This window comes from Triticum urartu, chromosome 4A, assembly GCF_056163025.1.
Source record: "Triticum urartu cultivar PI428250 chromosome 4A, HENAU_Tu73, whole genome shotgun sequence".
Lineage (NCBI taxonomy): Eukaryota > Viridiplantae > Streptophyta > Magnoliopsida > Poales > Poaceae > Triticum > Triticum urartu.
Genome location: NC_141876.1, coordinates 528,033,676 through 528,105,764, shown reverse-complemented (window position 1 = coordinate 528,105,764; position 72,089 = coordinate 528,033,676). Strand labels below are relative to the sequence as shown.

General features: G+C 46.0%; 2 protein-coding genes across 2 annotated transcripts; both read left to right on the top strand.

The window, feature by feature from the left end:
• The first annotated feature begins 19,160 nt into the window (after positions 1-19,160).
• On the top strand, positions 19,161-22,315 carry LOC125554072 (SNAP25 homologous protein SNAP32). The gene is made up of 6 exons (XM_048717685.2): positions 19,161-19,506; positions 20,564-20,939; positions 21,306-21,396; positions 21,470-21,594; positions 21,677-21,774; positions 21,876-22,315. Exons 2-6 carry the CDS (start codon positions 20,604-20,606, stop codon positions 21,973-21,975), a joined length of 750 nt encoding a protein of 249 aa, XP_048573642.2. The 5' UTR covers positions 19,161-19,506; positions 20,564-20,603; the 3' UTR covers positions 21,976-22,315.
• Positions 22,316-55,824: 33,509 nt separating this feature from the next.
• LOC125552505 (uncharacterized) lies at positions 55,825-56,470 on the top strand. Its single transcript, XM_048716089.2, has one exon. The coding sequence runs from the start codon at positions 56,048-56,050 to the stop codon at positions 56,285-56,287; it is 240 nt and encodes a 79-aa protein (XP_048572046.1). The 5' UTR covers positions 55,825-56,047; the 3' UTR covers positions 56,288-56,470.
• Positions 56,471-72,089: the final 15,619 nt, after the last annotated feature.

Below are 72,089 nucleotides of genomic sequence, written 5' to 3'. Positions count from 1 at the left end.
GGAGGAGGACTCCTCCTTGGCGCGCCATAGGGGCCGGTCGGCCTCCTCCCCTTGATCCTTTATATACGGGGGTAGGGGGCACCCCTAGACACACAAGTTGATCCACGTGATCATATTCTTAGCCGTGTGCGGTGCCCCCTTCCACCAAAATCCTCGATAATATTGTAGCGGTGCTTAGGCGAATCCCTGCGACGGTAGTACATCAAGATCGTCACCACGCGGTCGTGCTGGCGGAACTCTTCCCCGACACTTTGCTGGATCGGAGTCCGGGGATCGTCATCGAGCTGAACGTGTGCTAGAACTCGGAGGTGCCGTAGTTTCGGTGCTTGATCGGTCGGGCCGTGAAGACGTACGACTACATCAACCGCGTTGTGCTAACGCTTCCGTTGTCGGTCTACAAGGGTACGTAGACCACACTCTTCCCTCGTTGCTATGCATCACCATGATCTTGCGTGTGCGTAGGAAATTTTTTGAAATTACTACGTTCCCCAACAGTGGTATCAGAGCCTAGGTTTTATGTGTTGATGTTATATGCACGAGTAGAACACAAGTGAGTTGTTGGCGATATAAGTCATACTGCTTACCAGCATGTCATACTTTGGTTCGGCGGTATTGTTGGATGAAGCGGCCCGGACTGACATTACGCGTACGCTTACGCGAGACTGGTTCTACCGACGTGCTTTGCACACAGGTGGCTGGCGGGTGTCAGTTTCTCCAACTTTAGTTGAACCAAGTGTGGCTACGCCCGGTCCTTGCGAAGGTTAAAACAGCACCAACTTGACAAACTATCATTGTGGTTTTTATGCGTAGGTAAGATTGGTTCTTGCTTAAGCCCGTAGAAGCCACGTAAAACTTGCAACAACAAAGTAGAGGACGTCTAACTTGTTTTTGCAGGGCATGTTGTGATGTGATATGGTCAAGACGTGATGAGATGTAAGTTTTTGTATGAGATGATCATGTTTTATTGAAGTTATCAGCAACTGGCAAAATCCTTATGGTTGTCTCTTTATTGCATAAGATGCAAGCGCCCAATAATTGCTTTACTTTATCGCTATGCGATAGCAATAGTTGCAAGAGCAATTGTTGGCGAGACGACCACGTGACGACACATTGATATAGATCAAGATGATGGAGATCACAGTGTCATGCCGATGACGATAGAGATCATGACAGTACTTTGGAGATGGAAATCAAAGGCGCAAGATGATGATGGCCATATCATGTCACATATTTTGATTGCATATGATGTTTATCTTTTATACATCTTGTTTTGCTTAGTTTGACGGTAGCATTTTAAGATGATCTCTCACTAATTATCAAGAAGTGTTCTCCCTGAGTATGCACCGTTGCGAAAGTTCTTCGTGCTAAGACACCACGTGATGATCGGGTGTGATAGGCTCTACGTTCAAATACAACGGGTGCAAAACAGTTGCACACGCGAAATACTAAGGTTATACTTGACGAGCCAAGCATATACAGATATGGCCTCGGAACACGGAGACCGAAAGGTCGAGCATGAATCATATAGTAGATATGATCAACATAGTGATGTTCACCAATGAAGCTACTCCATCTCACGTGATGATCGGACATGGTTTAGTTGATTTGGATCACGTGATCACTTAGAGGATTAGAGGGATGTCTATCTAAGTGGGAGTTCTTAAGTAATATGATTAATTGAACTTAAATTTATCATGAACTTAGTCCTGGTAGTATTTTGCAAATCATGTTGTAGATCAATAGCTCGCGTTGTTGCTTCCCTGTGTTTATTTTGATATGTTCCTAGAGAAAATTGTGTTGAAAGATGTTAGTAGCAATGATGCGGATTGGATCCGTGATCTGAGGTTTATCCTCATTGTTGCACAGAAAAATTATGTCTTTGATGCACCGCTAGGTGACAAACCTATTGCAGGAGCAGATGCAGATGTTATGAACATTTGGCTAGCTCAATATGATGACTACTTGATAGTTTAGTGCACCATGCTTAAACAGCTTAGAATCGGGACTTCAAAGACGTTTTGAACGTCATGGACCATATGAGATGTTCCAGGAGTTGAAGTTAATATTTCAAGCAAATACTCGAGTTGAGAGATATGAAGTCTCCAAGTTCTATAGCTAAAAGATGGAGGAGAATCGCTCAACTAGTGAGCATGTGCTCAGATTGTCTGGGTACTACAATCGCTTGAATCAAGTAGGAGTTAATCTTCCAGATAAGATAGTGATTGACAGAATTCTCTAGTCACCATCACCAAGTTAGTAAAACTTCGTGATGAACTATGATATGCAAGGGATAACGGAAACGATTCCCAAGCTCTTCATAATGCTGAAATTGACGAAGGTAGAAATCGAGAAAAACATCAAGTGTTGATGGTAGACAAGACCACTAGTTTCAAGAAAAGGGCAGAGGGAAGAAGGGGAACTTCAAGAAGAACAGCAAGCAAGTTGCTGCTCAAGTGAACAAGCCCAAGTCTGGTCCTAAGCCTGAGACTAAGTGTTTCTACTACAAAGGGACTGGTCACTGGAAACGGAACTACCCCAAGTGATTGGCGGATAAGAAGGATGGCAAAGTGAACATAAGTATATTTGATATACATGTTATTGATGTGTACTTTACTAGTGTTTATAGCAACCCCTCAGTATTTGATACTAGTTCAGTTGCTAAGATTAGTAACTCGAAATGGGAGTTGCAGAATAAACAGAGACTAGTTAAGGGTGAAGTGATGATGTGTGTTGGAAGTGGTTCCAAGATTGATATGATCATCATCGCACACTCCCTATACTTTCGGGATTAATGTTGAACCTAAAAAAGTGTTATTTGGTGTTTGCGTTGAGCATGAATATGATTTGATCATGTTTATTGTAATATGGTTATTCATTTAAGTAAGAGAATAAATTGTTGTTCTGTTTACATGAATAAAACCTTATATGGTTACACACCCAATGAAAATGGTTCATTGGATCTCGATCGTAGTGATACACATATTCATAATATTAAAACCAAAAGATGCGAAGTTAATAATGATAGTGCAACTTATTTGTGGCACTGCCGTTTAGGATATATTGGTGTAAAGCGCATGAAGAAACTCCATGCTGATGGGATTTTGGAATCACTTGATTATGAATCACTTGGTGCTTGCGAACCATGCCTTATGGGCAAGATGATTAAAAACTCCGTTCTCCGGAACAATGGAGCGAGCAACTGACTTATTGGAAAAAATACATACTGATGTATGCGATCCGATGAGTGTTGAAGCTCGTGGCGGGTATCGTTATTTTCTGACCTTCACATATGATTTGAGCAGATATGGGTATATCTACTTGATGAAACATAAGTCTGAAATATTTGAAAAGTTCAAAGAATTTCAGAGTGAAGTGGAAAATCATCGTAACAAGAAAAATATGGTTTCTACGATCTGATCGCAGAGACAAATATTTGAGTTACGAGTTTGGTCTTTAATTAAAACAATGTGGAATAGTTTCACAAATTCGTGCCACCTGGAACACCACATCATAATGGTGTGTCCGAACGTCATAACCATACTTTATTGGATATAGTGCAATCTATGATGTTTCTTACCGATTTACCAATATCGTTTTGGGATCATGCATTAGAGACAGCTGCATTCACGTTAAAAAGGGGCACCATCTAAGTCCGTTGAGACGACACAATTTGAACTGTGGTTTGGCAAGAAACCAAAGTTGCCGTTTCTTAAAGTTTGGGTTTGTGATGCTTATATGAAAAAGTTTCATCCTGATAAGCTCAAACCCAAATCGGAGAAATATGTCTTCATAGGATACCCAAAGGAGACTGTTGGGTACACCTTCTATCACAGATCCGAAGGCAAGACATTCATTGCTAAGAATGGATCCTTTCTAGAGAAGGAGTTTCTCTTGAAAGAAGTGAGTGGGAGGAAAGTAGTGTTGGGGAACGTTGCAGAAAACAAAACTTTTCCTACTCGTTTCACCAAGATCATCTAGGAGTTCATCTAGCAACGAGTCATTGGATGCATCTACATACCTTTGTAGATCGCGCACGGAAGCGTTCAAAGAACGGTGATGATGTAGTCGAACACGACGTGATCCAAATCACCGATGACCAAGCGCCGAACTGACGGCACCTCCGCGTTCAACACACGTACGGGATGGGAGACGTCTCCTCCTCCTTGATCCAGCAAGGGAGAAGGAGAGGTTGATGAAGATCCAGCAGCACGACGGCGTGGTGGTGGATGCAGGGCGTCACAGTAGCAGGGCTTCGCCTATACTACGCGAGAGAGACGTAACGGGGAGAGAGGGAGGCGCCAGGGGCTGTGGTATGAAGTCCCTCCTCTCCCCCACTATATATAGGAGGGCCAAGGGGGGGTGGTGCGCAGCCTAGGAGATCTGATATCCTAGGTGCGGCGGCCAGGGGGAGGATTCCCTCCCCACCAAGGCACCCAGAGGTGCCTTCCACCACTTGGACTCCTCCCCCTTGGAAACCCTAGGCGCATGGGCCTAGTGGGGCTGGTGCCCTTGGCCCATGAAGGCCAAGGCGCACCCCCTACAGCCCATGTGGCCCCCCGGGACAGGTGGCCCCACCCGGTGGGCCCCCGGGACCCCTCCGGTGGTCCCGGTACAATACCGATAACCCCGAAACTTGTCCCGATGGCCGAAACAGCATTTCCTATATATAATTCTTTACCTCCGGACCATTCCGGAACTCCTCGTGACGTTCGGGATCTCATCCGGGACTCCGAACAACATTCGGGTTTCTGCATATACATATCTTCACAACCCTAGCGTCACCGAACCTTAAGTGTGTAGACCCTACGGGTTCGGGAGACAAGCAGACATGACCGAGACGATTCTCCGGTCAATAACCAACAGCGGGATCTGGATACCCATGTTGGTTCCCACATGCTCCACGATGATCTCATCGGATGAACCACGATGTCGAGGATTCAATCAACCCCGTATGCAATTCCCTTTGTCAATCGATATGTTACTTGCCCGAGATTCGATCGTCGGTATCCCAATACCTCGTTCAATCTCGTTACCGGCAAGTCACTTTACTCGTACCGTAATGCATGATCCCATGACCAGACACTTGGTCACTTTGAGCTCATTATGATGATGCATTACCGAGTGGGCCCAGTGATACCTCTCCGTCATACGGAGTGACAAATCCCAGTCTTGATCCATGTCAACCCAACAGACACTTTCGGAGATACCCGTAGTAGACCTTTATAGTCACCCAGTTACGTTGTGACGTTTGGTATACCCAAAGCACTCCTACGATATCCGGGAGTTACACGATCTCATGGTCTAAGGAAAAGATACTTTGACATTGGAAAACTCTAGCAAACGAACTATACGATCTTGTGCTATGTTTAGGATTGGGTCTTGTCCATCACATCATTCTCCTAATGATGTGATCTCGTTATCAATGACATCTAATGTCCATAGTCAGGAAACCATGACTATCTGTTGATCAACGACCTAGTCAACTAGAGGCTCACTAGGGACATGTTGGTGTCTGTTATTCACACATGCATTACGATTTCCGGATAACACAATTATAGCATGAATAAAGACAATTATCATGAACAAGGAAATATAATAATAATGTTTTTATTATTGCCTCTAGGGCATATTTCCAATAGTCTCCCACTTGCACTAGAGTCAATAATCTAGTTACATTGTGATGAATCGAACACCCATGGAATTCTGGTGTTGATCATGTTTTGCTCTAGGGAGAGGTTTAGTCAACGGATCCGCTATATTCAGGTCCGTATGTACTTTACAAATCTCTATGTCTCCATCTTGAACATTTTCACGGATGGAGTTGAAGCGACGCTTGATGTGCCTTGTCTTCTTGTGAAACCTGGGCTCTTTGGCAAGTGCAATAGCTCCAGTGTTGTCACAAAAGAGTTTGATTGGCCCCGACGCATTGGGTATGACTCCTAGATCGGTGATGAACTCCTTCACCCATATTGCTTCATGTGCTGCCTCCGAGGCTGCCATGTACTCAGCTTCACATGTAGATCCCGCCACGACGCTCTGCTTGCAGCTGCACCAGCTCACTGCTCCACCATTCAACATATACACGTATCCAGTTTGTGACTTAGAGTCATCCAGATCTGTGTCGAAGCTAGCGTCGACGTAACCCTTTACGACGAGCTCTTCGTCACCTCCATAAACGAGAAACATTTCCTTAGTCCTTTTCAGGTACTTCAGGATATTCTTGACCGCTGTCCAGTGTTCCTTGCCGGGATTACTTTGGTACCTTCCTACCAAACTTACGGCAAGGTTTACATCAGGTCTGGTACACAGCATGGCATACATAATAGAACCTATGGCTGAGGCATAGGGGATGACACTCATCTCTTCTATTTCTTCTGTCGTGGTCGGACATTGAGCTGAGCTCAATTTCACACCTTGTAATACAGGTAAGAACCCCTTCTTAGAATGATCCATATTGAACTTCTTCAATATCTTATCAAGGTATGTGCTTTGTGAAAGACCTATGAGGCGTCTTGATCTATCTCTATAGATTTTGATGCCTAATATATAAGCAGCTTCTCCAAGGTCCTTCATTGAAAAACTCTTATTCAAGTAGGCCTTGATGCTGTTCAAGAGTTCTATATCATTTCCCATCAAAAGTGTGTCATCCACATATAATATGAGAAATGCTACAGAGCTCCCACTCACTTTCTTGTAAACGCAGGCTTCTCCATAAGTCTGTGTAAACCCAAACGCTTTGATCATCTCATCAAAGCGAATGTTCCAACTCCGAGATGCTTGCACCAGCCCATAAATCGAGCGTTGGAGCTTGCACACTTTGTCAGCATTCTTAGGATCGACAAAACCTTCCGGCTGCATCATATACAATTCTTCCTTAAGGAAACCATTAAGGAATGCCGTTTTGACGTCCATTTGCCATATTTCGTAATCGTAGAATGCGGCAATTGCTAACATGATTCGGACGGACTTTAGCTTCGCTACCGGTGAGAAAGTCTCATCGTAGTCAACCCCTTGAACTTGTCGATAACCCTTAGCGACAAGCCGAGCTTTATAGATGGTCACATTACCATCCGCGTCTGTCTTCTTCTTAAAGATCCATTTATTTTCTATGGCTCGCCGTTCAACGGGCAAGTCAGTCAAAGTCCATACTTCGTTTTCATACATGGATCCTATCTCGGATTTCATGGCTTCTAGCCATTTGTCGGAATCCGGGCCCGCCATCGCTTCTTCATAGCTCGAAGGTTCACCGTTGTCTAACAACATGATTTCCAAGACAGGGTTGCCGTACCACTCTGGTGCGGAACGTGTCCTTGTGGACCTTCGAATTTCAGTAGGAGCTTGATCAGAAGTATCTTGATCATTATCATTAACTTCCTCTCTAGTCGGTGCAGGCACCTCAGGAACATTTTCTTGAGTTGAGCCATTTTCCGGTTCAAGAGGTAATACTTCATCAAGCTCTACTTTCCTCCCACTTACTTCTCTCGAGAGAAACTCTTTCTCTAGAAAGGACCCATTCTTGGCAACAAAGATCTTGCCTTCGGATCTGAGGTAGAAGGTGTACCCAATAGTTTCTTTTGGGTATCCTATGAAGACGCATTTTTCCGACTTGGGTTCGAGCTTTTCAGGTTGAAGTTTCTTGACATAAGCATCGCATCCCCAAACTTTTAGAAACGACAGCTTAGGTTTCTTCCCAAACCATAATTCATACGGTGTCGTCTCAACGGATTTCGACGGAGCCCTATTTAAAGTGAATGCGGCAGTCTCTAAAGCATAGCCCCAAAAAGATAGCGGTAAATCGCTAAGAGACATCATAGACCGCACCATATCCAATAGAGTGCGATTACGATGTTCGGATACACCGTTACCCTGAGGTGTTCCAGGCGGCGTGAGTTGTGAAACTATTCCACATTTTCTTAAATGTGTGCCAAATTTGTGACTCAAGTATTCTCCTCCACGATCTGATCGTAGAAACTTGATTTTCCTGTCACGTTGATTCCCAACCTCACTCTGAAATTCCTTGAACTTTTCAAAGGTTTCAGACTTGTGTTTCATTAGTAGACATATCCATATCTACTCAAGTCATCAGTGAGGGTGAGAACATAACGATAGCCACCGCGAGCCTCAACACTCATTGGACCGCACACATCAGTATGTATGATTTTCAATAAGTTGGTTGCTCGCTCCATTGTTCCTGAGAACGGAGTCTTGGTCATTTTACCCATGAGGCATGGTTCGCACGTGTCAAATGATTCATAATCAAGAGACTCTAAAAGTCCATCTGCATGGAGCTTCTTCATGCGTTTGACACCTATGTGACCAAGGCGGCAGTGCCACAAGTATGTGGGACTATCATTATCAACCTTACATCTTTTGGTACTCACATTATGAACATGTGTAGTAATACGCCCGAGATTCATTAAGAATAAACCATTCACCATAGGAGCATGACCATAAAACATATCTCTCATATAAATGGAACAACCATTATTCTCAGATTTAAATGAGTAGCCATCTCGAATTAAACGAGATCCTGATACAATGTTCATGCTCAAAGCTGGCACTAAATAACAGTTATTGAGGTTTAAAACTAATCCCGTAGGTAAATGCAGAGGCAGCGTGCCGACGGCGATCACATCGACCTTGGAACCATTCCCGACGCGCATCGTCACCTCGTCCTTCGCCAGTCTCCGTTTATTCCGCAGCTCCTGCTGTGAGTTACAAATGTGAGCAACGGCACCGGTATCAAATACCCAGGAGTCACTACGAGTACTGGTAAGGTACACATCAATTACATGTATATCAAATATACCTTTGGCGTTGCCGGCCTTCTTGTCCGCTAAGTATTTGGGGCAGTTCCGTTTCCAGTGACCCTTCCCTTTGCAATAAAAGCACTCCGTCTCAGGCTTGGGTCCATTCTTTGGCTTCTTCCCGGCAGCTTGCTTGCCGGGCGCGGCAACCTCCTTGCCGTCCTTCTTGAAGTTCTTTTTACCCTTGCCTTTCTTGAACTTAGTGGTTTTATTGACCATCAACACTTGATGTTCCTTCTTGACTTCTACCTCCGCTGACTTCAGCATTGAGAACAACTCAGGAATGGTCTTTTGCATTCCCTGCATGTTGAAGTTCATCACAAAGCTCTTGTAGCTTGGTGGAAGCGACTGGAGGATTCTGTCAATGACCGCATCATCCGGGAGATTAACTCCCAGCTGAGACAAGCGGTTATGCAACCCAGACATAGTGAGTATGTGCTCACTGACAGAACTATTTTCCTCCATCTTACAGCTGAAGAACTTATCGGAGACTTCATATCTCTCGATCCGGGCATGAGCTTGAAAAACCATTTTCAGCTCTTCGAACATCTCGTATGCTCCATGTCTCTCAAAACGCTTTTGGAGCCCCGGCTCTAAGCTGTAAAGCATGCCGCACTAAACGAGGGAGTAGTCGTCAACACGTGTCTGCCAAGCGTTCATAACGTCTTGGTTCTGTGGGACGGGTGGATCACCTAGCGGTGCTTGTAGGACATAATCTTTCTTGGCAGCTATGAGGATGATCCTCAGGTTCCGGACCCAGTCCGTATAGTTGCTGCCATCGTCTTTCAGCTTGGTTTTCTCTAGGAACGCGTTGAAGTTGAGGACTACGTGGGCCATTTGATCTACAAGACATAGTGTAAAATATTTTAGACTAAGTTCATGATAATTAAGTTCATCTAATCAAATTATTAATGAACTCCCACTTAGATTAGACATCCCTCTAGTCATCTAAGTATTACATGATCTGAGTTAACTAGGCCGTGTCCGATCGTCACGTGAGACGGACTAGTCAACGTCGGTGAACATCTTCATGTTGATCGTATCTTCTATACGACTCATGCTCGACCTTTCGGTCTTCTGTGTTCCGAGGCCATGTCTGTACATGCTAGGCTCGTCAAGTTAACCCTAAGTGTTTGGCATGTGTTCCGAGGCCATGTCTGTACATGCTAGGCTCGTCAACACCCGTTGTATGTGAACGTAAGGATCCATCACACCCGATCATCACGGCGTGCTTAGAAACGACGAACTTTAGGAACGGTGCACAGTTAGGGGAGAACACTTCTTGAAATTGTTATGAGGGATCATCTTATTTACTACCGTCGTTCTAAGTAAACAAGATGCAAAAACATGATAAACATCACATGCAATCAAATAATAAACGTGACATGATATGACCAATATCACATAGCTCCTTTGATCTCCATCTTGGGGCTCCATGATCATCTTGTCACCAGCTTGACACCATGATCTCCATCATCATGATCTCCATCATCGTGTCTCCATGAAGTTGCTCGCCAACTATTACTTCTACTACTATGGCTAACGCGTTTAGCAATAAAGTAAAGTAATTTACATGGCGTTTCTCAATGACACGCAGGTCATATAAAAGAATAAAGACAACTCCTATGGCTCCTGCCGGTTGTCATACTCATCGACATGCAAGTCGTGATTCCTATTACAATAGCATGAACATCTCATACATCTCATATAGATCATTCATCATTCATCACAACTTTGGCCATATCATATCACAAACCACTTGCTGCAAAAACAAGTTAGACGTCCTCTAATTGTTGTTGCAAGTTTTACGTGGCTGAATTAGGGTTCTAGCAAGAACGTCTTCTTACCTACGTTAAAGCCACAACGTGATTTGTCAACTTCTATTTACCCTTCATAAGGACCCTGTTCATCGAATCCGCTCCAACTAAAGTGGGAGAGACAGACACCTGCCAGCCACCTTATGCAACTAGTGCATATTAGTCGGTGGAACCGGTCTCATGTAAGCGTACGTGTAAGGTTGGTCCGGGCCGCTTCATCCCACAATACCGCTGAAGCAAGAAAAGACTAGTAACGGCAAGAAAGTTGACAAATCTACGCCCACAACTAATTGTGTTCTACTCGCGCAAGAAGAACTACGCATAGACCTAGCTCATGATGCCACTGTTGGGGAACGTTGCAGAAAACAAAAAATTTCCTACTCATTTCACCAAGATCATCTAGGAGTTCATCTAGCAACGAGTCATTGGATGCATCTACATACCTTTGTAGATCGCGCACGGAAGCGTTCAAAGAACGGTGATGATGTAGTCGAACACGACGTGATCCAAATCACCGATGACCAAGCGCCGAACGGACGGCACCTCCGCGTTCAACACACGTACGGGACGGATTGGATGCAGGGGGTCACAGTAGCAGGGCTTCGCCTATACTACGCGAGAGAGACGTAACGGGGAGAGAGGGAGGCGCCAGGGGCTGTGGTATGAAGTCCCTCCTCTCCCCCACTATATATAGGAGGGCCAAGGGGGGGTGGTGCGCAGCCTAGGAGATCTGATCTCCTAGGTGCGGCGGACAGGGGGAGGATTCCCTCCCCCCCCCCAAGGCACCCAGAGGTGCCTTCCACCACTTGGACTCCTCCCCCTTGGAAACCCTAGGCGCATGGGCCTAGTGGGGCTGGTGCCCTTGGCCCATGAAGGCCAAGGCGCACCCCCTACAGCCCATGTGGCCCCCCGGGACAGGTGGCCCCACCCGGTGGGCCCCCGGGACCCCTCCGGTGGTCCCGGTACAATACCGATAACCCCGAAACTTGTCCCGATGGCCGAAACAGCATTTCCTATATATAATTCTTTACCTCCGGACCATTCCGGAACTCCTCGTGACGTCCGGGATCTCATCCGGGACTCCGAACAACATTCGGGTTTCTGCATATACATATCTTCACAACCCTAGCGTCACCGAACCTTAAGTGTGTAGACCCTACGGGTTCGGGAGACAAGCAGACATGACCGAGACGATTCTCCGGTCAATAACCAACAGCGGGATCTGGATACCCATGTTGGTTCCCACATGCTCCATGATGATCTCATCGGATGAACCACGATGTCGAGGATTCAATCAACCCCGTATGCAATTCCCTTTGTCAATCGATATGTTACTTGCCCGAGATTCGATCGTCGGTATCCCAATACCTCGTTCAATATCGTTACCGGCAAGTCACTTTACTCGTACCATAATGCATGATCCCGTGACCAGACACTTGGTCACTTTGAGCTCATTATGATGATGCATTACCGAGTGGGCCCAGTGATACCTCTCCGTCATACGGAGTGACAAATCCCAGTCTTGATCCATGTCAACCCAACAGACACTTTCGGAGATACCCGTAGTAGACCTTTATAGTCACCCAGTTACGTTGTGACGTTTGGTATACCCAAAGCACTCCTACGATATCCGGGAGTTACACGATCTCATGGTCTAAGGAAAAGATACTTTGACATTGGAAAACTCTAGCAAACGAACTATACGATCTTGTGCTATGTTTAGGATTGGGTCTTGTCCATCACATCATTCTCCTAATGATGTGATCTCGTTATCAATGACATCTAATGTCCATAGTCAGGAAACCATGACTATCTGTTGATCAACGACCTAGTCGACTAGAGGCTCACTAGGGACATGTTGGTGTCTGTTATTCACACATGCATTACGATTTTCGGATAACACAATTATAGCATGAATAAAGACAATTATCATGAACAAGGAAATATAATAATAATGCTTTTATTATTGCCTCTAGGGCATATTTCCAACAAGTAGAACTTGATAAGGTAATTGTACCTTCTCCCTTATTGAAAAGTAGTTCATCACAGAAAGCTGTTCCTGTGACTACTACACCAATTAGTGAGGAAGCTAATGATGATGATCATGTAACTTCAGATCAAGTTAATACCGAATCTCGTAGGTAAACCAGAGTGAGATCCGCACCAGAGTGGTACAGTAATCCTGTTCTGGAAGTCATGTTACTAGACCATGACGAACTTGCGAACTAGGAGGAAGCAATGATGAGCCCAGATTCCGTGAAATGGTTTGAGGCCATGAAATCTGAGATATGATCCATGTATGAGAACAAAGTATGGACTTTGATGGATTTGCCCGATGATCGGCAAGCCATAGAAAATAAATGGATCTTCAAGAGGAAGACGGACGTTGATAGTAGTGTTATTATCTACAAAGCTAGAATTGTCGCAAAAGGTTTTCGACAAGTTCAAGGTGTTGACTACGATGAGAGTTTCTCACTCGTATCTATGCTTAAGTCTGTCCGAATCATGTTAGCAATTGCCGCATTTTATGAAATCTGGCAAATGGATAAACAAAACTGCATTCCTTAATGGATTTATTAAAGAAGAGTTGTATACGATGCAACTACAAGGTTTTGTCGATCCTAAAGGTGTTAACTAAATATGCAAGCTCCAGCGATCCATCTATGGACTGGTGCAAGCATCTCGGAGTTGGAATATGCGCTTTGATAAGTTGATCAAAGCATATAGTTTTATACAGACTTGCGGTGAAACCTGTATTTACAAGAAAGTGAGTGGGAGCACTACAGCATTTCTGATAAGTATATGTGAACGACATATTGTTGATCAGAAATAATGTATAATTTTCTGGAAAGCATAAAGGAATATTTGAAAGGAGTTTTTCAAAGAAAGACCTCGGTGAAGCTGCTTACATATTGAGCATCAAGATCTATAGAGATAGATCAAGACACTTGATAAGTTTTTTCAATAACTACATACCTTGACAAGATTTTGAAGTAGTTCAAAATGGAACAGTCAAAGAAAGAGTTCTTGCCTGTGTTGCAAGGTGTGAAATTGAGTAAGACTCAAAGCCCGACCACGGCAGAAGATAGAAAAAGAATGAAAGTCATTCCCTATGCCTTAGCCATAGATTCTATAAAGTATGCCATGTTGTGTACCAGATCTGTTGTATACCCTACACTGTGTTAAGCGAGGGAATACAATAGTGATCTAGGAAGTAGATCACTGGACAGCGGTCAAAATTATCCTTAGTGGAATAAGGATATGTTTCTCGATTATGGAGGTGACAAAAGGTTCGTCGTAAAGGGTTACGTCGATGCAAACTTTGACATTGATCCAGATGATTCTAAGTCTCAATCTGGATGCATATTGAAAGTGGGAGCAATTAGCTAGAGTAGCTCCGTGCAGAGCATTGTTGACATAGAAATTTGCAAAATACATACGAATCTGAATATGGCAGACCCGTTGACTAAACTTCTCTCACAGGCAAAACATAATCACACCTTAGTACTCTTTGGGTGTTAATCACATAGCGATATGAACTAGATTATTGACTCTAGTAAACCCTTTGAGTGTTGGTCACATAATGATGTGAACTATTGGTATTAAATCACATGACAATGTGAACTATATTATTGACTCTAATGCAAGTGGGAGACTGAAGGAAATATGCCCTAGAGGCAATAATAAAGTTATTATTTATTTCCTTATTTCATGATAAATGTTTATTATTCATGCTAGAATTGTATTAACCGGAAACATAATACATGTGTGAATACATAGACAAACAGAGTGTCACTAGTATGCCTCTACTTGACTAGCTCGTTAATCAAAGATGGTTATGTTTCCTAACCATAGACAAAGAGTTGTTATTTGATTAACGGGATCACATCATTAGGAGAATGATGTGATTGACTTGACCCATTCCGTTAGCTTAGCACTCGATCGTTTAGTATGTTGCTATTGCTTTCTTCATGACTTATACATGTTCCTATGACTATGAGATTATGCAACTCCCGTTTACCGGAGGAACACTTTGTGTGCTACCAAACATCACAACGTAACTGGGTGATTATAAAGGAGCTCTATAGGTGTCTCCAATGGTGAATGTTGGGTTGGCGTATTTCGAGATTAGGATTTGTCACTCCGATTGTCGGAGAGGTATCTCTGGGCCCTCTCGGTAATGCACATCACATAAGCCTTGCAAGCATTACAACTAATGAGTTAGTTGCAAGATGATGTATTACGAAACGAGTAAAGAGACTTGCCGGTAACGAGATTGATCTAGGTATTGAGATACCGACGATCGAATCTCGGGCAAGTAACATACCGATGACAAAGGGAACAACGTATGTTGTTATGCGGTCTGACCGATAAAGATCTTCGTAGAATATGTAGGAGCCAATATGAGCATCCAGGTTCCGCTATTGGTTATTGACCGGAGACGTGTCTCGGTCATGTCTACATTGTTCTCGAACCCGTAGGTCCGCACGCTTAAGGTTTCGATGACAGTTATATTATGAGTTTATGAGTTTTGATGTACCGAAGCTAGTTCGGAGTCCCGGATGTGATCACGGACATGACGAGGAGTCTCGAAATGGTCGAGACATAAAGATTGATGTATTGGATGGCTATATTCGGACACCGGAAGTGTTCCAGGTGATTTCGGAGAAAACCGGAGAGCCGGAGGGTTACCGGAACCCCCCCGGGAGAAGTAATGGGCCATATGGGCCTTAGTGGAGAGAGAGAGGGGCAGCCAAAGGTGGGCCGCACGCCTCCTCCCCCTGGTCCGAATTGGACTAGGAGAGGGGGGGCGGCGCCCCCCTTTCCTTCTCCCTCCCCACTTCTTTCCCCCTCCTAGTAGGAGTCCTACTCCTACTAGGAGGAGGACTCCTCCTTGGCGCGCCATAGGGGCCGGCCGGCCTCCTCCCCTTGATCCTTTATATACGGGGGCAGGGGGCACCCCTAGACACACAAGTTGATCCACGTGATCATATTCTTAGCCGTGTGCGGTGCCCCCTTCCACCAAAATCCTCGATAATATTGTAGCGGTGCTTAGGCGAATCCCTGCGACGGTAGTACATCAAGATCGTCACCACGCGGTCGTGCTGGCGGAACTCTTCCCCGACACTTTGCTGGATCGGAGTCCGGGGATCGTCATCGAGCTGAACGTGTGCTAGAACTCGGAGGTGCCGTAGTTTCGGTGCTTGATCGGTCGGGCCGTGAAGACGTACGACTACATCAACCGCGTTGTGCTAACGCTTCCGTTGTCGGTCTACAAGGGTACGTAGACCACACTCTTCCCTCGTTGCTATGCATCACCATGATCTTGCGTGTGCGTAGGAAATTTTTTTGAAATTACTACGTTCCCCAACAGTTTGTTGAGACCGATGAATTGTGGGTTTATGATCAAGTCTATCTATGAACAATATTTGAATCTTCTCTGAATTCTTTTATGTATGATTGGTTATCTTTGCAAGTCTCTTCGAATTATCAGTTTGGTTTGGCCTACTAGATTAATCTTTCTTGCAATGGGAGAAGTGCTTAGCTTTGGGTTCAATCTTGCGGTGTCCTTTCCTAGTGACAGTAGGGGCAGCAAGGCACGTATTGTATTGTTGCCATCGAGGATAACAAGATGGAGTTTTCATCATATTGCATGAGTTTATCCCTCTACATCATGTCATCTTGCTTAAGGCGTTACTCTGTTTTCATGAACTTAATACTCTAAATGCATGCTGGATAGCGGTCGATGAGTGGAGTAATAGTAGTAGATGCAGGCAGGAGTCGGTCTACTTGTCTCGGACATGATGCCTATATACATGATCATACCTAGATATTCTCATAACTATGCTCAATTCTGTCAATTGCTCAACAGTAATTCGTTCACCCACCGTAAAATACTTATGCTCTTGAGAGAAGCCACTAGTGAAACATATGGCCTCCGGGTCTATCTTCATCATATTAATCTTCCAATACTTAGTTATCTCCTTTGCTTTTATTTTACTTTGCATCTTTATCATAAAAATACCAAAAATATTATCTTATCATATCTATCAGATCTCACTCTCGTAAGTGACCGTGAAGGGATTGACAACCCCTTATCGCATTGGTTGCGAGGAGCTATTTGCTTTGTGCAGGTACGAGGGACTTGCGCGTAGCCTCCTACTGGATTGATACCTTGGTTCTCAGAACTGAGGGAAATACTTACGCTACTTTGCTACATCATCCCTTCCTCTTCGGGGAAAACCAACGCAGTGCTCAAGAGGTAGCAAAGCACTTCTCGCATTGCAAGAAAGATCAATCTAGTAGGCCAAACTAAACCGATAATTCAAAGAGACTTGCAAAGATATCAAATCATGCATATATGAATTCAGAGAAGAACCAAATATTATTCATAGATAAACTTGATCATAAATCCACAATTCATCGGATCTTGGCAAACACACCGCAAAAAAGTATTACATCGAATAGATCTCCAAGAACATCGAGGAGAACTTTGTATTGAGAACCAAAGAGAGAGAGAAGAAGCCATCTAGCTAATAACTATGGACCCGAAGGTCTGTGGTAAACTACTCGCACATCATCGGAGAGGCTATGGTGTTGATGTAGAAGCCCTCCGTGATCGAATCCCCCTCCGGCAGATCACCGGAAAAGGCCCCAGATGAGATCTCACTGGTACAGAAGGTTGCGGCGGTGGAAAAGTGATTTCATGGCTCTCCCTGATGTTTTTAGGGTATAAGAGTATATATAGGTGAAAGAAGTACGTCGGTGGAGCTCCGTGGGGCCCACAAGGGTGGGGGCGCGCCCTCCTGCCTCGTGGAAGCTTCACGGAGTTCCAGACTTCCACTCCAAGTCTCCTAGTTTGCGTTTGTTCTAAGAAAGATCCTCGCGAAGGTTTCGTTCCGTTTGATATTCCTTTTCTGCGAAACACTAAAATAGGCAAAAAAACAAAAACTGACACTGGGCCTTTGGTTAATAGGTTAGTCCCAAAAATAATATAAAAGAGCATATTAAAGCCCATTAAACATCCAAAGCAGGTAATATAATAGCATGGAACAATCAAAAATTATAGATATGTTGGAGACGTATCAGGTACCACCGCCAACTGCACCCCGCCACCGACCATAAACCGTCGCTGCTAGGGCAGCTACAGCCGCACCGGTGGCCCATGCAACCACCCACTGCTACCCCGCCGAACCACCATGCCGTCACAGGAGCCTAGGCCACCACCCATCTGCCATCCACGCCCACCTCAACAAGGAAATGGGAAAACCGACAAGCCGAGCTATGGGCATAAGGGGACAGCCACACAACAAGGGGGTAACTCCCCGGTAGCCATCCCCTCATCCCCGGCCGATTTCGGCCAGGGCCGCCGCCGCCACCTCGCCAGATCTGGCGGCTCCAAATCCGGGCAAGGGTCACCCGGGGTAGCTAGGCGCCCCCGAGATTAACCCGCAACCCGCGCTGAAGACCGCATCCGAGGGGGACAAGAGACTCCGCTGCCGTCGACGCCGCCCGAGAAGGAGAGGACGAGGGAGGGGAGAGGGGAGGGGTTGGCTCGAGCTAGGGTTTTGCCCGCCGCCGCCCGCGGGGAGCGACGGGGGGTGAGCGGGCCCACTGCAGCCCGAGCAAGCTAAGCTCTTTGTTGGTCAAAAAAACAACACACCATGGCGACTCTATGTTTAGTTTATGTTTTTTCTCAAAACATGGCAGTTTTATGCCTCATATCATGGCATTTTTTTTGTGGTGTATCACATCTTTGTGTTGACACTCTGAACAGTTTGCAACTTTTCTTTTCATTCTTACATTGAATTTTAGATGTCATGGCAAATTAAAATTTGAGGCTATGGCAAATTACTTCTACTGGACCTTGGAAAATTTACATCCATAAAAAATAGGCATAGTGTTGCCATGGTGCATTAACTTGTCAATTGTCATGGATGGCAACTTTTGCAGCTATTTTTACAATCTAGACACATCAGCCATATAATATACTTCTACAAGTTCCCACAACTACAAAAATTTTGGTACGGAGGTAGTATGTATTTAGCTTTTCTAAGGTTGTTTTTTCTAACACACTACAAACACATATGCTTACATACACGCATCCTTATATAAGGTCGGCTATAAGATTAGTAATTCTTCTCATCTTCTCTCTATCTCTTTCTTCACATTTATTGCATCTGGCTAGGAGCATGCATATAGTTATGCTCTTATATAAGGGTCCACTCCTCTTACATTTTCACGCTTCTCTTCTTCATATAGGCAAAATTGCCATGTAAGCGGATAATAAGCCTGCTGTTTCACTTGCTCAGCATGTGATTGTGTGCGTCGTTGCAGTAATCGGTTTAGTCAAAAAAATAGCAAAGTTGAATCCCACAACAACAACAAAAGAATAGGAGCTTTCCCTTAAAAAAAACAGGAGCACCTCTTTACCCGGAAAGAAAAAAGAGAGCTGAAGAGGAAAAAAAAATCCCCACGTGAACGAGACGCTCCCAACCCAACGGTCATATTCCTCTCGTCTCGATCTCATCCGCCTCTGAAACTCCCCTTCCCTTCTAGTACTACGAGGCGGCTCCTCCCTCCTTCGATCCATCGCACAGCAGGAGGCGCCCCCTACCCGTCCCCCGCGCCAGTGTCGGGGACCAAACCCTAGCACCGCCACCCACCCGATATCTCGCCGCCGCCGTCTCTCCGCCTCGGCCCTGCCCCTCCTCGTCTCCCCTTGTCCCCACCCCCGGCCGCGCAACGCAGCATTGCCCCCGCCCCACGGAGACGAGGCGGTCAGGCAGAGCTAGGGTTCCGAGATCGGGCGGCGGAAGGCCACCGGAGAGATCTGATCCTCTCCCCCACCCTGATCCGATCCGACGACCCGGCCCAGCAAGGTGAGGTGCCGCCGCCCTCCTCCTCCTGCTCCTCCCCACTTGAGCCCGTGGTACGATTTGCTTGCGGTGAATCCGTGATCCAGTTTTTGCGGTAGCTGTCGCTCGACTTCAGATTGCGATTGGGGTACTACTGTTGTACTCCACTATTTCTATGAGAAATAGTATATGGGCTATATTTATTTTTTACTTAAGAAATGTGGATTGCTTATTTACAAGATCGTTCCGTGATGCTGTAGTCCTGAGTAACGGGCAGGGCGCCAAATGCGAACTTCACATTTGCTGTTCATGTGCCCGCTTAAATGTTTGATCGATTCGACACTTGCAGATGCCGTACATTTGATGCGACTAATTCAGAGCTTCCTTTTGTCTGGTTTGTCAACCGTTTGACAAATGATAGGCAATATTACATATTCTTTGGTGTATGAATGCAGGAAACCCAATAAAATTAATGTCAAGGGTATTTGTTTCGATGCTCTGTTAGGAATGCCACATATGTACTTCCTGAGGTTCACATTGCCTTCCCTACTGATTGAAATTTGATCTGACCTGGCTAGTTTCACAGGTTGTACATAAAGAACAGTTGGGGTTTTGTTACTGGGAAGGAGTTAATACTTATTTTTTAGAAGCTCATAATCATGATGTAGGGTTTTATGTTTATGTTTATGATAAGTTATTGTTCCTGCTTTGTGGAATTTATTGGCCTTGCATCAGAAAGAGTAGCTCAACAAGTCAGGGCTTTGTTTATTCTCAGTTACCACTCTGATTCATAATTTTCTTTATAAAATGATTACATCTGTGAGCCTAAAATTCTTTGCAACTACATCTTGGTTTACTAAACATCTGTTGGATTGGATGAGCTCATTTACAGTATGATGCTATATTTCTAATTCATAGTGATCTTTTGTATGTGCTTTTGGATGGTGACCGTTCATTGTGTATCTTCTATATGAGATCACTTTTTTAGTAAATATTTTTCTGGTCGAGACTATTAGAATACAGTCACCTCACAACTCTAACGCTTGCTGATGCTTCCCTTTTCCTTTGCTTTTCATACCAGAGATCTGCCCATTGCTCCAGTGTGTAGTGAATAAACTGAGATGTCAGTATCAATGAATATGAGGCAAAACTCAGTCAGCACTCCTATCCGTAGGACGACAAATCCCTTTGATTCTGACTCTGATTCTGAAGTGCCCTCAAGACCATCAAGGGCACAATCAGCTCCAACACAGCACACCAATCAATCTGTGCAAGAATTGGAAGATTACACTCTACGTAAAGCAGAAGAAACCTCAAGCAAAGCAAATGATTGTGTTAGGGCAGCCGAAGCTATTAGGGAAGATGCGACACAAATCCTTCTGACTTTGCATCGACAAGGTGAACAGATCACTCACACTCATCGAGTAGCGGCTGACATCGAGCACGACCTTACCATGGTAAGTTCTATGATACTGGGTAACCCAGGCATACTGAAGTTAGCTTCTGGGTACTGCTCATAAAACAGGGTTAAGATTTATAGAATTTCCATATATATTGATCCTAATTTCAATCATCACCTCATCAAACACTAGAGATGAATAGCTTTATAATCCACTTATAAGAATAGCTCTGTGCATATTAGGGTTCTGCATCCTATTGATTAGATATTAGTGTGGAAATTTTAACTTTCTGATTCAGAGTAATTGATGTCATTTAACTTTTTGAGTGAACCTCTATGGCTACACAGGTTTAAGTTGCTGTTTGTGTTAGCAATTTTTGTCTTGTTTTGAACATTAACCGAAAAATTCTGAATGTTTCTTCAGAGTGAGAAGCTTTTGGGAAGTCTAGGAGGACTATTTTCGAAGACATGGAGGCCAAAGAGAAATCAACATATAAAAGGCCCTGTTTCACAGAGTATGGTGGTGCAGATTCTGAATAGTTTCAGAGACTATATTTTTCCTCGGCTGATCCTTTTGGGTTATTGCAGATAGTTCTTTTAAGAGTACATCAAACCAAATGGATCTGAAGCAGAATCTTGGTATTGGCTCAAGACCTCAACAATCTCCCAGTTCTGTACATAGTGCGCCTGCAACTGCGATGGACAAAATTAAGGTATGTCTTGTCAGTTCAGTAGAGCTATAGAAGGGACAATGGGCTAGTGTGTTCTGAAGCTTATCATTGTTTATCTTATTAGGCTGAGAAAGCAAGGCAAGACGATGCATTTGCAGACTTGAGTAACATGTTGGGAAACCTGAAGGATATGGCACTGGATATGGGTACAGAAATCGATAGGTACCACCTCTTTAAAATATTTCTTCAGTTGGGCATGGTAAAAAGATGTTACATTCACTCTGTTCTTACAATATTTGATGGAGACCATTCCTTTGCTGCAGGCAAAACAAATCACTGGATACTTTCAGCGACGACGTTGATGAGCTCAACTTCAGAGTCAAAGGTGCGAACCAACGGGGGCGTCGGTTGCTTGGGAAGTGATACCAGAGTTGGAGTCAGGCTGTGTGGAACCACTGTGCCCATGCCTTTGACAGTTAATTTTGACTATGCTGTGGAGCCTATAGTGTGTTTCTGCTGCTATATTCCTGTTTCATAACTGTTGTTTTTTTGGCAAATAGTCATATTCTTGTATTGTATTGTATTGTATTGTATTGGGGCCTATGTACTAGTATGTTGATGTTTCCTGGTTTTTCTTGGGTTGTATGGCTACTAGGTCAGTTACTTGGTGTTACTCCACATATAGACACCACCTTTTTTGGACATATATGTTTTGCTGCTGTAATATATGTCAGAGCCAAAAGCTCCAAAGCTGTTTTCCAGATATGTGTGTTAGTGACCTGAAAATGTAACCGAGGTTGAAAATTCGATTCATCAGAACTGAAGTGCATCTTGTTACCCCATTTCGTTCAGTAGCAAATAATAGCAAAGAATCTCCGTTTCCTATAAGGCAAAAGAAAAATCGCAAAACCATTGACAGATCAACACATCTGCTCGCCATCCAGCACGCATGATCTCTCAAGTCTTCATCGACAGTCCAAGGTCCACTAGTCCGTTAATACTCATCACCTCCCTCAGGTGGACAGGCATAGTCCGATCCTCATCTTTAACTGCTTGCATTGGTACACCCTGTGGCCCGGACCTCCTGAAGGTCCACGTGTCTTTTTACTTGAGAACATGGCTCTAACATGGACCCTTGTTGAAAAATTGAGATAACCGAAACTATCACATGATCTAGAGTATAGTTTTGCAACATGTGTAACATCCGGTTGTAAAATGTCTAGTGCTTCCTAAAGTAGTCATGATCTCCACATTGTGTATTTCTATTTCGAGGGTTATTATGTTAAGGGTGTGTAAACTAGTTGAGTGATTGTGATGCTTTATCAAAATATTGGTCTATAATAGAATGACATTCACATACAAAAAATATCTTTGTTTATTATGTTATTGTAAGTTTTCTGCCACTTCTTGCAATGACCCCAGGATGTCTCCAACATACTAAAATTGCAAGAAACTAATTTTACTATGCAGCTCTCCCTCTATGTTAATGGTTTATTTTTGTATGCAATGCCAATGCATAGGAAGAGGGTTAGACATCGTTGTTATACTATCTACGTTACTTTCTGCTCTCTACTTAGATCAAGAACCTAATAAATAAAAAGAAAGAGGGAATTAAAAACATATCAAAACAGATAAGTGGTTGAAAAAATGTGACCATGGTAGAAGTAGGGGTGCGGCCTTAAACTCCTTTTCATGCCCATGGAAACAATGTGAATCTTTTGTCATGAAACCTTTCCAATAAAAGTAATTATCCCTTTGTGTCACCAATGTACTGTAAAAATATTGTTGCAAGACTTATCTATTTATCTATGTAATGCTGCCATGGCAACCAAAAACGCCACCAACAGCAAAGCGTTGCCATGGCAGCGTTATTGTTTTTCTACCCGGGGGAGGTTGCCACTGGTGGGTGTGGGCTGATGCAGTTGGATGCTGTTGCGTTTTGTTGATACCAACGATTGCAACAAGGGGATCTGCCCCAACGGTGGCCACTCGGAGCTTCCCGTCGCATGAAAAAGTTTGGCGGTGAGGGGAGGCCACTAGTCACGACACTAGGCATGCAAGCGGGGGTGGTCACGACACCACACGCGGGTAGAAAAGGAGGGGCACATGACGACTGTTGTCTACAACATACACGTGGGCGACAACCCAAGGGCACACGGCGACGATTACAGTCATTAGCCAGCAGTGAGGGATGCAACTACAGATGGGTGGAGCTCAAGCAGGTTGTGTCCATAGGCGAGATGCGAAAAGTAAGGAGATGTGTGAAAGGAGATGGAAGAAAACAAAGGGAACAAAAGAGGCCCACATGTAGACTTGGCCACCTGGGCCGACACGGCCCGACCCCAGGGCAAAACGTGCCTAGGACACCACGGCCCCCGATGACACATTTAGTATACATGTCATGCCAGCCTTTGTATCTCCGCCAGGCCCATGCACGACACTACAGGTAAACGGCTAGCCCCTTGACATGTTTGGACCATATGCTTAGGCCTTATGGACTGTTTTTTGGGCCATTTTGGCATGTCGGGTTGTCTTCTAGGCCATATATAAAAAGAAGAATTCAAAAAGAAATGGGTCATAGCGTGTCATGCTGGCACGCGTGCTTAGCCTCGTGGCCCAAGAACGGCCCCAGGCGGGCGACATGTCGGGCCTGGCAGGCCACGGGTCGGGTACGCATGCCAATGGGTTTACATGTGACCCGCCGCCCAGGTGGCCGGGTTTGCCGACATGTCATATGTGAAAATTAGGGTTCTGGAATATAGGCTATTGTTGGAGTTGGATGTGATATTTTGGGCTCAGAAATTGGAGCCAAAAAAGGCTATCTTATGGGCTACAACTAGATATTGCTCTAAAGGTCCTTTTTTGCCTGGACTAATGTGACGCCCGGATAATTAGACTACAGTAATCTTACGATAATGATGCCACGTCATCATGGTTACTATTTTTAATCTTGCGGTGTATCACGTCCTTTCGAATTCTAACTTAAAATAAAGTTAAACGATAAAAGTTTTCTAAAGTCAAATTTAAAATATTCAAAGTGTAGCAAATAAATCATATATGATCAGGGTGGTGAACCCAAAAATTTTATAAAATGCTTAGATGCACTAAATAATAGAAACAACAGCTAAATTATTTATTTAATCGTCACTTAAATGATTAAATTATTGAAAACTACTTTTAATAATTAAAAGGATAATTGTGGCAGTAATATAATTACTACCACTAATTTAGGTGCTAGAATTATATTTCATAAAACAAAAATAGTATGAATTAAAACCGTAAAAGAAAAATGTTATAAACAGTTAAACAAAAAAAAAGAAATAGAAGATCCCCCCCCCCCCGGACCATGGCCCAGCAGGCCATCGGGCAGCCAGGCCGGCCCAGCCGGCGCCCCACAGCCCAGCTCGCCCCCCCCCCCCCCTTAACCCCCACTACCTCGAACCCTAACCCAAGTGCGCCCACTCCCCCCTCCCACGTCGCTCGATCCCCACCCTCTCCCTCCAGCGCCGCCAGGGGAGAGCCCCACGCACGAACCCCCACTCTCCCTCTCTCTCGATCCCGATTGGATCGGGCACCCAACGCCGCCGCCGCTGCCCAGTGCCTCCGGCCACCCCCCTCGCCGGCGCCCGCCTCCCCATCTTCCCCCGCATGGCGCCCGCCCCACCTCGACCCGAGCTAGATCGGATCGATCCCGCTGCTCGATGCCCGACGCCGCCCCGCTGCTCGACGCCGGAGCCTCCTCGCCGGACCGTCCTCGCCTTCCTCCCCGAGCCCCCCACTACCCGTGCCCTACTCCTCCCGATGTGAGCCCCGCCTTGCTCCCTCCCTCTCCCTCGCGCGCTCGCGCTCGTCGCCGCGGTCCCCGCCGATCTCGCCCCCGGTTGACGCGCTCCGGCCGCGTCCGATGCGCGCTCACCGCGCCGTGCCCGCGCACCGCACTTGCCGTGGCCCCCAGCCCCCCTGCCGCCTCCGATGCGGCCACCGAATCCCCCATGCGCCGGCGACGCCGCTACACCGCGGCCAACTCCGAGCCCCCTCCACCCCGCGACCACCCCTGCCCGCTCGCGCCGTGGCCGTCGCCCCCGCGGCTGTGTCCGGTGCCCGCGCCCCTGGATTCCCGCAGTCGCCGCGGCCGCGTCCTCGCCCCAGCTACCACCCCCTACCACCACATCCGCCGCGGCCCACTCCCTTCCATGGCCGGCGTCGTGCCCCGCCAGGGCTGCCGGCAAGGCAGCACCCGGTCCAGGCGACCCGGCGCCCGCAACTGCGCCGTTCGGGCGACAACCGTTGCCCCGGCGCCCGAAACCCGCTAGGCCTCCTCTGGCCCTATGACAGTGGGGCCCCACCCCCAGAATAAAAATGAAAAAAAGGAGTTTAAAATAAATAAATAAATAAATAAATAAAATAATTAATTACTTAATTAAAGAATTAATTAACTTAATTAATATTGATTAGATTAACCTAATTAACTTAACCTAATTAATCCGTTTATTAAACCAATTAATTAGGTTAGTTAGTTGTCAGTCAATGACATGTGGGCCCCTGTTCAGTTTGACCAGTCAAACTGTTGACTGGGTTGACCCAGTCCATGACAGGTGGGCCCTGTTAGACCCTGTTGACCAGTCAACAATTGACTGGTCAAATGCTGACTGGACCACCCCTTGACCCCACCTGCCAGCCACACATACATTCTGTTGGGTACAATTCTGTGTACCCATAGCAATTTAAGATTTAATTTTCGAATTAAAACAATTTAGAAAATGGTTTAAAACTTTGAAAATTAATATAAAATAAACCATAGCTCGGATGGAAAAACTTTGTACATGAAAGTTGCTCAGAACGACGAGACGAACCCGGATACGCAGCCCGTTCATCCGCCACGCATCCCTAGCATAGCGAACACGCAACTTTTCCCCTCCGGTTCATCTGTCCAAAAACGCGAAACACCGGGAATACTTTTCCGGATGTTTTCCCCTTCACCGGTATCACCTACTACCGCGTTAGGGCACCTCTAACGTCGTTACTTGTCATGTCATGCATCACTATGCATATGCTTGCTTATATATTTATTGTTTCTCCCCCCTCTTCTCTCGATAGACACCGAGACCGACGCCGCTGCTACCCAGTCCGACTACGGAGTTGACGATCCCTCTCTCTTGCCAGAGCAACCAGGCAAGCCCCCCTTTGATCACCAGATATCGCCTACTCTTCTCTATACTGCTTGCATTAGAGTAGTGTAGCATGTTACTGCTTTCCGTTATTTCTATCCTGATGCATAGCCTGTCCTTGCTATTACTGTTGTTACCATTACCTGCTATCCTACTGCTTAGTATAGGATGCTAGTGTTCCATCAGTGGCCCTACACTCTTGTCCGTCTGCCATGCTATACTACTGGGCCGTGATCACTTCGGGAGGTGATCACGGGCATATACGATTTACTTTACACAGTTACATTACCTGTGATACTGTTCGGAGATGGGGGCTGAAGGGGCAGGTGGCTCCATCCCGGTAGAGGTGGGCCTGGGATCCCGACGGCCCCCGACTGTTACTTTGAGGCGGAGCGACAGGGCAGGTTCCGACCACCTAGGAGAGAGGTGGGCCTGGCCCTGGTCGGCGTTCGCAGATACTTAACACGTTTAACGAGATCTTGGTATTTGATCTGAGTCTGGCTACTGGCCTATACGCACTAACCATCTACGCGGGGACAGTTATGGGCACTCGACGTCGTGGTATCAGCCGAAGCCTTCGTGACGTCAGCAACGGAGCGGCGCGCGCCGGATTGGACTGGAACGCCACTAGGCTAGGTCTGCTTCCGGCCGCCCACGCAACGTGCAGGTGTGCTAAGGGCGATGGGCCCAGACCCCTGGGCGCTTAGGTTTAGACCGGCGTGCTGACCTCTCTGTTGGTCTAGGTGGGGCTGCGACGTGTTGATCTTCCGAGGCCGGGCATGACCCAGGAAAGTGTGTCCGGCCAAATGGGATCGAGCGTGTTGGGGAATGTGGTGCACCCCTGCAGGGAAGTTAATCTATTCGAATAGCCGTGATCTTCGGTAACAGGACGACTTGGAGTTGTACCTTGACCTTATGACAACTAGAACCGGATACTTAATAAAACATACCCTTCCAAGTGCCAGATACAACCGGTGGTCGCTCTCTCACAGGGCGACGAGGGGAGGATCATCGGTTAGGATTATGCTATGCGATGCTACTTGGAGGACTTCAGTCTACTCTCTTCTACATGCTGCAAGACGGAGGCTGCCAGAAGCGTAGTCTTCGACAGGACTAGCTATCCCCCTCTTATTCCGGCATTCTGCAGTTCAGTCCACATATGATACCCTTATTCCATTTGATACCCATGCATATGTAGTGTAGCTCCTTGCTTGCGAGTACTTTGGATGAGTACTCACGGTTGCTTTCTCCCTCTTTTCCCCCTATCCCTTCTACCTGGTTGTCGCAACCAGATGTTGGAGCCCAGGAGCCAGACGCCACCTTCGACGACGACTCCTACTACACCGGAGGTGCCTACTACTACGTGATGCCCGCTGACGACGACCAGGAGTAGTTAGGAGGATCCCAGGCAGGAGGCATGCGTCTCTTTCGATCTGTATCCCAGTTTGTGCTGGCCTTCTTAAGGCAAACTTGTTTAACTTATGTCTGTACTCAGATATTGTTGCTTCCGCTGACTCGTCTATGATCGAGCTCTTGTATTCGAGCCCTCGAGGCCCCTGGCTTGTAATATGATGCTTGTATGACTTTTTATTTGTAGAGTTGTGTTGTGATATCTTCCCGTGAGTCCCTGATCTTGATCGTACACGTTTGCGTGTATGATTAGTGTACGATTAAATCGGGGGCGTCACAAGTTGGTATCAGAGCCGACTGCCTGTGGGAATCCCCTTTCCAACTCCTTGGCCGAAGTTGAGTCTAGTCGATGAAAACTGTTTTTCTAACATGGTTGTGCGGCCCATGGGCCCACGTCGCCATCTGGGTGGTATTAGGATCTTTTACTCCTCGATCCTTACTCTGGGACTCTGAACTCTCTTCTATTCGGGTTAAATGAATTTTGCTAAATCTAACATTAGGATCTCGTTATCACTTTCACCCGGAGAGCCCCTTATTACTAATGATCGTCTGCTGCACGTGAAGACCCTGAAGATACTCACCGCTGTTAACCCGAGAATTTGTGTTCATCGCGTTTACAATTCCCCTTCCACTGTCAACCCTTATGGATAAATACTTGCAGTTGTTATGCTTACATACACCCCTAGTCGGTCTTGTTATTACAAGATACCCCGAAATACTCGTCGTATTTTCGAGAATCCTTTGAGCTTACTGCCTTGCTGTTCTTTGTCACCTGAATACCCCTACGGATAATTCTCGCACTCATCGAGTATCCGCTCATTCCCAGTTGTTCAGGTGTTTCGCCAAAGACTTCAAAATACTATTCGATCTTCCAAAAATCCCGAGCAGCCTATTGCTCTTGAAATTCTCGCTTTATTAAATTGTGGTTAATCCGATAAGTTTCGTAATCTTATTGGCCTCCCTTGTCAGTATCATTTTAAGTCTGTTGAACTTATTCATTTTCGATCAGAACAATTGCTTATGATCCCTTGATTTGGAGATCATAAAGTTTCTTTGCATTAAGCTTTGAATTAGTTAGTTGTTTCTATAACCCGATGCCATGGCATTCCTTCTTCCTTTGATTGAGTACCGATACTCACATCAGCCCCGTTATGAATCGCCATACCCATTGCTGGGTTATTATCCGACAATGTCCTTCACAACCAAAATTTATTGTGAGTTCTTTACCTGATACATAATGCCTTGGTAAATGGTATCATCTGCTTGGCCAACCATGCTCTGCTTTCGAGCTGGTCATATTTACTATTGAAGCTTGTGTTATATGTTTCCACGATACCCTGACGGGTTGAACCTATGCCTTCCTTTATATGTGTGAACTCGGAAGTTTTCACGAGTCATACTCATCTGGTATTTCACCAAGATAAAACTTTCAACACTAATGCCTTTATCAAAGCGAATAGTGAATGGAAGGTTATATATTGAAGAAGTGGGAGTCGACCTTGAACTTTGTGTTCATGCCCATGGACACGATGTAGATCTTATCATTAAAGCTTCTCTTAAATTAAATTATACCTTTGGAATAGGTTCATCTTATATCCGGGATCTGGCCTTTTGCAATCGTGGTTCCGACCATGTTCTTCTCTGATCCCATTTCTCGGGCAAGTTTAAGCACTTGTTTTCTGTAGATCAATACACCAGTCCAACCTTTACTTTGACCTGTCGTCGAGTATTACCCCCTGGTATCTCGAGATTATCATGGAACTGCATAACCTCTTATGAGTTCTTCATCAGGTATTACATTCTCATGGACTCCAATTTTTCACGGGCTTCGAGTTATGAAACACTCAAGGACACCGATAACGGAATCGAGTCTGCATTGCGATTCAACGAGGATTAGAGATCTTCATCGCTTACAAGTTCAATACTCCATGTCTGTCCTAGCCTGAACGGATACATCATTATCGTGCTAATTTTAATCATCAGCATTCTGAGCTCTTCAAGGGTATCAACTGAATTCATGATGAGAAATACCATCCTTGCCCCCGATGATTTGTGTTATCATCGGCCACTTTATTGCCTTCCCTCCAACACAAACTTGTTCATGTTTTGTGTTATACCTTGAGTTCCTTGCTATCCAGCATTTGTGCTTCTTTACCTTGGAATATTACCACCTTTTGTGTCAAGAATGTCATGGTAATTTTACCACCTCTAGAGAATTCTTGGTATAGTAATATCTCTCGCCATTTGCGTTCATTTCTTGGTCTCCGTGTTGTTTCTAACCGGAATACCGACAAATGGTCTGTGATGTGTAAATTCTAAACTTCTAGCAACCCTATTGCTTTGAAGTTATTGGTCTACAGTTTCATTAGAATTCTATTGCTTATTGAATCATCATTCAAACATTGATCGTGCTACCTAGTCCAGATTCCTGGGTGCACCCTTCTATCATTGCTCAGTTGAGCATGTTTCCCTCGAGCATACATCATTATATCATTGATCCGACAAATGATATTTCCTGCTCACATAATTGTGGAAATCCATCTTTTGGAAATCTCGATGAATTGTCGCTGAGTTCATCAGCCACCTCATTCTATCCTTGATTTAATAATGAACTCATGATTCGGAACTTGCTTCCACAGTTCAATTCCCGAGAATCTTACAATGTCATCTTGACAATTTGTGTCGCACCTTTTCTCCTCGGGCCTCCTGAGTCTGAGTTATCCTGACACCAATCAGATCTGAATCTCGGTCAGATATGATGGTTGGAACATATTTCCAAGAGTTATAACATTGGTCTTATGTGACCCGGTAAGGTGGTGTCGTGCCTAGCACACCTGGCCGGTTGGCCATATTGTTATAGATTCCTTTTCAGCAAGGTTATCCATTCTTCCATGAGGAAATTGTAAGACTTATTCTACAAGTTATTCCTGATGGATCCTTTGTGTTTCCAAAGTCTGATCTTCAACTGATGACCATGTCAATGCTTTCTTGGAGCATGCCAATGGTACTTCAATTTTCAACAAGACCATTTGAAGCCCAATGCTAAATGTTTCCTGCTCAATTATCCAAACACCGATGTACGGGTAATGTCTTGAAATTTCTCTCCCCTACCTAAGGAGTTTTCTACATTATATCCTGTCATGGATAATATGTTCTGCTTGTCCTTGGGAAGAATATACCCTTGAAATATGTGTTTAAACACATTTTCCTTTCCATTGTTCTGTTTAAAAACCTAATAATCACTTTTCCTTTCCATTGGTTTGTTTAAACCTTCTTGTGTTCTATATTGTATAAGCAGTAATATATCCTTGCTTATGTAAACACCTCGTTGTACCACTCTGTTATAACGACCCTGTTACTTTTGTTGATGGCATTTCGGTAACCATCGATGGACGAGAATCTTGCCTACTGGTCCGCCTCGTTCAACGAGCAGGAAAATGGTTCTCTTCGTCCCTCGCCCTTGGTACTGATGTGTTGCCGACATGACCGACAGACTATCCTCTGACATGCCTTGCTTACATGATCGTGCAAGATGTCACCGTCCTTCCTACTTTTAACCACATGGTGGGCCCATAACCCACAGTTCCACAGGATCGAAACCTGACTCTCCTGTACACCTTGTTAACAAAGTTATCCCTTGCTCTTGGTTTCGTAGGTAATTCGCGAGCCACCTTCCTAGTGCTCCATTCTGGTATCAGACGCAATACTTACTCTCGCTGCTGTGAACCCTTTCTCACCATGGTTCAGACATTGAACAACTAACTATCCGCTTGGGCCCTCTCATTGTACCTTCGTACCTTACTCTCGAGGTATTTTATATGTTCAACTCGAGAGGTAGTCTTATGCTCATTCATGGGTTAACCCCCAGCTTGTTTCCCTCATAAGCATTCTAACGTAGCCAAGTTGCCTATTACCTATTCGTAAGTACGTTGGAGTTCCGAAGAAAGGATGACGACTTGGTCATGGTGACTTAAATCAGAGAAATGAAGACATCAACGAAAGGGATCAACCTCTTCGAGAAGAGCAACCAAGACCGAGAAGACTCGATAGAATTTCGTAGCCACGTCTTTCCCTTACTCCCCTCCTAAATCTCGGGACGAGATTTCTTGTAGTGGAGGAGAATTGTGACGCCCGGATAATTAGGCTACAGTAATCTCACGATAATGATGCCACGTCACCATGGTTACTATTTTTAATCTTGCGGTGTATCACGTCCCTTTCGAATTCTAACTTAAAATAAAGTTAAACGATAAAAGTTTTCTAAAGTCAAATTTAAAATGTTCAAAGTGTAGCAAATAAATCATATATGATCAGGGTGGTGAACCCAAAATTTTTATAAAATGCTTCGATGCACTAAATGATAGAAACAATAGCTAAATTATTTATTTAATCGTCACTTAAATGATTAAATTATTGAAAACTACTTTTAATAATTAAAAGGATAATTGTGGCAGTAATATAATTACTACCACTAATTTAGGTGCTAGAATTATATTTCATAAAACAAAAATAGTATGAATTAAAACCGTAAAAGAAAAATTTTATAAACAGTTAAACAAAAAAAAAGAAATAGAAGATCCCCCCCCCCGCTGGACCATGGCCCAGCAGGCCATCGGGCAGCCAGGCCGGCCCAGCCGGCGCCCCACAGCCCAGCTCGCCCCCCCTTTAACCCCCACTACCTCGAACCCTAACCCAAGTGCGCCCACTCCCCCCCCACGTCGCTCGATCCCCACCCTCTCCCTCCAGCGCCGCCAGGGGAGAGCCCCACGCACGAACCCCCACTCTCCCTCTCTCCCGATCCCGATTGGATCGGGCACCCAACGCCGCCGCCGCTGCCTAGTGCCTCTGGCCACCCCCCTCGCCGGCGCCCGCCTCCCCATCTTCCCCCGCATGGCGCCCGCCCCACCTCGACCCGAGCTAGATCGGATCGATCCCGCTGCTCGATGCCCGACGCCGCCCCGCTGCTCGACGCCGGAGCCTCCTCGCCGGACCGTCCTCGCCTTCCTCCCGAGCCCCCCACTGCCCGTGCCCTACTCCTCCCGATGTGAGCCCCGCCTTGCTCCCTCCCTCTCCCTCGCGCGCTCGCGCTCGTCGCCGCGGTCCCCGCCGATCTCGCCCCCGGTTGACGCGCTCCGGCCGCGTCCGATGCGCGCTCACCGCGCCGTGCCCGCGCACCGCACTTGCCGTGGCCCCCAGCCCCCCTGCCGCCTCCGATGCGGCCACCGAATCCCCCCTGCGCCGGCGACGCCGCTACACCGCGGCCAACTCCGAGCCCCCTCCACCCCGCGACCACCCCTGCCCGCTCGCGCCGTGGCCGTCGCCCCCGCGGCTGTGTCCGGTGCCCGCGCCCCTGGATTCCCGAAGTCGTCGCGGCCGCGTCCTCGCCCCAGCTACCACCCCCTACCACCGCATCCGCCGCGGCCCACTCCCTTCCATGGCCGGCGTCGTGCCCCGCCAGGGCTGTCGGCAAGGCAGCACCCGGTCCAGGCGACCCGGCGCCCGCAACTGCGCCGTTCGGGCGACAACCGTTGCCCCGGCGCCCGAAACCCGCTAGGCCTCCTCTGGCCCTATGACAGTGGGGCCCCACCCCCAGAATAAAAATGAAAAAAAAGGAGTTTAAAATAAATAAATAAAATAATTAATTACTTAATTAAAGAATTAATTAACTTAATTAATATTGATTAGATTAACCTAATTAACTTAACCTAATTAATCCGTTTATTAAACCAATTAATTAGGTTAGTTAGTTGTCAGTCAATGACATGTGGGCCCCTGTTCAGTTTGACCAGTCAAACTGTTGACTGGGTTGACCCAGTCCATGACAGGTGGGCCCTGTTAGACCCTGTTGACCAGTCAACAGTTGACTGGTCAAATGCTGACTGGACCACCCCTTGACCCCACCTGCCAGCCACACATACATTCTGTTGGGTACAATTCTGTGTACCCATAGCAATTTAAGATTTAATTTTCGAATTAAAACAATTTAGAAAATGGTTTAAAACTTTGAAAATTAATATAAAATAAACCATAGCTCGGATGGAAAAACTTTGTACATGAAAGTTGCTCAGAACGACGAGACGAACCCGGATACGCAGCCCGTTCATCCGCCACGCATCCCTAGCATAGCGAACACGCAACTTTCGCCCTCCGGTTCATCTGTCCAAAAACGCGAAACACCGGGAATACTTTTCCGGATGTTTTCCCCTTCACCGGTATCACCTACTACCGCGTTAGGGCACCTCTAACGTCGTTACTTGTCATGTCATGCATCACTATGCATATGCTTGCTTATATATTTATTGTTTCTCCCCCCTCTTCTCTCGATAGACACCGAGACCGACGCCGCTGCTACCCAGTCCGACTACGGAGTTGACGATCCCTCTCTCTTGCCAGAGCAACCAGGCAAGCCCCCCCTTTGATCACCAGATATCGCCTACTCTTCTCTATACTGCTTGCATTAGAGTAGTGTAGCATGTTACTGCTTTCCGTTATTCCTATCCTGATGCATAGCCTGTCCTTGCTATTACTGTTGTTACCATTACCTGCTATCCTACTGCTTAGTATAGGATGCTAGTGTTCCATCAGTGGCCCTACACTCTTGTCCGTCTGCCATGCTATACTACTGGGCCGTGATCACTTCGGGAGGTGATCACGGGCATATACGATTTACTTTACACAGTTACATTACCTGTGATACTGTTCGGAGATGGGGGCTGAAGGGGCAGGTGGCTCCATCCCGGTAGAGGTGGGCCTGGGATCCCGACGGCCCCCGACTGTTACTTTGAGGCGGAGCGACAGGGCAGGTTCCGACCACCTAGGAGAGAGGTGGGCCTGGCCCTGGTCGGCGTTCGCAGATACTTAACACGTTTAACGAGATCTTGGTATTTGATCTGAGTCTGGCTACTGGCCTATACGCACTAACCATCTACGCGGGGACAGTTATGGGCACTCGACGTCGTGGTATCAGCCGAAGCCTTCGTGACGTCAGCAACGGAGCGGCGCGCGCCGGATTGGACTGGAACGCCACTAGGCTAGGTCTGCTTCCGGCCGCCCACGCAACGTGCAGGTGTGCTAAGGGCGATGGGCCCAGACCCCTGGGCGCTTAGGTTTAGACCGGCGTGCTGACCTCTCTGTTGGTCTAGGTGGGGCTGCGACGTGTTGATCTTCCGAGGCCGGGCATGACCCAGGAAAGTGTGTCCGGCCAAATGGGATCGAGCGTGTTGGGGAATGTGGTGCACCCCTGCAGGGAAGTTAATCTATTCGAATAGCCGTGATCTTCGGTAACAGGACGACTTGGAGTTGTACCTTGACCTTATGACAACTAGAACCGGATACTTAATAAAACATACCCTTCCAAGTGCCAGATACAACCGGTGGTCGCTCTCTCACAGGGCGACGAGGGGAGGATCATCGGTTAGGATTATGCTATGCGATGCTACTTGGAGGACTTCAGTCTACTCTCTTCTACATGCTGCAAGACGGAGGCTGCCAGAAGCGTAGTCTTCGACAGGACTAGCTATCCCCCTCTTATTCCGGCATTCTGCAGTTCAGTCCACATATGATACCCTTATTCCATTTGATACCCATGCATATGTAGTGTAGCTCCTTGCTTGCGAGTACTTTGGATGAGTACTCACGGTTGCTTTCTCCCTCTTTTCCCCCTATCCCTTCTACCTGGTTGTCGCAACCAGATGTTGGAGCCCAGGAGCCAGACGCCACCTTCGACGACGACTCCTACTACACCGGAGGTGCCTACTACTACGTGATGCCCGCTGACGACGACCAGGAGTAGTTAGGAGGATCCCAGGCAGGAGGCATGCGTCTCTTTCGATCTGTATCCCAGTTTGTGCTGGCCTTCTTAAGGCAAACTTGTTTAACTTATGTCTGTACTCAGATATTGTTGCTTCCGCTGACTCGTCTATGATCGAGCTCTTGTATTCGAGCCCTCGAGGCCCCTGGCTTGTAATATGATGCTTGTATGACTTTTTATTTGTAGAGTTGTGTTGTGATATCTTCCCGTGAGTCCCTGATCTTGATCGTACACGTTTGCGTGTATGATTAGTGTACGATTAAATCGGGGGCGTCACAAGTTGGTATCAGAGCCGACTGCCTGTGGGAATCCCCTTTCCAACTCCTTGGCCGAAGTTGAGTCTAGTCGATGAAAACTGTTTTTCTAACATGGTTGTGCGGCCCATGGGCCCACGTCGCCATCTGGGTGGTATTAGGATCTTTTACTCCTCGATCCTTACTCTGGGACTCTGAACTCTCTTCTATTCGGGTTAAATGAATTTTGCTAAATCTAACATTAGGATCTCGTTATCACTTTCACCCGGAGAGCCCCTTATTACTAATGATCGTCTGCTGCACGTGAAGACCCTGAAGATACTCACCGCTGTTAACCCGAGAATTTGTGTTCATCGCGTTTACAATTCCCCTTCCACTGTCAACCCTTATGGATAAATACTTGCAGTTGTTATGCTTACATACACCCCTAGTCGGTCTTGTTATTACAAGATACCCCGAAATACTCGTCGTATTTTCGAGAATCCTTTGAGCTTACTGCCTTGCTATTCTTTGTCACCTGAATACCCCTACGGATAATTCTCGCACTCATCGAGTATCCGCTCATTCCCAGTTGTTCAGGTGTTTCGCCAAAGACTTCAAAATACTATTCGATCTTCCAAAAATCCCGAGCAGCCTATTGCTCTTGAAATTCTCGCTTTATTAAATTGTGGTTAATCCGATAAGTTTCGTAATCTTATTGGCCTCCCTTGTCAGTATCATTTTAAGTCTGTTGAACTTATTCATTTTCGATCAGAACAATTGCTTATGATCCCTTGATTTGGAGATCATAAAGTTTCTTTGCATTAAGCTTTGAATTAGTTAGTTGTTTCTATAACCCGATGCCATGGCATTCCTTCTTCCTTTGATTGAGTACCGATACTCACATCAGCCCCGTTATGAATCGCCATACCCATTGCTGGGTTATTATCCGACAATGTCCTTCACAACCAAAATTTATTGTGAGTTCTTTACCTGATACATAATGCCTTGGTAAATGGTATCATCTGCTTGGCCAACCATGCTCTGCTTTCGAGCTGGTCATATTTACTATTGAAGCTTGTGTTATATGTTTCCACGATACCCTGACGGGTTGAACCTATGCCTTCCTTTATATGTGTGAACTCGGAAGTTTTCACGAGTCATACTCATCTGGTATTTCACCAAGATAAAACTTTCAACACTAATGCCTTTATCAAAGCGAATAGTGAATGGAAGGTTATATATTGAAGAAGTGGGAGTCGACCTTGAACTTTGTGTTCATTCCCATGGACACGATGTAGATCTTATCATTAAAGCTTCTCTTAAATTAAATTATACCTTTGGAATAGGTTCATCTTATATCCGGGATCTGGCCTTTTGCAATCGTGGTTCCGACCATGTTCTTCTCTGATCCCATTTCTCGGGCAAGTTTAAGCACTTGTTTTCTGTAGATCAATACACCAGTCCAACCTTTACTTTGACCTGTCGTCGAGTATTACCCCCTGGTATCTCGAGATTATCATGGAACTGCATAACCTCTTATGAGTTCTTCATCAGGTATTACATTCTCACGGACTCCAATTTTTCACGGGCTTCGAGTTATGAAACACTCAAGGACACCGATAACGGAATCGAGTCTGCATTGCGATTCAACGAGGATTAGAGATCTTCATCGCTTACAAGTTCAATACTCCATGTCTGTCCTAGCCTGAACGGATACATCATTATCGTGCTAATTTTAATCATCAGCATTCTGAGCTCTTCAAGGGTATCAACTGAATTCATGATGAGAAATACCATCCTTGCCCCCGATGATTTGTGTTATCATCGGCCACTTTATTGCCTTCCCTCCAACACAAACTTGTTCATGTTTTGTGTTATACCTTGAGTTCCTTGCTATCCAGCATTTGTGCTTCTTTACCTTGGAATATTACCACCTTTTGTGTCAAGAATGTCATGGTAATTTTACCACCTCTAGAGAATTCTTGGTATAGTAATATCTCTCGCCATTTGCGTTCATTTCTTGGTCTCCGTGTTGTTTCTAACCGGAATACCGACAAATGGTCTGTGATGTGTAAATTCTAAACTTCTAGCAACCCTATTGCTTTGAAGTTATTGGTCTACAGTTTCATTAGAATTCTATTGCTTATTGAATCATCATTCAAACATTGATCGTGCTACCTAGTCCAGATTCCTGGGTGCACCCTTCTATCATTGCTCAGTTGAGCATGTTTCCCTCGAGCATACATCATTATATCATTGATCCGACAAATGATATTTCCTGCTCACATAATTGTGGAAATCCATCTTTTGGAAATCTCGATGAATTGTCGCTGAGTTCATCAGCCACCTCATTCTATCCTTGATTTAATAATGAACTCATGATTCGGAACTTGCTTCCACAGTTCAATTCCCGAGAATCTTACAATGTCATCTTGACAATTTGTGTCGCACCTTTTCTCCTCGGGCCTCCTGAGTCTGAGTTATCCTGACACCAATCAGATCTGAATCTCGGTCAGATATGATGGTTGGAACATATTTCCAAGAGTTATAACATTGGTCTTATGTGACCCGGTAAGGTGGTGTCGTGCCTAGCACACCTGGCCGGTTGGCCATATTGTTATAGATTCCTTTTCAGCAAGGTTATCCATTCTTCCATGAGGAAATTGTAAGACTTATTCTACAAGTTATTCCTGATGGATCCTTTGTGTTTCCAAAGTCTGATCTTCAACTGATGACCATGTCAATGCTTTCTTGGAGCATGCCAATGGTACTTCAATTTTCAACAAGACCATTTGAAGCCCAATGCTAAATGTTTCCTGCTCAATTATCCAAACACCGATGTACGGGTAATGTCTTGAAATTTCTCTCCCCTACCTAAGGAGTTTTCTACATTATATCCTGTCATGGATAATATGTTCTGCTTGTCCTTGGGAAGAATATACCCTTGAAATATGTGTTTAAACACATTTTCCTTTCCATTGTTCTGTTTAAAAACCTAATAATCACTTTTCCTTTCCATTGGTTTGTTTAAACCTTCTTGTGTTCTATATTGTATAAGCAGTAATATATCCTTGCTTATGTAAACACCTCGTTGTACCACTCTGTTATAACGACCCTGTTACTTTTGTTGATGGCATTTCGGTAACCATCGATGGACGAGAATCTTGCCTACTGGTCCGCCTCGTTCAACGAGCAGGAAAATGGTTCTCTTCGTCCCTCGCCCTTGGTACTGATGTGTTGCCGACATGACCGACAGACTATCCTCTGACATGCCTTGCTTACATGATCGTGCAAGATGTCACCGTCCTTCCTACTTTTAACCACATGGTGGGCCCATAACCCACAGTTCCACAGGATCGAAACCTGACTCTCCTGTACACCTTGTTAACAAAGTTATCCCTTGCTCTTGGTTTCGTAGGTAATTCGCGAGCCACCTTCCTAGTGCTCCATTCTGGTATCAGACGCAATACTTACTCTCGCTGCTGTGAACCCTTTCTCACCATGGTTCAGACATTGAACAACTAACTATCCGCTTGGGCCCTCTCATTGTACCTTCGTACCTTACTCTCGAGGTATTTTATATGTTCAACTCGAGAGGTAGTCTTATGCTCATTCATGGGTTAACCCCCAGCTTGTTTCCCTCATAAGCATTCTAACGTAGCCAAGTTGCCTATTACCTATTCGTAAGTACGTTGGAGTTCCGAAGAAAGGATGACGACTTGGTCATGGTGACTTAAATCAGAGAAATGAAGACATCAACGAAAGGGATCAACCTCTTCGAGAAGAGCAACCAAGACCGAGAAGACTCGATAGAATTTCGTAGCCACGTCTTTCCCTTACTCCCCTCCTAAATCTCGGGACGAGATTTCTTGTAGTGGAGGAGAATTGTGACGCCCGGATAATTAGGCTACAGTAATCTCACGATAATGATGCCACGTCACCATGGTTACTATTTTTAATCTTGCGGTGTATCACGTCCCTTTCGAATTCTAACTTAAAATAAAGTTAAACGATAAAAGTTTTCTAAAGTCAAATTTAAAATGTTCAAAGTGTAGCAAATAAATCATATATGATCAGGGTGGTGAACCCAAAATTTTTATAAAATGCTTCGATGCACTAAATGATAGAAACAATAGCTAAATTATTTATTTAATCGTCACTTAAATGATTAAATTATTGAAAACTACTTTTAATAATTAAAAGGATAATTGTGGCAGTAATATAATTACTACCACTAATTTAGGTGCTAGAATTATATTTCATAAAACAAAAATAGTATGAATTAAAACCGTAAAAGAAAAATGTTATAAACAGTTAAACAAAAAAAAAGAAATAGAAGATCCCCCCCCCCCGCTGGACCATGGCCCAGCAGGCCATCGGGCAGCCAGGCCGGCCCAGCCGGCGCCCCACAGCCCAGCTCGCCCCCCCTTTAACCCCCACTACCTCGAACCCTAACCCAAGTGCGCCCACTCCCCCCCCCCACGTCGCTCGATCCCCACCCTCTCCCTCCAGCGCCGCCAGGGGAGAGCCCCACGCACGAACCCCCACTCTCCCTCTCTCCCGATCCCGATTGGATCGGGCACCCAACGCCGCCGCCGCTGCCTAGTGCCTCTGGCCACCCCCCTCGCCGGCGCCCGCCTCCCCATCTTCCCCCGCATGGCGCCCGCCCCACCTCGACCCGAGCTAGATCGGATCGATCCCGCTGCTCGATGCCCGACGCCGCCCCGCTGCTCGACGCCGGAGCCTCCTCGCCGGACCGTCCTCGCCTTCCTCCCGAGCCCCCCACTGCCCGTGCCCTACTCCTCCCGATGTGAGCCCCGCCTTGCTCCCTCCCTCTCCCTCGCACGCTCGCGCTCGTCGCCGCGGTCCCCGCCGATCTCGCCCCCGGTTGACGCGCTCCGGCCGCGTCCGATGCGCGCTCACCGCGCCGTGCCCGCGCACCGCACTTGCCGTGGCCCCCAGCCCCCCTGCCGCCTCCGATGCGGCCACCGAATCCCCCCTGCGCCGGCGACGCCGCTACACCGCGGCCAACTCCGAGCCCCCTCCACCCCGCGACCACCCCTGCCCGCTCGCGCCGTGGCCGTCGCCCCCGCGGCTGTGTCCGGTGCCCGCGCCCCTGGATTCTCGAAGTCGCCGCGGCCGCGTCCTCGCCCCAGCTACCACCCCCTACCACCGCATCCGCCGCGGCCCACTCCCTTCCATGGCCGGCGTCGTGCCCCGCCAGGGCTGTCGGCAAGGCAGCACCCGGTCCAGGCGACCCGGCGCCCGCAACTGCGCCGTTCGGGCGACAACCGTTGCCCCGGCGCCCGAAACCCGCTAGGCCTCCTCTGGCCCTATGACAGTGGGGCCCCACCCCCAGAATAAAAATGAAAAAAAAGGAGTTTAAAATAAATAAATAAATAAATAAAATAATTAATTACTTAATTAAAGAATTAATTAACTTAATTAATATTGATTAGATTAACCTAATTAACTTAACCTAATTAATCCGTTTATTAAACCAATTAATTAGGTTAGTTAGTTGTCAGTCAATGACATGTGGGCCCCTGTTCAGTTTGACCAGTCAAACTGTTGACTGGGTTGACCCAGTCCATGACAGGTGGGCCCTGTTAGACCCTGTTGACCAGTCAACAGTTGACTGGTCAAATGCTGACTGGACCACCCCTTGACCCCACCTGCCAGCCACACATACATTCTGTTGGGTACAATTCTGTGTACCCATAGCAATTTAAGATTTAATTTTCGAATTAAAACAATTTAGAAAATGGTTTAAAACTTTGAAAATTAATATAAAATAAACCATAGCTCGGATGGAAAAACTTTGTACATGAAAGTTGCTCAGAACGACGAGACGAACCCGGATACGCAGCCCGTTCATCCGCCACGCATCCCTAGCATAGCGAACACGCAACTTTCGCCCTCCGGTTCATCTGTCCAAAAACGCGAAACACCGGGAATACTTTTCCGGATGTTTTCCCCTTCACCGGTATCACCTACTACCGCGTTAGGGCACCTCTAACGTCGTTACTTGTCATGTCATGCATCACTATGCATATGCTTGCTTATATATTTATTGTTTCTCCCCCCTCTTCTCTCGATAGACACCGAGACCGACGCCGCTGCTACCCAGTCCGACTACGGAGTTGACGATCCCTCTCTCTTGCCAGAGCAACCAGGCAAGCCCCCCCTTTGATCACCAGATATCGCCTACTCTTCTCTATACTGCTTGCATTAGAGTAGTGTAGCATGTTACTGCTTTCCGTTATTCCTATCCTGATGCATAGCCTGTCCTTGCTATTACTGTTGTTACCATTACCTGCTATCCTACTGCTTAGTATAGGATGCTAGTGTTCCATCAGTGGCCCTACACTCTTGTCCGTCTGCCATGCTATACTACTGGGCCGTGATCACTTCGGGAGGTGATCACGGGCATATACGATTTACTTTACACAGTTACATTACCTGTGATACTGTTCGGAGATGGGGGCTGAAGGGGCAGGTGGCTCCATCCCGGTAGAGGTGGGCCTGGGATCCCGACGGCCCCCGACTGTTACTTTGAGGCGGAGCGACAGGGCAGGTTCCGACCACCTAGGAGAGAGGTGGGCCTGGCCCTGGTCGGTGTTCGCAGATACTTAACACGTTTAACGAGATCTTGGTATTTGATCTGAGTCTGGCTACTGGCCTATACGCACTAACCATCTACGCGGGGACAGTTATGGGCACTCGACGTCGTGGTATCAGCCGAAGCCTTCGTGACGTCAGCAACGGAGCGGCGCGCGCCGGATTGGACTGGAACGCCACTAGGCTAGGTCTGCTTCCGGCCGCCCACGCAACGTGCAGGTGTGCTAAGGGCGATGGGCCCAGACCCCTGGGCGCTTAGGTTTAGACCGGCGTGCTGACCTCTCTGTTGGTCTAGGTGGGGCTGCGACGTGTTGATCTTCCGAGGCCGGGCATGACCCAGGAAAGTGTGTCCGGCCAAATGGGATCGAGCGTGTTGGGGAATGTGGTGCACCCCTGCAGGGAAGTTAATCTATTTGAATAGCCGTGATCTTCGGTAACAGGACGACTTGGAGTTGTACCTTGACCTTATGACAACTAGAACCGGATACTTAATAAAACATACCCTTCCAAGTGCCAGATACAACCGGTGGTCGCTCTCTCACAGGGCGACGAGGGGAGGATCATCGGTTAGGATTATGCTATGCGATGCTACTTGGAGGACTTCAGTCTACTCTCTTCTACATGCTGCAAGACGGAGGCTGCCAGAAGCGTAGTCTTCGACAGGACTAGCTATCCCCCTCTTATTCCGGCATTCTGCAGTTCAGTCCACATATGATACCCTTATTCCATTTGATACCCATGCATATGTAGTGTAGCTCCTTGCTTGCGAGTACTTTGGATGAGTACTCACGGTTGCTTTCTCCCTCTTTTCCCCCTATCCCTTCTACCTGGTTGTCGCAACCAGATGTTGGAGCCCAGGAGCCAGACGCCACCTTCGACGACGACTCCTACTACACCGGAGGTGCCTACTACTACGTGATGCCCGCTGACGACGACCAGGAGTAGTTAGGAGGATCCCAGGCAGGAGGCATGCGTCTCTTTCGATCTGTATCCCAGTTTGTGCTGGCCTTCTTAAGGCAAACTTGTTTAACTTATGTCTGTACTCAGATATTGTTGCTTCCGCTGACTCGTCTATGATCGAGCTCTTGTATTCGAGCCCTCGAGGCCCCTGGCTTGTAATATGATGCTTGTATGACTTTTTATTTGTAGAGTTGTGTTGTGATATCTTCCCGTGAGTCCCTGATCTTGATCGTACACGTTTGCGTGTATGATTAGTGTACGATTAAATCGGGGGCGTCACAAGTTGGTATCAGAGCCGACTGCCTGTGGGAATCCCCTTTCCAACTCCTTGGCCGAAGTTGAGTCTAGTCGATGAAAACTGTTTTTCTAACATGGTTGTGCGGCCCATGGGCCCACGTCGCCATCTGGGTGGTATTAGGATCTTTTACTCCTCGATCCTTACTCTGGGACTCTGAACTCTCTTCTATTCGGGTTAAATGAATTTTGCTAAATCTAACATTAGGATCTCGTTATCACTTTCACCCGGAGAGCCCCTTATTACTAATGATCGTCTGCTGCACGTGAAGACCCTGAAGATACTCACCGCTGTTAACCCGAGAATTTGTGTTCATCGCGTTTACAATTCCCCTTCCACTGTCAACCCTTATGGATAAATACTTGCAGTTGTTATGCTTACATACACCCCTAGTCGGTCTTGTTATTACAAGATACCCCGAAATACTCGTCGTATTTTCGAGAATCCTTTGAGCTTACTGCCTTGCTGTTCTTTGTCACCTGAATACCCCTACGGATAATTCTCGCACTCATCGAGTATCCGCTCATTCCCAGTTGTTCAGGTGTTTCGCCAAAGACTTCAAAATACTATTCGATCTTCCAAAAATCCCGAGCAGCCTATTGCTCTTGAAATTCTCGCTTTATTAAATTGTGGTTAATCCGATAAGTTTCGTAATCTTATTGGCCTCCCTTGTCAGTATCATTTTAAGTCTGTTGAACTTATTCATTTTCGATCAGAACAATTGCTTATGATCCCTTGATTTGGAGATCATAAAGTTTCTTTGCATTAAGCTTTGAATTAGTTAGTTGTTTCTATAACCCGATGCCATGGCATTCCTTCTTCCTTTGATTGAGTACCGATACTCACATCAGCCCCGTTATGAATCGCCATACCCATTGCTGGGTTATTATCCGACAATGTCCTTCACAACCAAAATTTATTGTGAGTTCTTTACCTGATACATAATGCCTTGGTAAATGGTATCATCTGCTTGGCCAACCATGCTCTGCTTTCGAGCTGGTCATATTTACTATTGAAGCTTGTGTTATATGTTTCCACGATACCCTGACGGGTTGAACCTATGCCTTCCTTTATATGTGTGAACTCGGAAGTTTTCACGAGTCATACTCATCTGGTATTTCACCAAGATAAAACTTTCAACACTAATGCCTTTATCAAAGCGAATAGTGAATGGAAGGTTATATATTGAAGAAGTGGGAGTCGACCTTGAACTTTGTGTTCATGCCCATGGACACGATGTAGATCTTATCATTAAAGCTTCTCTTAAATTAAATTATACCTTTGGAATAGGTTCATCTTATATCCGGGATCTGGCCTTTTGCAATCGTGGTTCCGACCATGTTCTTCTCTGATCCCATTTCTCGGGCAAGTTTAAGCACTTGTTTTCTGTAGATCAATACACCAGTCCAACCTTTACTTTGACCTGTCGTCGAGTATTACCCCCTGGTATCTCGAGATTATCATGGAACTGCATAACCTCTTATGAGTTCTTCATCAGGTATTACATTCTCACGGACTCCAATTTTTCACGGGCTTCGAGTTATGAAACACTCAAGGACACCGATAACGGAATCGAGTCTGCATTGCGATTCAACGAGGATTAGAGATCTTCATCGCTTACAAGTTCAATACTCCATGTCTGTCCTAGCCTGAACGGATACATCATTATCGTGCTAATTTTAATCATCAGCATTCTGAGCTCTTCAAGGGTATCAACTGAATTCATGATGAGAAATACCATCCTTGCCCCCGATGATTTGTGTTATCATCGGCCACTTTATTGCCTTCCCTCCAACACAAACTTGTTCATGTTTTGTGTTATACCTTGAGTTCCTTGCTATCCAGCATTTGTGCTTCTTTACCTTGGAATATTACCACCTTTTGTGTCAAGAATGTCATGGTAATTTTACCACCTCTAGAGAATTCTTGGTATAGTAATATCTCTCGCCATTTGCGTTCATTTCTTGGTCTCCGTGTTGTTTCTAACCGGAATACCGACAAATGGTCTGTGATGTGTAAATTCTAAACTTCTAGCAACCCTATTGCTTTGAAGTTGTTGGTCTACAGTTTCATTAGAATTCTATTGCTTATTGAATCATCATTCAAACATTGATCGTGCTACCTAGTCCAGATTCCTGGGTGCACCCTTCTATCATTGCTCAGTTGAGCATGTTTCCCTCGAGCATACATCATTATATCATTGATCCGACAAATGATATTTCCTGCTCACATAATTGTGGAAATCCATCTTTTGGAAATCTCGATGAATTGTCGCTGAGTTCATCAGCCACCTCATTCTATCCTTGATTTAATAATGAACTCATGATTCGGAACTTGCTTCCACAGTTCAATTCCCGAGAATCTTACAATGTCATCTTGACAATTTGTGTCGCACCTTTTCTCCTCGGGCCTCCTGAGTCTGAGTTATCCTGACACCAATCAGATCTGAATCTCGGTCAGATATGATGGTTGGAACATATTTCCAAGAGTTATAACATTGGTCTTATGTGACCCGGTAAGGTGGTGTCGTGCCTAGCACACCTGGCCGGTTGGCCATATTGTTATAGATTCCTTTTCAGCAAGGTTATCCATTCTTCCATGAGGAAATTGTAAGACTTATTCTACAAGTTATTCCTGATGGATCCTTTGTGTTTCCAAAGTCTGATCTTCAACTGATGACCATGTCAATGCTTTCTTGGAGCATGCCAATGGTACTTCAATTTTCAACAAGACCATTTGAAGCCCAATGCTAAATGTTTCCTGCTCAATTATCCAAACACCGATGTACGGGTAATGTCTTGAAATTTCTCTCCCCTACCTAAGGAGTTTTCTACATTATATCCTGTCATGGATAATATGTTCTGCTTGTCCTTGGGAAGAATATACCCTTGAAATATGTGTTTAAACACATTTTCCTTTCCATTGTTCTGTTTAAAAACCTAATAATCACTTTTCCTTTCCATTGGTTTGTTTAAACCTTCTTGTGTTCTATATTGTATAAGCAGTAATATATCCTTGCTTATGTAAACACCTCGTTGTACCACTCTGTTATAACGACCCTGTTACTTTTGTTGATGGCATTTCGGTAACCATCGATGGACGAGAATCTTGCCTACTGGTCCGCCTCGTTCAACGAGCAGGAAAATGGTTCTCTTCGTCCCTCGCCCTTGGTACTGATGTGTTGCCGACATGACCGACAGACTATCCTCTGACATGCCTTGCTTACATGATCGTGCAAGATGTCACCGTCCTTCCTACTTTTAACCACATGGTGGGCCCATAACCCACAGTTCCACAGGATCGAAACCTGACTCTCCTGTACACCTTGTTAACAAAGTTATCCCTTGCTCTTGGTTTCGTAGGTAATTCGCGAGCCACCTTCCTAGTGCTCCATTCTGGTATCAGACGCAATACTTACTCTCGCTGCTGTGAACCCTTTCTCACCATGGTTCAGACATTGAACAACTAACTATCCGCTTGGGCCCTCTCATTGTACCTTCGTACCTTACTCTCGAGGTATTTTATATGTTCAACTCGAGAGGTAGTCTTATGCTCATTCATGGGTTAACCCCCAGCTTGTTTCCCTCATAAGCATTCTAACGTAGCCAAGTTGCCTATTACCTATTCGTAAGTACGTTGGAGTTCCGAAGAAAGGATGACGACTTGGTCATGGTGACTTAAATCAGAGAAATGAAGACATCAACGAAAGGGATCAACCTCTTCGAGAAGAGCAACCAAGACCGAGAAGACTCGATAGAATTTCGTAGCCACGTCTTTCCCTTACTCCCCTCCTAAATCTCGGGACGAGATTTCTTGTAGTGGAGGAGAATTGTGACGCCCGGATAATTAGGCTACAGTAATCTCACGATAATGATGCCACGTCACCATGGTTACTATTTTTAATCTTGCGGTGTATCACGTCCCTTTCGAATTCTAACTTAAAATAAAGTTAAACGATAAAAGTTTTCTAAAGTCAAATTTAAAATGTTCAAAGTGTAGCAAATAAATCATATATGATCAGGGTGGTGAACCCAAAATTTTTATAAAATGCTTCGATGCACTAAATGATAGAAACAATAGCTAAATTATTTATTTAATCGTCACTTAAATGATTAAATTATTGAAAACTACTTTTAATAATTAAAAGGATAATTGTGGCAGTAATATAATTACTACCACTAATTTAGGTGCTAGAATTATATTTCATAAAACAAAAATAGTATGAATTAAAACCGTAAAAGAAAAATGTTATAAACAGTTAAACAAAAAAAAGAAATAGAAGATCCCCCCCCCCGCTGGACCATGGCCCAGCAGGCCATCGGGCAGCCAGGCCGGCCCAGCCGGCGCCCCACAGCCCAGCTCGCCCCCCCTTTAACCCCCACTACCTCGAACCCTAACCCAAGTGCGCCCACTCCCCCCCCCCACGTCGCTCGATCCCCACCCTCTCCCTCCAGCGCCGCCAGGGGAGAGCCCCACGCACGAACCCCCACTCTCCCTTTCTCCCGATCCCGATTGGATCGGGCACCCAACGCCGCCGCCGCTGCCTAGTGCCTCTGGCCACCCCCCTCGCCGGCGCCCGCCTCCCCATCTTCCCCCGCATGGCGCCCGCCCCACCTCGACCCGAGCTAGATCGGATCGATCCCGCTGCTCGATGCCCGACGCCGCCCCGCTGCTCGACGCCGGAGCCTCCTCGCCGGACCGTCCTCGCCTTCCTCCCGAGCCCCCCACTGCCCGTGCCCTACTCCTCCCGATGTGAGCCCCGCCTTGCTCCCTCCCTCTCCCTCGCGCGCTCGCGCTCGTCGCCGCGGTCCCCGCCGATCTCGCCCCCGGTTGACGCGCTCCGGCCGCGTCCGATGCGCGCTCACCGCGCCGTGCCCGCGCACCGCACTTGCCGTGGCCCCCAGCCCCCCTGCCGCCTCCGATGCGGCCACCGAATCCCCCCTGCGCCGGCGACGCCGCTACACCGCGGCCAACTCCGAGCCCCCTCCACCCCGCGACCACCCCTGCCCGCTCGCGCCGTGGCCGTCGCCCCCGCGGCTGTGTCCGGTGCCCGCGCCCCTGGATTCTCGAAGTCGCCGCGGCCGCGTCCTCGCCCCAGCTACCACCCCCTACCACCGCATCCGCCGCGGCCCACTCCCTTCCATGGCCGGCGTCGTGCCCCGCCAGGGCTGTCGGCAAGGCAGCACCCGGTCCAGGCGACCCGGCGCCCGCAACTGCGCCGTTCGGGCGACAACCGTTGCCCCGGCGCCCGAAACCCGCTAGGCCTCCTCTGGCCCTATGACAGTGGGGCCCCACCCCCAGAATAAAAATGAAAAAAAAGGAGTTTAAAATAAATAAATAAATAAATAAAATAATTAATTACTTAATTAAAGAATTAATTAACTTAATTAATATTGATTAGATTAACCTAATTAACTTAACCTAATTAATCCGTTTATTAAACCAATTAATTAGGTTAGTTAGTTGTCAGTCAATGACATGTGGGCCCCTGTTCAGTTTGACCAGTCAAACTGTTGACTGGGTTGACCCAGTCCATGACAGGTGGGCCCTGTTAGACCCTGTTGACCAGTCAACAGTTGACTGGTCAAATGCTGACTGGACCACCCCTTGACCCCACCTGCCAGCCACACATACATTCTGTTGGGTACAATTCTGTGTACCCATAGCAATTTAAGATTTAATTTTCGAATTAAAACAATTTAGAAAATGGTTTAAAACTTTGAAAATTAATATAAAATAAACCATAGCTCGGATGGAAAAACTTTGTACATGAAAGTTGCTCAGAACGACGAGACGAACCCGGATACGCAGCCCGTTCATCCGCCACGCATCCCTAGCATAGCGAACACGCAACTTTCGCCCTCCGGTTCATCTGTCCAAAAACGCGAAACACCGGGAATACTTTTCCGGATGTTTTCCCCTTCACCGGTATCACCTACTACCGCGTTAGGGCACCTCTAACGTCGTTACTTGTCATGTCATGCATCACTATGCATATGCTTGCTTATATATTTATTGTTTCTCCCCCCTCTTCTCTCGATAGACACCGAGACCGACGCCGCTGCTACCCAGTCCGACTACGGAGTTGACGATCCCTCTCTCTTGCCAGAGCAACCAGGCAAGCCCCCCCTTTGATCACCAGATATCGCCTACTCTTCTCTATACTGCTTGCATTAGAGTAGTGTAGCATGTTACTGCTTTCCGTTATTCCTATCCTGATGCATAGCCTGTCCTTGCTATTACTGTTGTTACCATTACCTGCTATCCTACTGCTTAGTATAGGATGCTAGTGTTCCATCAGTGGCCCTACACTCTTGTCCGTCTGCCATGCTATACTACTGGGCCGTGATCACTTCGGGAGGTGATCACGGGCATATACGATTTACTTTACACAGTTACATTACCTGTGATACTGTTCGGAGATGGGGGCTGAAGGGGCAGGTGGCTCCATCCCGGTAGAGGTGGGCCTGGGATCCCGACGGCCCCCGACTGTTACTTTGAGGCGGAGCGACAGGGCAGGTTCCGACCACCTAGGAGAGAGGTGGGCCTGGCCCTGGTCGGTGTTCGCAGATACTTAACACGTTTAACGAGATCTTGGTATTTGATCTGAGTCTGGCTACTGGCCTATACGCACTAACCATCTACGCGGGGACAGTTATGGGCACTCGACGTCGTGGTATCAGCTGAAGCCTTCGTGACGTCAGCAACGGAGCGGCGCGCGCCGGATTGGACTGGAACGCCACTAGGCTAGGTCTGCTTCCGGCCGCCCACGCAACGTGCAGGTGTGCTAAGGGCGATGGGCCCAGACCCCTGGGCGCTTAGGTTTAGACCGGCGTGCTGACCTCTCTGTTGGTCTAGGTGGGGCTGCGACGTGTTGATCTTCCGAGGCCGGGCATGACCCAGGAAAGTGTGTCCGGCCAAATGGGATCGAGCGTGTTGGGGAATGTGGTGCACCCCTGCAGGGAAGTTAATCTATTCGAATAGCCGTGATCTTCGGTAACAGGACGACTTGGAGTTGTACCTTGACCTTATGACAACTAGAACCGGATACTTAATAAAACATACCCTTCCAAGTGCCAGATACAACCGGTGGTCGCTCTCTCACAGGGCGACGAGGGGAGGATCATCGGTTAGGATTATGCTATGCGATGCTACTTGGAGGACTTCAGTCTACTCTCTTCTACATGCTGCAAGACGGAGGCTGCCAGAAGCGTAGTCTTCGACAGGACTAGCTATCCCCCTCTTATTCCGGCATTCTGCAGTTCAGTCCACATATGATACCCTTATTCCATTTGATACCCATGCATATGTAGTGTAGCTCCTTGCTTGCGAGTACTTTGGATGAGTACTCACGGTTGCTTTCTCCCTCTTTTCCCCCTATCCCTTCTACCTGGTTGTCGCAACCAGATGTTGGAGCCCAGGAGCCAGACGCCACCTTCGACGACGACTCCTACTACACCGGAGGTGCCTACTACTACGTGATGCCCGCTGACGACGACCAGGAGTAGTTAGGAGGATCCCAGGCAGGAGGCCTGCGTCTCTTTCGATCTGTATCCCAGTTTGTGCTGGCCTTCTTAAGGCAAACTTGTTTAACTTATGTCTGTACTCAGATATTGTTGCTTCCGCTGACTCGTCTATGATCAAGCTCTTGTATTCGAGCCCTCGAGGCCCCTGGCTTGTAATATGATGCTTGTATGACTTTTTATTTGTAGAGTTGTGTTGTGATATCTTCCCGTGAGTCCCTGATCTTGATCGTACACGTTTGCGTGTATGATTAGTGTACGATTAAATCGGGGGCGTCACAACTAACCATCCTTGTTTAAAGATCCTCCAAAAAACCATCCTTGTTTAAAGAGTGGGAACTTTGTTCAGGGATACTTTTTGTAGAAACATGACGCGTGAGGTTGTTGTAAAGCTTAGGTAGGTGCGATGTGTATGACCGATGATGTTGATTCATGTATGACATGTCATGCTAATAATTCACTCATGTTACCTAGAGATTTAAGTTAGCACACAACTTTGTTGGTGCTGAAATTTTGGTTGTGTGTGTGTGGGGGGGGGGGTTAAAGCACGTGAATGTAAGAATGAATCGGTAGCGTGGGGGTAGGATGATGATGCCAAAATATAAAGGAGACCATGGCTTTCGGGAATTGAATTATTCTATTTGGCGCTACTTGCTCGCCAAGTGTGGAGGTTGTTGCAAGATAACTCGACATTGAGTGCAAGAGTTTTGAAGCACTTTATTTCTCATTGACTTATTTGCACTCAATTGATTTGTCGTCGCACCCTTTCCAGGCATGGCACTCTTTATGCGAGGGAAGGGGTATTCTTAAAGTAGGATTGATCAAGAGTATCGAAGATGGTCGTATGACACATGCATGTAATCATAATTGTATTTAGCAAGATTCCATGATGCGGTCAACATGTGCTATTTCTGCCCCCCCCCTAATGATGGTTCTTGATTTTATGAACTCATCTACCAAGGGTTGGTGAAAGTGCATTGATGCTCAATTACCATTTCGGTGTTGATAGTAATAGGATTAGTGAGATATGATGTTGGTTTTGAAGTTTATCTCAAGATGTTGGAATCTCATGTGTCTATGGACTTTGGTGAACCCCTATTCGAAAAGGACAAAAAGACGGTGTTCTTCGTGTGGCTCGAAATTTTTTTCAGTTTATTTTGAGTCATAAAAGAAGTCTTACTATTAAGAGGGGTTGTTGTGATAGCGAGCTGAAAAACTCATTTCAAATCAAACACATATTGCTTTCCCCCAAATATCGTGAAAGGATGTTTTCTTACCAAGGTTGAAGATGTCTTAGAAGGTTGTCCTGGTGCCGGGGATTATGGACCTATGGGTGCGCAAAGTCATCAAGAAGCAACCAGTCGCCATTGTGGGCATGTTTGGTTACATTGCCAATCCAGCCTGCCCCGACGAGCCTGGCTCTAGTGAGCCGGTTTGAGGGGATGCAGGCCAAAAAAAACCAGATGCACATAGTTTGGTTGCCTGCATGCCCCTAGTTGCACGAGACTACCATTTTTGACTCGGCGTTTGGTTGTCCGCATTGTATTAGGCACACATATGACATGGTGTTTGATTGCAACCTGCACAAGGTGTTGTCACCACTTCTAACTAGTGGTGAGCTTACCACACACAATCTAAACATGTAGCGTCAGCTAGTTAAACAAATGACAGTTCATCCTAACTACTATCAAATGACAATTCAAATTATTAAGAGCCATTGGTGTTGCTGCTACCAGATCTTCCTCTTCCTCTTCCTCTTCTTCTGCTTCTGCTTCTTCTACTGCTGCTTCTTCTTCTTCCATCTTCTTCAAATCCTGCACTGACCTCTGTTAAGCCACATGGCCTCTGCCCACTCCAACCTTTTGTTCTTCCAAGCGTCATTGTCAAATGCCTCCACACCATGGCCGGAGCTAACAACATCGTCAGGCTCGACCTCTTCCTCCTCAGGCACGTGTTTATCAAAGCCCCACTGGAGGATCCAGTTATGCAGAATGCAACAAGCAAGAAGAAGCTTAACCTGAGTGGAGTATGGGTGGAATGGCTTCTGATCCAGGATCTTAAACCTATTCTTCAGAGCTCCAAATGCCCTCTCGACAGTTATTCTAAGGCTGGAGTGTCTGAAATTAAACAGCTCATGTGCAGTCCTAGCACAGTTCCTACCAGAGAACTCGTTGAGATGGTACCTGATTTTCCTGAAGGGTGGAAGAATACCCGACCGACATGCATAACCAGCATCTCCAAGGTAGAACTTGCCGCCGGGGATGTTGATCCCATCAGGTCGACTCATGTTGTCACTGAGAATGTTAGCATCATGCGCTGACCCCTCCCAGCCAGCCAACACATATGTGAACTTCAGATCAAAGTCAACAGCATCAAGCACATTCTGGCTTGTGTAGTGCTTCCTCTCTCTGTATGTTGTAGACTGTGACCTAGGAACTCTGGCAGTGACATGAGTACCATCTATTGCCCCAATGCAATCCTGAAAATGGCATCACAAACCTGTGTTAGTGCTCAATTTGAACAATACAAGCATATCAAGCCATGAAATGTGTATATTGCCAATGCTCACCTTGAAGTATGGATACCATCTTGGGCTTCTGCGATTCTTGGGTGGAGTCTGACCAGATGGTGTCCTGATCATCTCTCCTCTAAGCTCCCCAATAGCAAAAAGCATCTGCTTGAAGTACCTAGAGGTGGTCTCCATTGATCTCCTGAACATGTTGTGAATGACCCTGAACCTCTGGTTATGGCCAACAACATGGAGGAACATGACCACTTGCTCTTCGACACTGGTGTTGATGCTATCTTGTAGCAGCCCCCTGCTCCTGAAGGTCTCGACAAGCCTGTCAAATGGTGCTCTTTTCATTCGAAGCATCCACAGAGCCTCGACGTCATTGTAGTTGTAGATGTAGTTCAGATTTTGGATCCTCTCCTGTTCCCGGAGAAATAATGGACCATAGCGGATCAAAGGTTTCCCAGCAGGACGAACAACTCTCTGGTGCATGAACATGACCCATGCCTGAATCACACTAATCAGTGATGTTGCCTGGATTATCAGCCTCATTCGTGCGTCCATAATCTAGTCGACAACGACAGTTCGTTCAGTGGGAAATCGATCCTACACCTAGCCTAACGGCCTAACCACCGAGCTAACAAAGGGGGAGGGGTGCTGCTTACCGTCATCGGAGACGAGGACGACATAGGGGGAGCCATGACACAGACTAGGTTGACCAAACGGTGGGCAACAACAAGGGGAGCACCAGATCCGCCGCAAACGCCGTCGCCTCTTCCGCCGCCGCCGTCTCTAGCACAGATCTGAAATCGCAACCGCCGCCGGTGGTAAGGCAGTAGGGAAGAAGGGGGGGGTAGTGGCTATGGATGAGCGAGTGAAAGGGGGTGAGGCTAGATTTGGCGCCAGGACGACGCGCCAGATTTCCATGTCCTGTCATCCCCCCTCGCCCTCGCGTCTCACCCGCTCGTGCGACCTCACGCCGCACTCAGCCTGGCTCGCGAGAAACTGCCGATCCGAGCGTTTCCAGCGAGCCAGGCTCTAGGCTGCTTTTGAGAAGCGTGCGATGCAAGCCCAACAGTAAAACCAGACAACCAAACATGCCTCTCCATTCTCACGCGGGCCTGATTGGGCTGAATGCAGGCAACCAAACACGCCTTGTGTGTCCCGAGGGCTCAGGGTCCATGGCCCCCGCGTGCCCTGAGTAGGGGTTTTGTCCCTCTGGACGGTGCGGGGTCTTCATCATTATTATTTTTTTGCGAATAGGGGTCTTCATTATTTCATCATTCTATAAAAAGGAGCGATCCGATGGCCCACAGGGCGACCGATCTTGTGTTCGCCCGGTTGACCGACGGAGAGCATCACTTCAAAATCAGGGGGAAGTCCCTTAAAAAAAATCAAGGGGGCAGGGGGAGGGGCGCGATTTTTTTATGGCGTGGTCCCCGCAGCCGCGTCGCTACTAGCATGGCTCCCGGAAGCGTCGTTTCGTTTTCAAGCATGTGAAAAAACCATCCAAAGCAATGAACGCGAGAAGGCAACAAAAGGCTCTACGAAGCGAACCGCCGACGCGTCTCTCCTGTATCAAGCACGGAAACCTAACGGACGCCAACCCAGGCCCAGCCCACGACACGGCAAATACCTAAAAACATTAATTATATAATCAATCAATACGGCCGGCCAGGTCAAGGAAAAAATTAAAACCCCCCCGTTTATTTCCTGCTATAAAAGGCCCGCCCCCGTCCTCCATAGCCTCCCCAAGCATGAGCTCCTCTCCCCCGCTCTCCTCCACCCCTCCCATGGCCGCCCCCAGCTCCTGGGCCTCCCCGTTCCACGAAAAGAGAGCTTAGCGCTGCCGAGCCCTCCGTCCTCTCCACTTCCCGGCTGCTTTCTCCGTCCGTCCGGTCGTCAATCTTCGTCGAGCAGAGAGAGGGAGGGAGGAGGTCGTCAGATTCGCGCGAGATCCATGGGGAAGTACGTGGAGCTGCTGGACATGGGGGTGCGCATCGCCGCGCGGTTCCACTCCCACTGCCCGCAGACGGCCCGCATGTACTACCACCCCCCCGCCTCCTCCTCCGCCGCCCCCGGCGCCGGCGACGGCGGCCGGATGGTGCCCGGAGAAGGCGCCGTGGCCATGGCCATGATGAAGAGGCAGCAGCGGGCCGCCATCGACGCCACGGAGATCATCCTCTACACCGTCGTCTAGGCCGGCCGGTTGCTGCTGCGCTCATCCGGATTTATCGTACCATTGAAGGGAGAGAGATGCTATCTTATTTTATTGTTACCTTTGTTTTATTTTCGAATCGAGGAGAGGGAAATGAAAGACGGGAGTGAATGTTCGATTGATTGAATGAATGGATTGAAGAATTCGCGAGTTAAATTCGTTTGATTTCCGATGCGTTTTTGCCATTCGTGTTGAAACCGTTGCCTGAATCTCTTGTCCCCTTTCCGATATTTTTTCCGGCGTGATTGGGGGAGGCTGCTCACAGCAAGACCCTCTCCCTTTACTTTTACCTAAAGTTAGGAGCACTACAGATTTTTTTCCCTTTAAAAGAAGACATGTTAAGGCAACGATTTCAAGTTAGGCCGGTTGCTGCTGTGGTCGGCTCATCCGGGTGCCTCGTTCATTCCGTGTTATTTTCGAAACATCTATTGAATGAATGGATTGAGGCATTTTCTTTTTCGTTGTTTTTAATCACCCTTTATTAGAAGAAAAAGGGCACAAGCGGCGCAATGGAACAGCAGAATCGTCTTCCACGATACTGAAGATCGAACCCAGTTCCGTCGTCCTGGATGGACGGGCGCGTGGCAGCCGCAAGATCTGCCGGGCCCCCACCCATGCGGACACAGATCAGGTGACATACATCTTTGCATGTTACCGTGTGCCTTACGGCCCGAATTCAAATTAGAACATTGCAAAAAAATTTAAAAAAATCATGCATGTTCACAGCACATATTAAGATAACCCCTCAAAAATTCAGAGCAAAATTCGAAACATACATCGAGAAGCAAAAAAAAAAAACTCAGATGTGAATAGTATACAGCGAACCATTCGCAACTATTCATGACATATTTCTCTTTTTTGCTTTTTGATGTATGTTTCGAATTTTGATCTGAATTTTTGAGGAGTTATCTTAATATGTGCTGTGAATATGCATGATTTTTTTCAGATTTTTTCGAAATATTTAAATTTAAATTCGGATCGCAAGGCATACGATGACATGCAAAGATGCATGTAACTTTTTTTTTAGATTAAGATGCATGTGATCTGATCTGTGTCCCACCCATGCCCAACCCCTCTCGACCGATGGTGGGAGTACTACTTCTGAAAGTCACGTCTGCCCTCTGCCTGCTGCTCTGCGCGGTCCGCGGTGGGGTGGGTGTGGTGCAGGGCGCAACAGGGGGAGGGAGGCACCGACGCGACGCAGCCGGACGGTGCCCGATTTCAACCGCCTCGATGCTTTCCACTCCAAATAAATAAATAAAACAAAATTAGACGACTTTGCTAGTAAATGAAATCGAATCCTAAGCTAATAATTTCGCGGCATCAACGAAGGAACGTACTAGGATCCTAAAATACGTGCTGCAAACGGGCCGGATATCTCGGAGCGGCGTCGAGTTGTCCCCATCCCACACGTTTGCTTCCCGTCGCCGCGGGGACGGGTGCTGTGAACGGCTGTGGCTTTTGCGCGGTGGGTGGCGACGGACGCGTCATCGTCGTCGTCCCGATATCCGCGGGGCCCCGCCGCGATACTACTTTCGTCTCGTGTCGGGCAGCGGGTCCGTCCATGGCAAGTCGCTTCTCCCGCGCTCCGCCCGGTTCGGATGCGCCGCGCCGGGGGGAGGCGGACCTGCGGGCAGACGCAGACAAACAGCGACCGCTTTACCTCGATTAAAACGATTCTCTCCATTATTAACCCCCAAAAAAGATCCCATTCGATTTTTCGTCTTGAGAATAGAACTAGAAGGTCTGAGTCTTGTGCGGTTCGCAAGGGAAGGGAAGGGAAGGTGCCCTCGCAGTCGCAGACAGCGTTCCTTGCACGTCGATGCCGATTCCTTGCGACTCCTCCACTCGCTCTCTAGAACAGGCCTCTGGTTTCTTTCTTTCGCGGGGAACTCTCTAGAATAGACTTGCTCTCCGGCATCCGTTTCCTTTCCGCTTTAGACCAATACACACGTACGCATCTCTAACACCAAACTTTTCTGGTGAAAACGCGGCCGCATACCCACTCGGGACGAGATGGTGTGATACGAAGATAAACGCGGCCAAACAATCTATCTACTGGTAACAGCAATCTATAAACAACTGCTACCACTGGCGATGTCCGTACAGTCACATGCATGGATATCTCCAAGCAATTGCAAAAAATACTTTGGAAACGCATGCAAGTGGTTCATTTGTTTATAGCCTGATCAATCGTTTGGCCATGAGACCCGCGCACGAGAGAGAGGGGGGTCTGCAGAGGATGAGGAGAGAGAGAGAGATTGAGCGGCGGTGGGTCGTCGCGTGCACCTGTTTGTCGCTTGCTTCTTGGACGCCGTCCAGCCGTTGGAGCTTTGGATGCTTTGCTTCCTGTCGCCCTTCTTTAATGAACTGGTGGACCCTAGGAGCGTTGCGCCCTTTTTACTGCGTCGGCGATGTGGACGGATCATCTTTGCAGGTGCGCTGGTTCTCGTCGCCCAATAGCAACGCAGATGGTCAGCCGGTCAGGGGCGCCGTGGATGCTCGGTCGTCTCGACTTTACTACACCTACTGCACTGCAGCCATGGCTTGAGTAGGTCCACCAGTGACCAGCAGCTCCGGAGTACCAGTAGGACGGAGCATCCGCAAGACTGCAACGGCGTCCACACCCAATGTCATTCAGTTCAACGGCGTCCACACCGGAACGGGTCTAGATTGGTTTTCGGTGGCTACGGAGGTTTGATATGTCTCTAATGTATCTATAATTTTTGATTGCTTCATACTATATTATCTTCTGTTTTGGACATTATTGGTCTTTATTATCCACTTTTATATTATTTTTGAGACTATAACCTATTAACCGGAGGCCCAACCCAGAATTGCTATTTTTTTTTGCCTATTTTAGGGTTTCAAAGAAAAGAAATACCAAACGGAGTCCAAACGGAATGGAACCTCCGGGAACATGATTTTTGGAACGAACAAGACCCAGGAGACTTGGACCCTACGTCAAGCAACCAACAGGGAGGCCACGAGGTAGGGGGCGCGCCTACCCCCCAGGCGCGCCCTCCACCCTCGTGGGCCCCGTGTTGCTCCACCGACGTACTTCTTCCTCCTATATATACCTACGTACCCCCAAACGATCAGAGACGGAGCCAAAACCCTAATTCCACCACCGTAACTTTTTGTATCCACGAGATCCCATCTTGGGGCCTGTTCCGGAGCTCCGCCGGAGGGGGCATCGATCACGGAGGGCTTCTACATCAACACCATAGCCTCTCCGATGAAGTGTGAGTAGTTTACCTTAGACCTTCGGGTCCATAGTTATTAGCTAGATGGCTTCTTCTCTCTTTTTGGATCTCAATACAAAGTTCTCCCCCTCTCTTGTGGAGATCTATTCGATGTAATCTTCTTTTGCGGTGTGTTTGTTGAGACCGATGAATTGTGGGTTTATGATCAAGTTTATCTATGAACAATATTTGAATCTTATCTGAATTCTTTTATGTATGATTGTTTATCTTTGCAAGTCTCTTCGAATTATCAGTTTGGTTTGGCCTACTAAATTGATCTTTCTTGCAATGGGAGAAGTGCTTAGCTTTGGGTTCAATCTTGTGGTGTCCTTTCCCAGTGATAGTAGGGGCGGCAAGGCATGTATTGTATTGTTGCCATCGAGGATAACAAGATGGGGTTTTCATCATATTGCATGAGTTTATCCCTCTACATCACGTCATATTTTTTAAAGCGTTACTCTGTTCTCTTGAACTTAATACTCTAGATGCATGCTGGATAGCGGTCGATGTGTGGAGTAATAGTAGTAGATGCAGGCAGGAGTCGGTCTACTTGTCTTGGACGTGATGCCTATATACATGATCATACCTAGATATTCTCATAACTACGCTCAATTCTGTCAATTGCTCAACAGTAATTTGTTCACCCACCGTAAAATACTTATGCTCTTGAGAGAAGCCACTAGTGAAACCTATGGCCCCCGGGTCTATCTTCATCATATTCAATCTTCCAACACTTAGTTATTTTCTTTGCTTTTATTTTACTTTGCATCTTTATCATAAAAATACCAAAAATATTATCTTATCATATCTATCAGATCTCACTCTCGTAAGTGATCGTGTAGGGATTGACAACCCCTTATCGCGTTGGTTGCGAGGATTTATTTGTTTTGTGTAGGTGCGAGGGACTCGCGCGTAGCCTCCTACTGGATTGATACCTTGGTTCTCAAAAACTGAGGGAAATACTTACACTACTTTGCTGCACCACCCTTTCCTTTTCAAGGGAAAACCAACGCAAGTGCTCAAGAGGTAGCAAGGCTTCTGGCGGCGGAACTCCCGATCTATTTTGCTCCTCGAAGTTTTTAGGGTATATGGATATATATAGGAGGAAGAAGTACGTCGGTGGATCTCCGAGCTGTCCACGAGGCAGGGGGCGCGCCCAGGGGGGTGGGCGCACCCCCACCCTCGTGGGCAGCCCGGGACTCTTCTGGTCCATCTCTGATACTTCGTTGGCTTATTATGGTCCAAAAATAAGTTCCGTGAAGTTTCATGTCAATTGGACTCCGTTTGATTTTCCTTTTCTGCAATACTCTAAAACAAGGAAAAAATGGAAACTGGCACTGGGCTCTAGGTTAATAGGTTAGTCCCAAAAATCATATAAAATAGCATATAAATGCATATAAAACATCCAAGGTTGATAATATAATAGCATGGAACAATCAAAAATTATAGATACGTTGGAGACTTATCAGCATCCCCAAGCTTAATTCCTGCTCGTCCACGAGTAGGTAAATGATAAAAACAGAATTTTTGATGTGGAATGCTACCTAACATATTTCTCAATGGAATTTTATTTATTGTGGCAAGAATATTCAGATCCATAAGATTCAAGACAAAAGTTTAATATTGACATAAAAATAATAATACTTCAAGCATACTAACCAAGCAATTATGTCTTCTCAAAATAACATGGCCAAAGAAAGCTATCCCTACAAAATCATATAGTCTGGCTATGCTCTATCTTCACCACACAAAGTATTTAAATCATGCTCAACCCCGACGACAAGCCAAGCAATTGTTCATACTTTTGATGTTCTCAAACCTTTTCAATCTTCACGCAATACATGAGCGTGAGCCATGGATATAGCACTATATGTGGAATAGAAGGGTGGTTGTGGAGAAGACAAAAAGGGAGAAGATAGTCTCACATCAACTAGGCGTATCATCGGGCTATGGAGATGCCCATCAATAGATATCAATGTGGGTGAGTAGGGATTGCCATGCAATGGATGCACTAGAGCTATAAGTGTATGAAAGCTCAAAAAGAAACTAGTGAGTGTGCATCCAACTCGCTTGCTCACAAAGACCTAGGATGTTTTGAGGAAGCCCATCATTGGAATATACAAGCCAAGTTCTATAATGAAAGATTCCCACTAGTATATGAAAGTGACAACATAGGAGACTCTCTATCATGAAGATCATGGTGCTACTTTGAAGCACAAGTGTGGTAAAAGGATAGTAGCATTGCCCCTTCTCTCATTTTCTCTCATTTTTTTATTTTTTTATTTGGGACTTTTTTATGGCCTCTTTTTTTAGTCCGGAGTCTTATCCCGACTTGTGGGGGAATCATAGTCTCCATCATCCTTTCCTCACTGGGACAATGCTCTAATAATGATGATCATCGCACTTTTATTTACTTACAACTCATGAATTACAACTTGATTCTTAGAACGAAATATGACTCTATATGAATGCCTCCGGCGGTGTACCGGGATGTGAAATGACTCATGAGTGACATGTATGAAAGAATTATGAACGGTGGCTTTGCCACGAATACAATGTCAACTACATGATCATGCATAGCAATATGACAATGATGGAGCATGTCATAATAAACGGAATGGTGGAGAGTTGCATGGCAATATATCTCGGAATGGCTATGGAAATGCCATAATAGGTAGGTATGGTGGCTGTTTTGAGGAAGGTATATGGTGGGTTTATGGTACCGGCGAAAGTTGCGCGGTACTAGAGAGGCTAGCAATAGTGGAAGGGTGAGAGTGCGTATAATCCATGGACTCAACATTAGTCATAAAGAACTCACATACTTATTGCAAAAATCTATTATTTATCGAAACAAAGTATTACGCGCATGCTCCTAGGGGGATAGATTGGTAGGAAAAGACCATCGCTCATCCCCGACCGCCACTCATAAGGAAGACAAGCAAAAAATAAATCATGCTTTGACTTCATCACATAACGGTTCACCATACGTGCATGCTACGGGAATCATAAGCTTAACACAAGTATCTATCATATTCACAACTACTCACTAGCATGACTCTAATATTACCATCTCCATATCTCAAAACAATCATCAAGTATCAAACTTTTCATAGTATTCAATGCACTTTATATGAAAGTTTTTATTATATCCCTCTTGGATGCCCATCATATTAGGACTAGTTTCATAACCAAAGAAAACTACCATGCTGTTCTAAAGACTCTCAAAATGATATAAGTGAAGCATGAGAGTTCATTAATTTCTATAAAACAAAACCACCACCGTGCTCTAAAAAGATATAAGTGAAGCACTAGAGCAACAACAAACTACTCCGAAAGATATAAGTGAAGATCAATGAGTAGTCGAATAATTATGCAACTATATGAAGACTCTATAACATTTAAGAATTTTAGATCTTGGTATTTTATTCAAGCAGCAAGAAAAACTAAATAAAATAAAATGACGCTCCAAGCAAAACACATATCATGTGATAAATAAAAATATAGCTCCAAGTAAAGTTACCGATGAACGAAGGCGAAAGAGGGGATGCCTTCCGGGGAATCCCCAAGCTTAGGCTTTTGGTTGTCCTTTAATATTACCTTGGGGTGCCTTGGGCATCCCCAAGCTTAGGCTCTTGCCACTCCTTATTCCATAGTCCATCGAATCTTTACCCAAAACTTGAAAACTTCACAACACAAAACTTAACAGAAAACTCGTAAGCTCCGTTAGTATAAGAAAATAAATCACCACTTAGGTACTGTTTTTAACTCATTCTAAATTCATATTGGTTTAATATCTACTGTATTCCAACTTATCTATGGTTCATACCCTCCGATACTACTCATAGATTCATCAAAATAAGCAAACAACACATAGAAAACAGAATCTATCAAAAACATAACAGGCTGTAGTAATCTGTAGGTTCCGAATACTTATGTAACTCCAAAAATCCTGAGAAATTAGGAAATCCTAGCAAATTTGTCTAGTGATCTACTGCACTTGGAATTGGTATTTTATCGCTCTCTGGTAAGAAATGAAAATTATTCTCATGAGCGCATACTTTCTGTTTTTTTACAGCAAGATCAAATAAAAATCACCCAAGAAGGTCCTAAAGGCTTTACTTGGCACAAACACTAATTAAAACATAAAAACACAATCATAACAGAGGATATATGATTAATTTATTACTAAACAGGAACAAAAAGCAAGGAGCTAAAATAAAATTGGGTTGTCTCCCAACAAGGCTATCGTTTAATGCCCCTAGCTAGGCATGATGATTTCAATGATGCTCACATAAAAGATAAGAATTGAAACATAAAGAGAGCATCATGAACAATATGACTAGCACATTTAAGTCTAACCCACTTCCTATGCATAGGGATTTTATGCGCAAACAACTTATGGGAACAAGAATCAACTTGCATAAGAAGGTTAAACAAGCATAACTTCAAGATTTTCAACACATAGAGAGGAAACTTGATATTATTGCAATTCCTACAAGCATATGTTCCTCCCTCATAATAATTTTCAGTAGCATGATGAATGAATTCAACAATATAACCATCACATAAAGCATTCTTTTCACGATCTACAAGCATATAATTTTTATTACTCTCCACATAAGCAAATTTCTTCTCATGAATAGTAGTGGGAGCAAGCCCAACAAAGTAACTATCATGTGAGGCATAATCCAATTGAAAGTTAAAATCATGATGAAAAGTTTCATGGATATCATTATTCTTTACAGCATACAAGTCATCACAATAATCATCATAGATAGCAACTTTGTTCTCATAATCAATTGGAACCTCTTCCGAAATAGTGGATTCATCACTAAATAAAGTCATGACCTCTCCAAATCCACTTTCATAATTATCACAATAATATTCAACATCCTCCAAAATAGTGGGATAATCACTTCCTAAAGTTGCACTCTTCCAAACCCACTTTCATCAATATAATCATCATAAATGGGAGGCATGCTATCGTCATAATAAATTTCCTCATCAAAACTTGGGGAAAATATCATCTTCATCAAACATAGCATCCCCAAGCTTGTGGCTTTGCATATTGTTAGCATCATGGATATTCAAAGAATTCATACTAACAACAATGCAGTCATGCTCATCATTCAAAGATTTAGTGCCAAACATTCTAATGCATTCTTCTTCTAACACTTTGGCACAATTATCGGAATCCTTCTTTTCATGAAACATATTAAAAAGATGAAGCATATGAGGTACCCTCAATTCCATTTTTTTATAATTTTCTTTTATAAACTAAACTAGTGATAAAACAAGAAATTAAAAGATTCGATTACAAGATCTAAAGATATACCTTCAAGCACTAACCTCCCCGGCAACGGCGCCAGAAAAGAGCTTGATGTCTACTACACAACCTTCTTCTTGTAGACGTTGTTGGGCCTCCAAGTGCAGAGGTTTGTAGGCCAGTAGCAAATTTCCCTCAAGTGGATGACCTAAGGTTTATCAATCCGTGGGAGGCGTAGGATGAAGATGGTCTCTCTCAAGCAACCTTGCAACCAAATAACAAAGAGTCTCTTGTGTCCCCAACACACCCAATACAATGGTAAATTGTATAGGTGCACTAGTTCGGCGAAGAGATGATGATACAAGTGCAATATGGATGGTAGATATAGGTTTTTGTAATCTGAAAATATAAAAACAGCAAGGTAACTAATGATAAAAGTGAGCATAAACGGTATTGCAATGCATTGAAACAAGGCCTAGGGTTCATACTTTCACTAGTGCAAGTTCCCTCAACAATAATAACATAATTGGATCATATAACTATCCCTCAACATGTAACAAAGAGTCACTCCAAAGTCACTAATAGCGGAGAACAAATGAAGAGATTATGGTAGGGTACGAAACCACCATAAAGTTATCCTTTCTGATCGATCTATTCAAGAGTCCGTAGTAAAATAACATGAAGCTATTCTTTCCGTTCAATCTATCATAGAGTTCGCACTAGAATAACACCTTAAGACACAAATCAACCAAAACCCTAATGTCACCTAGATACTCCAATGTCACCTCAAGTATCCGTGGGTATGATTATACGATATGCATCACACAATCTTAGATTCATCTATTCAAACCAACACAAAGTACTTCAAAGAGTGCCCCAAAGTTTCTACCGGAGAGTCAAGACGAAAACGTGTGCCAACCTCTATGCATAGGTTCATGGCCAGAACCCGCAAGTTGATCACCAAAACATACATCAAGTGGATCAATAGAATACCCCATTGTCACCACGGGTATCCCACGCAAGACATACATCAAGTGTTCTCAAATCCTTAAAGACTCAATCCAATAAGATAACTTCAAAGGGGAAAACTCAATCCATTACAAGGGAGTAGAGGGGAAGGAACATCATAAGATCCAACTATAATAGCAAAGTTCGCGATACATCAAGATCGTACCACCTCAAGAACACGAGAGAGAGAGAGAGAGATCAAACACATAGCTACTGGTACATACCCTCAGCCCCGAGGGTGAACTACTCCCTCCTCGTCATGGAGAGCGCCGGCATGATGAAGATGGCCACCGGTTGATACGTCTCCAACGTATCTACTTTTCCAAACACTTTTGCCCTTGTTTTGGACTCTAACTTGCATGATTTGAATGGAACTAACCCGGACTGACGCTGTTTTCAGCAGAATTACCATGGTGTTATTTATGTGCAGGAGCAAACGTTCTCGGAATGACCTGAAACTTCACGGAGCCACTTTTTCAGAAAATAAGAAAAATACCTGCAAAAGATGAAGGATATGGGGCCCACCACCTCTCCACGAGGGTGGGGGCGTGCCTGGCCCCCTAGGGCACGCCCCCTACCTCATGGGCCCCCTATTGCCTCTCCGACTCCAACTCCATATATTGAGTTTTGGGGGGAAAAGCAGAGAGAAGAAATCATCGCGTTTTACGATACGGAGCCGCCGCCAAGCCCTAAAACCTCTCGGGAGGGCTGATCTGGAGTCCGTTCAGGGCTTCGGAGAGGGGAATCCGTCGCCATCGTCATCATCAACCATCCTCCATCACCAATTTCATGATGCTCACCGCCGTGCATGAGTAATTCCATCGTAGGCTTGCTGGAAGGTGATGGGTTGGATGGGATCTATCATGTAATCGAGTTAGTTTTGTTAGGGTTTGATCCCTAGTGTCCACTATGTTCTGAGATTGATGTTGCTATAACTTTGCTATGCCTAATGCTTGTCACTAGGGCCCGAGTGCCATGATTTCAGATCTGAACCTATTATGTTTTCATCAATATATGAGTGTTCTTGATCCTATCTTGCAAGTCTATAGTCACCTATTATGTGTTATGATCCGTTAACCACGAAGTGACAATAATCGGGATACTTACCAGTGATGACCGTAGTTTGAGGAGTCCATGTATTCACTATGTGTTAATGCTTTGTTCCGGTTCTCTATTAAAAGGAGGCCTTAATATCCCTTAGTTTCCGTAAGGACCCCGCTGCCACAGGAGGGTAGGACAAAAGATGTCATGCAAGTTCTTCCATAAGCACGTATGACTATATTCGGAATACATGCCTACATTATATCAATGAACTGGAGCTAGTTCTGTGTCACCCTAGGTTATGACTGTTACATGATGAACCACATCCGACATAATTCTCCATCACCGATCCATTGCCTACGAGCTTTCCATATATTGTTCTTCGCTTTTTTACTTTCCCGTTGCTATTGCTATCATCACTACAAAATACCAAAAACATTACTTTTACTAGTGTTACCTTTTGCTACCATTACCACTACTATCATATTACTTTGCTACTAAATACTTTGCTGCAGATATTAAGTTTCCAGGTGTGGTTGAATTGACAACTCAGCTGCTAATACTTGAGAGTATTCTTTGGCTCCCCTTGTGTCGAATCAATAAATTTGGGTTGAATACTCTACCCTTGAAAACTGTTGCGATCCCCTATACTTGTGGGTTATCATCGGTGAGGGTTCCCCCCCTCCGGCAGGGTGCCGGAATGGGTCTAGATTGGTTTTCGGTGGCTACGGAGGCTTCTGGCGGCGGAACTCCCGATCTATTCTGCTCCTCGAAGTTTTTAGGGTATATGGATATATATATAGGAGGAAGAAGTACGTCGGTGGATCTCCGGGCTGTCCACGAGGCAGGGGCACGCCTAGGGGGGCGCCCCCACCCTTGTGGGCAGCCCGGGACTCTTCTGGTCCATCTCCGATACTCCGTGGGCTTCTTTTGGTCCAAAAATAAGTTCCATGAAGTTTCAGGTCAATTGGACTCCATTTGATTTTCCTTTTCTGCAATACTCTAAAGCAAGGAAAAAACTGAAACTGGCACTAGGCTCTAGGTTAATAGGTTAGTCCCAAAAATCATATAAAATAGCATATAAATGCATATAAAACATCCAAGGTTGATAATATAATAGCATGGAACAATCAAAAATTATAGATACATTGGAGACGTATCAATCCCGGATGGAGTTGAAGCGTCTCTTGATGTTCTTGGTTCTCTTGTGAAATCTGGATTCCTTTGCCAAAGCAATTGCACCAGTATTGTCACAAAAGATTTTCATTGGACCCGATGCACTAGGTATGACACCTAGATTGGATATGAACTCCTTCATCCAGACTCCTTCATTTGCTGCTTCCGAAGCAACTATGTACTCCGCTTCACATGTATATCCCGCTATGACGCTTCGTTTAGAACTGCACCAACTGACAGCTCCACCGTTTAATAAAAACATGTATCCGGTTTGCGATTTAGAATCGTCCGGATCAGTGTCAAAGCTTGCATTGACGTAACCATTTACGATGAGCTCTTTGTCACCTCCATAAACGAGAAACATTCCTTCGCCCTTTTCAGGTATTTCAGGATGTTCTTGACCGCTGTCCAGTGATCCACTCCTGGATTACTTTGGTACCTCCCTGCTAAACTAATAGCAAGGCACACATCAGGTCTAGTACACATCATTGCATACATGATAGAGCCTATGGCTGAAGCATAGGGAACATCTTTCATTTTCTCTCTATATTCTGTAGTGGTCGGGCATTGAGTCTTACTCAACTTCACACCTTGTAACACAGGCAAGAACCCTTTCTTTGCTTGATCCATTTTGAACTTCTTCAAAACTTTGTCAAGGTATGTGCTTTGTGAAATTCCAATTAAGCGTCTCGATCTATCTCTATAGATATTGATGCCCAATATAAGCATCTTCACCGAGGTCTTTCATTGAAAAACTCTTATTCAAATATCCTTTTATGCTATCCAGAAATGCTATATCATTTTCAATCGAAAATATGTCATCCATATATAATATTAGAAATGCTATAGAGCTCCCACTCACTTTCTTGTAAATACAGGCTTCTCCAAAAGTCTGTATAAAACCATATGCTTTGATCACACTATCAAAACGTTTATTCTAACTCCGAGAGGCTTGCTGTCGGTGTCAAAACCGGCGGATCTCGGGTAGGGGGTCCCGAACTGTGCGTCTAAGGCGGATGGTAACAGGAGGCAGGGAACACGATGTTTTACCCAGGTTCGGGCCCTCTTGATGGAGGTAAAACCCTACGTCCTGCTTGATTAACATTGATGATATGGGTAGTACAAGAGTGGATCTACCACGAGATCAGAGAGGCTAAACCCTAGAAGGTAGCCTATGGTATGATTGTCTGTTGTTGTTCTACGGACTAAAACCCTCCGGTTTATATAGATACCGGGGAGGGCTAGGGTTACACAAGGTCGGTTACAAAGGAGGAGATATACATATCCGTATTTCCTAGCTTGCCTTCCACGCCAAGTAGAGTCCCATCCGGACACGAGACGAAGTCTTCAATCTTGTATCTTCATAGTCCAGCAGTACGACCAAAGGATATAATCCGGCTGTCCAGAGACCACTAATCCAGGACTCCCTCAGTAGCCCCCGAACCAGGCTTCAATGACGATGAGTCCGGCGCGCAGTGTTGTCTTCGGCATTGCAAGGCGGGTTCTTCTCCAACTTTCAAGTGTTTGTAAGCAGTGTCCGGCTCCATAAATGTTGAACCTCTTGGCTTCTGTGCCCAATAAGGGCTATCTCCCACGCGTCGAATGAATACGAGGCGCCAGGGCGTTTTTACATTCGCCCCCTAGCCAGATAAATAAATTGTCTATTAAAGGGATGGGGATTCTTAGATCCGATCCATATCATCCTCCCCCAGTGATAATTCATCAGAGCGTGCTTCAGAAAGATCCATTCCAGCATGGCCGACCTCTGCAGCTCCTCCTCCCGCCCCCGTAGCCCTAAGCCCGGTGATTGGGAGAGGTGTTCAGTCCCGCACAGTCGATTAGTCGAGCTGCAGACTAAGGGATTTCTCCCTCCGGCGTATATGGTGCCCGTTCGAGCCGGTCTCGCCACCTACAATGGTGGGGTGCAAGCGGAGAGCCTTCCTTGTCCCTCCATGGGGGAACGGGTCTGCCTTGTTCCTTATTTACTAAGGGGACTCGGATTTCCAATTCATCCGTTCCTCCGCGGGCTCCTGGAGTTCTACGGCCTCCAATTACACAACCTCACCCCTGCCTCCATTCTACATATCGCCGGCTATGTTGCTCTCTGCGAGTTGTTCCTGGGCTGCGAGGCTCACTTCGAGCTGTGGAAAAGGCTATTCTGCCTTGTCCCTCGCACACAGAGGGAATCACTTTATCAAGTGGGCGGAGCCGAAATATGGCCCATCGCCGACACCGGATACCTGTCCGGTACCCCAAGAAGTCGTCCGAAGACTGGCCTTCAGAATGGTTTTATATGGAGGACGTCCCCCTTCCGGACCCTGTTCGGGAGGGTCTACCTGAGTTCAACAATGCTCCTCTGAAGAAGCGCCGAAGTTGGCGCCCACGGAGCCCCCAGGCGGAAGACAACAGAGAAGTCCTCTATCCGATGAACCGGATCAAAGCACCGGCTCGATCAAGATTGACAATAATCGAAGTTATGTCGATTTGCATAATGCGGGGAGTGCAGCCACTTCAATATCGTGGGCACCCCTTGTGGTGTTATAACGGGGCGGATGGCGCCACCCGCTGCGGGCGTAAGGGTCCGGACAATGCTACCGCTCTAGCGAAGATTCTGTCCGAACTGTTCAAGGGCGAGGAAGAGGAGTTCACCCGCATCAAGCCACGGGATGGATTCTCCATGTACAATCCTGTTGGAAATATGCCCTCGAGCTATGAAGAAGCGATGGCGGGCCCGGATTCCGACAAATGGCTAGAAGCCATGAAATCTGAGATAGGATCCATGTATGAAAACGAAGTATGGACTTTGACTGACTTGCCCGTTGAACGGCGAGCCATAGAAAATAAATGGATCTTTAAGAAGAAGACAGACGCGGATGGTAATGTGACCATCTATAAAGCTCGGCTTGTCGCTAAGGGTTATCGACAAGTTCAAGGGGTTGACTACGATGAGACTTTCTCACCGGTAGCGAAGCTAAAGTCCGTCCGAATCATGTTAGCAATTGCCGCATTCTACGATTACGAAATATGGCAAATGGACGTCAAAACGGCATTCCTTAATGGTTTCCTTAAGGAAGAATTGTATATGATGCAGCCGGAAGGTTTTGTCGATCCTAAGAATGCTGACAAAGTGTGCAAGCTCCAACGCTCGATTTATGGGCTGGTGCAAGCATCTCGGAGTTGGAACATTCGCTTTGATGAGATGATCAAAGCGTTTGGGTTTACACAGACTTATGGAGAAGCCTGCGTTTACAAGAAAGTGAGTGGGAGCTCTGTAGCATTTCTCATATTATATGTGGATGACATACTTTTGATGGGAAATAATATAGAACTCTTGGACAACATCAAGGCCTACTTGAATAAAAGTTTTTCAATGAAGGACCTTGGAGAAGCTGCTTATATATTAGGCATCAAAATCTATAGAGATAGATCAAGACGCCTCATAGGTCTTTCACAAAGCACATACCTTGATAAGATATTGAAGAAGTTCAATATGGATCATTCTAAGAAGGGGTTCTTACCTGTATTACAAGGTGTGAAATTGAGCTCAGCTCAATGTCCGACCACGGCAGAAGAAATAGAAGAGATGAGTGTCATCCCCTATGCCTCAGCCATAGGTTCTATTATGTATGCCATGCTGTGTACCAGACCTGATGTAAACCTTGCCGTAAGTTTGGTAGGAAGGTACCAAAGTAATCCCGGCAAGGAACACTGGACAGCGGTCAAGAATATCCTGAAGTACCTGAAAAGGACTAAGGAAATGTTTCTCGTTTATGGAGGTGACGAAGAGCTCGTCGTAAAGGGTTACGTCGACGCTAGCTTCGACGCAGATCTAGATGACTCTAAGTCACAAACCGGATACGTGTATATGTTGAATGGTGGAGCAGTGAGCTGGTGCAGCTGCAAGCAGAGCGTCGTGGCGGGATCTACATGTGAAGCGGAGTACATGGCAGCCTCGGAGGCAGCACATGAAGCAATATGGGTGAAGGAGTTCATCACTGACCTAGGAGTCATACCCAATGCGTCGGGGCCAATCAAACTCTTTTGTGAC

Excerpts from the sequence above, each read along its gene's own strand:
- LOC125554072 (XM_048717685.2), top strand. The coding sequence starts at position 20,604 with ATGTCAGTATCAATGAATATGAGGCAAAACTCAGTCAGCACTCCTATC. Across the intron at positions 20,940-21,305 it reads TCGAGCACGACCTTACCATG|AGTGAGAAGCTTTTGGGAAG; the intron begins GTAAGTTCTATG and ends ATGTTTCTTCAG. Across the intron at positions 21,397-21,469 it reads AAAAGGCCCTGTTTCACAGA|ATAGTTCTTTTAAGAGTACA; the intron begins GTATGGTGGTGC and ends GGGTTATTGCAG.
- LOC125552505 (XM_048716089.2), top strand. The coding sequence starts at position 56,048 with ATGGGGAAGTACGTGGAGCTGCTGGACATGGGGGTGCGCATCGCCGCG.